The 72,089-nt window shown below is 41.8% G+C and overlaps 1 protein-coding gene across 6 annotated transcripts; it reads right to left on the minus strand.

Annotated features, from left to right (window-relative positions):
• Window positions 1-2,224: 2,224 nt before the first annotated feature.
• Window positions 2,225-56,379, minus strand: LSM14A (LSM14A mRNA processing body assembly factor). Of its 6 annotated transcripts, XM_075537728.1 has the most exons (11): window positions 56,034-56,377; window positions 42,425-42,588; window positions 38,286-38,415; window positions 34,415-34,537; window positions 32,136-32,312; window positions 31,803-31,868; window positions 30,262-30,441; window positions 29,957-30,128; window positions 26,245-26,470; window positions 17,715-17,771; window positions 15,488-17,091 (listed from the first exon to the last, which is right to left on the minus strand). In XM_075537728.1, exons 1-10 carry the CDS (start codon window positions 56,152-56,154, stop codon window positions 17,748-17,750), a joined length of 1,383 nt encoding a protein of 460 aa, XP_075393843.1. In that variant the 5' UTR covers window positions 56,155-56,377; the 3' UTR covers window positions 15,488-17,091; window positions 17,715-17,747. The 6 variants fall into 6 exon arrangements, with proteins under 6 accessions (XP_075393846.1, XP_075393842.1, XP_075393843.1 ...); XM_075537727.1 differs by lacking the exons at window positions 15,488-17,091; window positions 17,715-17,771 and adding an exon at window positions 2,254-3,510; XM_075537732.1 differs by lacking the exon at window positions 32,136-32,312 and having other exon boundaries at window positions 56,034-56,378.
• Between the last annotated feature and the right edge of the window lie 15,710 nt (window positions 56,380-72,089).

The raw sequence follows: 72,089 nt of genomic DNA on the forward strand, positions 1-72,089 counted from the left end.
AGCATTCGCTGGTGCAGTTGGAAGGACATTGTGGTGCAACTTGTTTTCGAGGGGCTTATATTTTATTGGCTGGGAGTTGGTTTTTAGTTCTTTGATAACTTGTTGAACTACCTTTGTTCTGGTTTCATCTGTTACATCTCCTCCGTAACTCATTCCCCAGTGTGTTTGGTCCAGCACACGGGTTTATTACAATAAGTTGCACACCCAGTATCACTATAAATTGGCAATTAAGTAGTTTTCATACTTTTGTACTACAATAATCAGTTAACTCTGGGTATTGGCCTTGGTAATAATCACTGCGGATGTAAGTGTGCATACCATTTCGGCAATTTGAGATGGTTTTAGGGTTGGTGCATGGAATGAACCTGTCTTAGAATCCTGCCTGGTTCGGGCGGGTTATGCCGAAGAGGAACAGGAAGAGAATGAACATTTTAGTCTTAAAGAATTTGGGGTTTTTAACCACAGTCCATTTTTCCTTTTTCTTTGCCAGTGGAGGTGTCTTTTTACAAATGGGAGTGGTGAATCCAGGCAGGACGCTCAGCTATTTTCACAACTGTCAGGGTAGAAAGAATGATGATATAGGGCCCTTTCCATCTGGGTTCCAAGACGGCAGATGTGAGGGTTTTGATGACTACAGAGTCTCCAACCTCAAGCTTGCACTCTGACAAAGGCTCTCGTCCGTTGAAACACAGTGGCTTGAGTAGTTTAAGTGTGTCTGAGATTTCACCTTGGACCTACTGCAGGTCTTGGAGAAAATTTAACAAGAAAATGAATGGAAGACTAAACCTCTGGTAATAAGGGGGGAGGTCTTCCAAACATAATTTCACAAGGGATAAAGACATTTTCTAAGGGGTATACCATGCCCACAAGAGAGCAAGTTCCATCCAACTTCTGCCAGTCTGATGTATTAGCTTGGTTAAAGTTTCTTTTAGGATCCTGTTCATTCTTTCTACTTGTCCTGAGTTTTGAGGGTGATAGGCACAGTGTTAGACAGGGTTCTCTAAAGAAACAAAACCAGGACACTAATAATTTTATATATATTTATATAGATAACTTAAGAGATAAAGTTAATCAATCTATAAAGCAGTACAAAATGGCTCAGTGCAACTCACTGCTAATACACTGGCAGTCCTTCAAGTCTTGAGGGTCACCAGGTATTTCTCTGTAGAGCAATTCAGGCTATCCAGCCACAGGCGGCAAACTGTGGCTGGAAGGAGGGCCAGCCCCCCACCACTAAGCAAGAGTTTGATAGGCACAATTGTATGGTTATTATATATAAAGATTATAGTAAAGTTATAGAGAACATGAGAGATAAAAGAGAGCGTCAAATAACGGAGTCAGACACATTTCATGGTAGCATGCTCACCTCCTGGATGGCCATGATCTTACTGGGCAGGTCCGCGCACAGCATGGGCCAAGGCAAGGTGGGGTGGAGACCTGGCAGGATGCTCGAGGACCGGGCAGGATGCTGGAGGACCCCGTTTATTGTTAACCAAGGGTTTTATCTACTTAGGGGGATGATTGAAGGTAACCACACGTCACAGGAATGGGCTGAACAATAGGCATACACATTATAGGAAGGGGATGTACAATGGACATAGGTGTAACAGAAAGGGGATGAGGTAGGGCTGTACATGATAGGGAAGGGAGGGACTAGAGGTATACATGTGACAAGATGGGCGAAACCTAGGTTCATGATGGCAGCCTAACCTTGGTCACCCTTGGGTCGGTTTGACCTCTCTGGGGTCTCCTACAAGGAAACAGACAACTACTATTCTTATCAGAAGGGAGTGGGCCCTACTTATGGGACAAACAGTGGTGACTGCTTGCTCTACATGGCTGATAACCCTTAGGGAGAATGACCCCTGATCTACTTCTGATGACCTCCAAACATATAGTCATTCACAAGCAGCTAAGTTTAGTATATATTTGGGGGAGACAACTTGGGAGAAATCCTTCATTTCCCACAGCAAACAGCAAGGCAGGTCACCAACAGTCAGCCAGAGGACAGGGCCTGACAGTCCCCACCTCAGGAGATGTACATTCCAGTATCGTGGCGAAGCAGGTCTTGAAGAAACCTCAAGTTACAGCGACATAGTCCATGGGTTAGGTGTCCCACAGGTAGTGTAGCCTAAAAATGGAGGCACAGAACAAGCAAGGCAACTGCACACTGGTCCGATGATCAAAGAGCAAGAGAGACAGAGGCGAGGCTTGCAGAGCCATTTATTTCTCTGCCCTTCAACTAATCTCACATCCACATACCTTAATTTCCAAACAATGCCCACGACTTTAGCCAGTAATTTGGAAACTTGGGCTGTGAACACTGAGCCATTGTCAGACTCCAGGAAAGAAGGCAGACCGAATCTAGGAATAATTTTTTTTTTCAGACTTGAATTTTTTTTATTTTATGTACAAATAGTTGGCATTGTTTGGTGCCGTGACTCGGATACGAGGAATAATTTCTTATAATGACTTTTTGACAGTCATATTCCTGGTCTCATGTTTGGTTGGGTACGCTTCTACCTACCCAGAATCTGAGTCCACAAATACTAAAAGATACTTATATTCAGTTTTAACTTCAGAAAAGTCCAAGGGCCACATTTCTCCAGGATAATCAGGTGGCTGAGCACCTGTAACAATTTTTGGTCTGTTAGTGTTCACCTTTGCGCAGGTGATGCACTTACCCGCACCTACTGCTAATTTTCGTCCTGCTGGAATAAAAAATTTGTCTTATGTTCCACAGCTTTTTACTTGACAAATGGGTGGTTTGGTGTAATTGCGGCAAAACCGTTCTTCCAAAAGCATTGGTCAAGCAAGTTTGGTTTTCAGGGGTTTCCCACCATCCATAAGGGGTTTTAGTCCAATCGATCCTTAATATTTTTTATCTTCTTCCTTGGTGTAATGTGGTTTTGGGTAATGGAAGAATAAGGAGGGCTTGAGACTTCACTTGTTTTATTAAAAACTGCTTAGCAGCTTGATCAGCTGCATTATTACCCCTCGTTTCAAAGCTATTGTCATTTTGATAGGATCTTTGGTGGATGATAGCCATTTGTGTGGTAACCATACAGCTTCAAGCAGTGCCAGGATCTCCAATCTATTTTTACTCCCTTTTCCATCTGCTTTTAGCAGGCCCCTTTCTTCGTAAATACTTCCACGAACATGAGCCATCACAAAATATCCTATCTATCTGTAAATATGCATACCTTCTTACCTTACCTAAGCTGCAATGCTTGAGCTAAGGCTGTAAGTTCAGTCTTTTGCAATGAAGTGCCTGGTCGCAGGGGTTGGGCCCATAGTTTCGAACTCTTGGTTCACCACAGCTGCTCTGGCACAGGACTCCATTTATCACGCTGCTGCTTCCATCTATGAAAAGGACTAAATCTGGACTCGACAAGGGCTGGTCCACACTTAGGTTGGGCCTTAGGCCATGTATCGCTTCTAGAGCGTCCAGGCAATCATGAACCGGAGTCTGAGTATCGTCATCAGGAGCAGTGTGGCAGGATGTAAGGCCTGAAAAGAAGAAAACTTGAGGCAGGGGTGGTCAAGTAAAACTGTGTGATATCGAGTTAAGCCAGAGTTGACGATCCACCTTCTAATGTCCCCTCTTAACATTGTCGGTCACCGCATAGTTAACTTGTCAGCTTCCTTAACGGATAAGGCTGTAGCCGCCACCGTGCGCAAGCAGTTGGGCCACGCTGTTGTCAATAGGATCATCTTTTTGAGAGGTACGCTGCAGGCCACTTCCAAGGTGCCAATGATCATACTAGGACCCCTTTTGCCACTCCCTTTGCTTCAGCTACAAACAGGTGGAAGGGTTTGGTCACGTCTGGCAAGGCCACCACAAGGGCTTTTGTTAAGGCTTGCTTTAAGGTTTTGAAGGCACTCTGAGTCTCCGTGGTCCAATCCAAGGGGCCATCACGATCACCCCCCGAGAGAGCAGCATACTGGGGCTTGGCTATTTCTTCAAAACCCAGAATTCACAGGTGGCAATAACCCCCAGTTCCCAGGAATTCTCTTACTTGCTTTTGGGAGGATAGCACGGGTACCTGCAATATGGCCTGGATCCTGGATGAGGAGAGCTATTGCTTACCATCTTGTTCATAACTGAGATAAGTGACTGAGGTAGTTTATTGTGCCAACCTAGCCGCTAAAAACATGTGTGGTCCATTGAAGGGCGGAGGGATAAATGGCTCTGTGAGCCTCGCCTTTCTAGTTCTCAGGTCTCTTGCCTTGTGATGGTCGGATCAGGGTGCAGCTGCCTTAGCCAGTTCCCTGCTTCAGCTGGCAAGGCTCACTTCCTGTAGACATCCCTGAGGAGAAGCCACATGGACCTACCCTGATGCAGTCCTGGGCGCTGAAGAAGCTGTGTGGAGACCCCTGCCAGTGCTGAGATGCTTACATGTTCACTGATTTAGTTTTCCTTTTGCAGTGTTATAGTGTGTGTTTTGTGAGATGGAAGACTTTGTGGATTGGTGGTGGACATATGGGTTAATGTTGCACTTGTGAACTTGGGCAGCACTGGGTTGGGATGCTTTCTTGATGGCACTTAAGTTTATATAAAACTCTTTCTTATACATGTTTCTGTGGATTTGTTTCTCTAAAGTACCCAGACTAACAAAGTGACTTTTGGCAGGCAGATCTGGGCCTTAGCTGAAACACAGTATTCTAGGTTGGCTAAGGTATGCAGGAGATCTTGCCAACACTACTTGGGAGAAGCTGTAGCCAAAAGTAAATCACCAACATCCGGCTTACCTCTGGATGGTTTTTTTTTTATACCACCCCCACCCCAAAATATTTGTTTGGAATTTTGTCAAAGTCAATAGGTGAATTTTTATAACTCTGGACTAAGTGTGTCCAGCAAAATTGCGCAGATTATCCAGGCCCAGAATCAATATATTCAAAGGCGAACAAAGGCTGGTTTACGAGTGACAAAGGAATGCTAAAGAAAGCATCTTTTGGATCTAAGACCATATAACAAGTTCTTTCTGGTGGCAAAAGGCTCAACAGAGTATAGGGGTTGGGCACTGTGGATGGACAGTTCCTCTCTTTTGTTTACCTTGTTTACGTCCTGTACCGGGTGTTAGTCATTGGAGGTTGGCTTCTGTATTGGAATAAGGGTGTGTTCTAGCTTGACTGGCACAGTGTTAGTATTCCTGCTGCCAGCAGTCTAAAATGTGCTTAGCTATGCCCATTTAGGCTACTTATGGGGTACTGCTTGACCCTTACTAGCACCACTGTGGCTTTTAGCTGGGCAATGACTGGTGGCACTTGAGATCCCAAACCCGGCAGATTCATCTCAGCCCATCTCTCAGGAGCTTCTTGCTGAAGCTGTTTTAAGAGAGCTGGGTGGTTAAATTTCTTGGTGGTGTTGACAGCAGTAGGTGCTCTTCCACCAGAACGCAGGTGAGAGCGAGAATAGTAACCTCATCCCCAATTTAGAAAACAATTTTGGAATTAGTGAAAGAAACTGTAGCCTGCAGTGTTTGAAGCAAATCCCGCCCCAACAGGAGGTCTGGGCAATCCGGAATGGCCTTTGAAAGGAATGAGTGACTGACAGTTCCTCTTTCCAGATGTACAGTGCCCTGGGTGGTTTGTCCTTTTCCCGTGGCCCCTTGTACTTCAGTTGTTGCTGAGCTTCAAATTCTCAATGGTTTAGTTAGCACGGAGCCTGCTGACCCTCATCAGGGTTATACCCAGGGAGGGCTTTCCTTAGGCAGGAGGCAAGAGCTACAGCCTGATAGGGAGCCATGAGCACTGTAGCCCCTACCACTGCTTTCTCAGCTTTTCCATGAATGCAGTCTCTTGCCTCAGGGAAGAGGGTGTTATGAAGTGGCTGGCAGTTATCTCAAGTTGGCTGGTGGGTAAAAAATAGTGTCTACTAAGGAGATTAAGCCTTGGGGGTCAGCAGAAAAAGAAGGGTTCTGGAATTTCCAGTTGTACGAAGTCCATTGTGATAAATGGGATGTCCCATTTGCCTAAGGTCAACAGAGAAGCCCATGAAGGGGGTGCATAAGATTGCCCACCCCGAATATGTGACGGGGAAAGAACAGAGGGAGTAGGAGATGGAGAAGTTGACCTAGAGGGAGGCTGAGGATGACTTACTGGTGGGGAGGTAGGTAAGGGTGGGTAAGGGCAGGATATGCAGGAGGGTTAACAAGTTCTTCTTCAGTGGTGGCGGAGTCTTGTAGGATACAAAAAGATTTTTCCCTAGGTTGTCTCCTGCTTGTTAGTTCATTGTATAGTCAGCTGCTTAGCAGTTTTCTCCCTGGAAGCATCAGCTATCCAGAGCAGTCAAGACTACTGTCTGGTCCACCATGGGTGGGGCTCACACCGTCCTGATAAGGATAGTGATTGTTTCCCTGGAGAGTTCAGAGAAAAGCCCAAGCCCATTCAAAGATGACCAAGGTTAGGCTGCCGTCTTGAATCTAGGATCGATCCATCTTATCACATGTGTACCCCTAATACCTCCCCCTTCCTATTGCATGTACACCCCTAGATCGTCCCCCTCCCGATGCTGTATTGCCTATGGTATAAACCCTTCCTGTCACCTATGTGGTTACCTGTAATCAGGGGGCCTTGCACTTGGTTAGAAACATAGTCTCTCCTCCTCTCGTCTCCCACCTCCACATGGACCACAAAGAGGGGCGGAGGTGAGCATACAACATAAAATGTGTCTGACTCTTATTTTATCCACTCTTCTATCTTTATAGGGTTGAGGGATTTACACCACCTGGATTCCAAGGTTATCAGTTCCTGTCTTTATGGTTTTATCTCAGGATGGCTGGTGCTTCTGCAGGATGTCTGGCATCCTGCTGAGGCATTGTTTTGTTATTAAGTACTGCCTTTCATTGGGTAATTTATGGGCATCCCTAGGTCTAGCACATGATATGCTTACAAAGTGAGATAGCGTTAGTTAGGCCTAGATTGGACTGTTATGAGAAACCTCTAGGAAAAGAAAACTCAATCATTTTTCACTGAAATGAGCGATGGAAAAGTATGAAGCAGCACCTGCTCAAAGGCAGAACATTTGCAACACCTGTGAAGACGAGGCAGTCCTGAAAGGTAGAAAGATTAGGGATAAAGGGGTGATCTCCATTGAATGCCTACACTAAACAAAAATTAGCTGTCCATGACACAATAAAGGGGTTGCTAAGAAATCAGGCACACATTAGACACCTATAGGGATGATCCAAAACTGAGGATGCTCAGACCAAGGTCACCTAGGTATAGGTGGTCAAACCTGCACACAATGCTAGGCACCAGCATCATTAAGTCACAGGTGTGCTAGAGCTCAGCCACTAAGATTGACCAATACTCTTAACTGTGCCCTCCACCCCCCAGCAGGGGGGAGAGGGGGAGAAAGGGATAAATAGCACAGTGGGCTGGCCACTTACTTTCTCTCAGGTTGCTCTTTTCAGGGTTGAAGGTGGAGGGCGAGACTTCACACATGCGTGTGTCCTCAGGGCCCACACTTTTTTTTGGTTGTTCAGGCACTCCTCTTAAGGGCCATCCCCAGGGCCCCCACCACCGGGCCTTGAAAGTCCAGAGATGGCATATACTGAGACTGGATTACCCCAAACTTCCTTTTCCCTCATAAAAGTTACTTGGATTTACACAAGTCCTTCTGCCATGTGAATTCTTTCAGCGTTGAGAAGAACCGAGGTAAACCATCCCAGAAACCGGTCTCATGAAGTTCTGGCTTTTACAGGTTCCCCAGTATAAGCTTACTTTCCACCCCCCCCACCACCCCAATCTTGGTCAGATCCCTCTGAGTCTGGTTTCCAGGTGGTAAAAGGGAATCTTCCCTCTGACTTCAGCTCGCTTGATGACAGCTAGTGCCTGGGCCAGCTTATCTTAAGCTACTACTTGGTACAAATATGGAATCTTGGCATCTTTGGACCCTGTTGAGCTGCGATGGACAGTGTGCTGGTGTGTTGACCCCTGGGCAATCAGAAAGTAATTGCTCTGCTTTCCCTAGGACAGCAAGCAATTGTTCTTTCCCCAGGACTGCTTTACTTAAAAAACCTAAAACTCCAAACTATTTCCTATTAGAAAAAAAAGTGGGGAGGAGCTGTAAATAACTGGGATAGATCTGGCATGCTAAAAGGAAAATAAGAAATGTATAAGGTATTGAAACACCATTTTTCTCATGATCAGATTGGCCAAGATTTTCAAAGCTTTTGAAACCTACATGAGGAAACAGGCGCCCTCAACTACAGGTTTTTTTGTGGAGGGTGACATAGTACTACCAGAGTCACAAAGCTGTGCCATGCTATCCAAGTTTCTATTCCTGGCCTCTATTCTCCATATAGACTCACCTCTGTGAATCAAAAAGGAGTCCAAGGTAGTGGGCTGTACTTGTGAATGGATTCATGAAGATTCGTCATTGAAACACTGCTTTGAGTTCATGAAGATTGAAAACTACCTCCATGTGAGGAGGGTCAATGAGTCTGAGGAATAGTGAGGATGGTCTTATTGGGTCAGAACACATATGCATACATTGAAGTCTTGGTGGGAGATGCACCCTTTCACCCCCCAGGACTCTGCTACAAAGACTTGTGCAGCAGATTCAGTACTGAAGTCTACACAGCAGAACCAGGACAGTTTCTAGGTTCCAGCTTTAGTGAGCAGGGAGATGGTCAGCTGGCTGCTAAGCCCTTATGAGGGATTTAAATTGGTCTATGGAGCCCTGGTGGTGTAGTGATTATGTGCTGGGCTGCAATCGACATGGAAGGCAGTTCAAAACCACCAGCAGCTTGTCTTGGAAACACCCAGGGGGTCATTATGAGTCAGCATTGATGCAATGGCATGAGGTGAGATGTACAACCTAATCTCTTATTTAAAAGAAAAACAACAGTATGCTAACAGATTTGTGTATGTATGTGTGATACACACTCATATCTCCTATCAAATTATTCTTAAAAAAAACTCAGATTAGGTATATTTAGGAAGCAGAATTTGCAGGACTTCATAATGGATGTGATCCTGATGTGAAATTGATGGAAATGGAGCCTGCCAAAGATGACTTCCAGATTTCTGGAATGCTCGGGTATCAGAAAACTGAATGAAAATGAGATTTGGGTGCAAAGAGGCTAGTTCAAGTTGGGAACATTGAAAGGCTAGTATGGCCACTGCGAGTTGAAAAGTCTGAGCTGGAAGCAGATGTGTGGCGTATGGGTTTCCCTCCATAAAAGCAGCGGTGGTGGCTCAATGCAGGAGTCCTGGTACCAGCCGCTCCACAGTATAAAGGCAAAGCCTTCTGCTCCAGTGAAGCGTGACAGCCTTAGCAACCCACAGTGGTGATTCTACTCAGTCTTGGAGGGCCACTGTGACTTAGAATGGTGGCTGAATGGTAAGGGCTCGGCTGCTAATGGCTATGTGAATCATAATTTCAAACCCACCAGTTGTTCCACAGGAAACAAGGTGGACGGTTAAGTCACTCAGTGCCATTGGGTGGGTTTACATACAACCTGACAAGGAAAGGACCCAATCCTTGTGAGTCAAACACACCGTTCATAGTGTAGACTGGCCCAACCAATCATTTCTGACAGACTTTACAAACCTGGGGCCTAAAGGGCCATAACTGACCAATAACAAACTCAACGCCATGAAGTAAAATCTACTCATTGAAATGTACAGTGGTTAATAAAAAAAGTACGGTGGTATCTGCTTAACTGATTCAGTTCTCTGCATGAAGGCTGGGACATGGGTGGGTTTTTTCAGGGTTGAGGTTTCTCTACATAGGAACACAAGGAGCTCAAAGAAATGGAAGGGGTTTAGAGAATATTTGCAAGCTAAATGACAGGTCATGGAGTCCTGACAGCTTGGAGAAGGTGGTGGGGAAAGCAAAGGGGGAGGTGCTTTTTCCCCAAAGCCGAAGGATCTTTCGATTGGATTTTTGTGTGTGGCTAAAAATACCAAGTGCTGCATTTTTTACAAGTCAGTTATTTGAGCAATTAAGGTGGGTGGACAAGATACAGGGTGTGTATATGGCTTTGGGTGAGAAGCTGAAATGAAAAGGTTACAGGACAAGAAACCAGTGTTGCATGGTAAACCAGAGTTAACGCAGTGGGTTTGGCTGTTGGCCTTTAAAGATTGGCCCTCGGCTGGCATCTGGGAACTTAGATTTTAAGTGTCACAACTATTTCCAGAAGTGGTCAGAGTGCCTCAATGTGCCTAACCTACACAATGTGATCTATGTAAAACATATACTTTACTCCGGAGGTCTAGAATTTGGGTATATGCTAAACAGAGAGGTGCCTATGTGACTTGCTTGTTGTTAGGTGCCGTGGAATTGACTCAGACTCAATTCATGTATGACAGAACAAAATACTGGCAAGCCCTGTGCCATCTTCAAAAGTGTTGCTATACTTGAGGCTATGGTGCTATGTAAGCAGTCCCCAGGAAAACACTGGCACTGAGTGTCTCAGAAGTAGACATTCACACATCTAGTTACAGCTTCTTACTGGGGAATTCGTTGTATAGCTCGTGTGGTTCCCTGGGAGAGGACTCTTGAAGGCTAGTGCCTGGTTTCCTCAGGTCTTTGCCCTGTGTGCCTTCTCCCTTTGTCAATTTTGCTTTGCATCCTTTTCCTGTAATACATCGCATATGACTTTCAGTTGAGTCCTTCCAGTAAATCATCAAATTCTAGGAAGATGCGGAGATTCTTGACACACTACAGGGACCACAGTGAAGCTGTAGCCATTCAGGATAGGAAGTTGAGAGAAACAAGGAAGGCAGTTGTGTTAAGTAGGGTTCTCTAGAGAAACAAAACCAGGACACTTAGGATTACACAAATACACATGGATATGTTTACACAGCATGAAGGAATGTAACAGCTAATTAGTCCACACAGCAGTATAGAGGACTCACTCAGTTCAACTCACTTCCGTAGAACAGTTAATATACTGCAAGTCCTTCAACTCACAAGGGCTGCTAGATCTAAGGTCAAGGGAATGCAAGCAGAGTGCGCCCACAGGCAGCAAACAGCAGGGTGGGTCACCAACAGTGAGCAGCTTATAGAAGCAAGCCTGTATGGCAGTGGTCCTCAACCTTCAGACTGCCTCGACTTCATCTGTGGTGACCCCCCTCAAAAAATTATTTCATTGCTACTTCATAATTTTGCTGTTATGAATTGGGCAACCCCTGTGAAAGGTCATTTGACCCCCAAAGGGTTTGTGACCCACAGGCTGCTGTATGGGATATTGAACTCAAGCAATACAAGATGTCAGGATCCATCAGCCTCCAGCTCAAGCGATATACACACCAGCAGGGAAGCAGGTCTTGGAGGCTCAAGCTCTAGCAACATGATGTGTGATCCATGGGTTGGCTTGTCCAGTCCCACAGGTAGTGTAGCACAGGAGTTGAGGCAAAGAACTAGCTAAAGCAAGTCGCAAGCTGGTCTGATCACCAGAGCAGGCGAGAAGGGGGCGGTCCTTGCCAAGCCATTTTTCTCTTTACCTTCCAATCAAACTGCAACCTGACTAACCCCACATATTCCTATTGGCCAGGTTGGCACAATAAACCTATCTATCACATCAGGTATCAAGATTTTTTTCAGGATGAGGTAGTGGTAATCAGGTAATTTGATAATCCTAACCAGGATAAACTGATCACATGAAACAGGAATCAAATGTCTCAAAACCACACTAGCTTATAGTAACACTGGCTAAGAATGGAGCAATGTATAACAATCATCTGACCCATTAAAAACAAAAACCACAACTGCCAGAACAAAAATTTCAGCACAAGTAAAATTCTGAATTGTGACCCGAGGATACAATGTTGGGACTTGCATTCTCATCAACAATCCAGTGTGAGGCTAGCTCTCTAGGATTATTGGGATTAGATGGGTAGCAGGGCACACTCCAGTAGATTCCTTTTCTTTGTTCTAAGATGGTTGTAGGTGGTACAGATAAGAGCTGGAAACACAGGGAATCCAGGACAGATAAACCCCTCAGGACCAATAATGAAAGCAGAGATACTAGGAGGGTGAAAGAGAAGGTGGGGGAGAAAGCGGGAACTCCTTGGAGTACAGACAACAGAAAAGTGAATGGAGACATTGGTCAGTGTAAGACATGAAAAAATAATTTTAAAATTATCAAGGGTTTGGGAGGGTGGGAGAGGGTAAAAAATAAGCTGATACCAAGGGCTCAAGTATCAAAAAATGGTTTTGAGAATGATGGCAACAAATGTATAAATGTGCTTGACACATGGATGTATGTATGGATTGTTATATGAGTTCTTTGAGCCCCCAATTAGAGATACCCACAGGGTAGTACTACTACGTCCTTTAGGGTTGTTTTGAGTTGGCATGGAATCAATGGCAGTGGAGTGTACTGGGATGGTTGTAGACCAGGCCACTGGAATTCATGACAATCTTGCCTTGGGCTTAAGTTTCTCCAGGGCCAAGACAAGCATTCTTTGTTTCATCCCTTTGGACTTTGATTTTTGGCAAGTCCAGAAGGCAAGACAAGCTTTTCTGGGCCATGGCTTCTTGCTGGCTACCCTCAATTGGGTCTGTGCGTCTACACGAATGTTTCCCAAAGTGAGCAATACTGCTTCATGGTGGGCGCTGGGATGATCCTGGGGGACAGTAAAAGCAGATATCCACACTTTATTTTGGATTATGGGCTACAAGTGTTTACTTTTGGGGGTGTGTGTGGCAGATTGAGTACCCCACTTTTCTTCACGAAAAGTAAACCAAATTAGTTTGGGAACTTATGAGTGATTTGTAAAAGTCCCTAATAAGATAAAATGGTCTTTGGCCTCAAGAATTGCCTTAAAAAAGGATGAACAAAGTTACAACAGACTCTAGTGTATTTTAAAGCATGTCTTTTAAAAACAACATCTGTTGTAAACTGGAGTTAGGTCTATTTAGATATTTGTGAGAACCTGCACATATTATCACATGTGAGGCAAATTCATTAAGTATGAGGTCATCCAAAATATTCATTGGCACTGATCATTAATCACAGCAGATACCGGAAGGGTGGAGGGAAGGTGAGGGAGAAAGGGGGAACAGATGACAAGGATCATATAACCTCTTCCCTGGGGGAGACGGACAGCAGAGAAGTGGGTGAAGGGACACATCGAATGGTGTAAGATATAAAAAAATGATAATTTATAAATTATCAAGAATTCATGGGAGAGGTGGGAGCTGGGAGGGGAAAAAAGGAGGAACTAATACTAAGGGTTCAAGTAGAAAGCAAATGCTTTGAAAATGAGGGCAACAAATGTACAAAAGTGCTTGACACAATAGCTGTATGTGTGGCTTGTGATAAGAGTTGTACGAGCCCTCAATAAAATGAATAAAAAAAAAAAGAATCACAGCAGATTTGAAGTCCTACTACATGCTTAAGTCACACACCACAAAGTCAACTGTTTTAAACTACTAGCTGCTCTGTGGGAGAAAGAGGTGGCTTTCTATTCCTGTAAAATGTCTTGGAAACCCACAGGGGCACTTCTGTCCTATAAGGCCACTATGTGTCAGAACTGACTCAATGGCAGACTGGGAATACTGCTGCATGTCTAGCTTCCCACAGCTGATGGAAGATGCACTAAGTTCTCTCTGAACTGACCAACTTTTCTCAGGAGACACCTGTTCTTGTCTCTATTTGAAGAAAGGTCATGGCACCCTTCTATGAGAAAATTCCATCTAAGCAGCCTCAGACTGAGACTAATTGTGCTACAGTCTGATTCTAATTATACTCTGGTGACACCGGGGAGGCTTGTGGTGTAGTGGTTACAAGTTGGGCTGCTAACTGCAAAGCCAGCAATTTGAAACCACCAGCTTCTGTGGGAGAAAGATGGGGCTTTCTACTCGAGTTAGTCTCAGAAACTCACAGGGGCAGGCAGCTCTCCCCTGTCCTATATGGTCACTATGAGTCGGCAATGACTTCTTTGAGTGATCCTATAGGAACATACCTTGATTGCCTTGGACTTTCTCCATGTCCCAGGCACACCCTGTGGATATTAAATGTGGGAGCATGGGGAAAGATAATCCTTACCAAGCCCCACAAAGTCGACAGCTGGATTAGATGAACTAGTTCTGACTTTTTAAAACTCTTTCCAGATCGAGCCCATCGAAATTATCTGTGAATTTAGAAAACTGAGAGATTCCTAAACTATTTCACTCTAAGCCCACTGCCATTGAGTTGACTCATTGTGACCCTCTGGCACAAAGGAGCGCTGCTTGCATCTTGGGTTTCCAGGGCTGGGAGCCTTCCTCCCAGCGCAGCTGGGAGGCTGAAAGTACTGCCTTTGCAGTTAGCAGGCCAATGCTTGTCCCATGGCACCCAGGCTCTGGCCTTGGAAATGATCTGCTGGGCATGAGGTCTGGATGCGTAACTTATTTTTAAATTTTAACTTTGTTGCAAAGTTTAACATGCTCTTCAGTGGATTCTGATCATGGATTTAGTAACTACTGAGTTTTCAAAATGACAACAGGAATAAGGAAGGCCCTTTTATACTTTAAGCTTGTGGAAAAACGGAATGGAAAGATAACGAAAGTTTCTCATCAACTCTTTCAGGAACCCTTCAATCACTGTGTGGCACTGTAGCCATGTGAAGTCCGGGGTGGAGAGGGAGAAACTGCCTGTTTGACAAGCGCCAATCCGTTCCTCTCTCACTTGCCTGCCTGCCTGCCTACACAGGGCAGTCTACTTGGCTCAGAGGCGTTGAGCTTGGCCTACGCAATGGATCTTCACTCCAGAAGGAAAGAAAACTCAAGAGATAAAGAAAAGGGCTGCTAGCTTATCCTAAACACCTATAACAACAATAGATCTCAGAAATAAAGGAAATGGCTTTAGTTGTTTTTGATTATTGACCACGTTTCATGTTTTCACGTTACGGATGCCTTTCATTAAGTTTTTTTCTATACAGTAAAGAGAAGACTTATTTAGAGAAAGAATTTTGATGAACATTTTTCATTGAACAGTTTTATTCTGCCCTAGAATAAAAACTTTGCTTTAATAATGTGCAGATGCATTGCAGGGATATCATACTGTAATTAATATTGGGACACTAAACACTCCTGTGAGTGACCTGGAGGGCTTGGGAAAATGGGTGAACTCTACTTTTGGAGCATGTTGAGTTGGTATTTAAGCTATTTAGTTTTCCTTCTTGAAACTGGCCTACGACATCTCAAACAGTTGACACAGGTCTTGCCACAGTGCTTGCTCTGATGTTCCGAATAGGCACCTCGGACATGGGTTCAGCATTGTGATTTATGGGTCCTCCAAAAAGTTTTGTAAACATGTAATCAAACAGTACTAAACAATGCTACTGAAATTATGGCTGCCAAATACTGGACGTTAATAATAGAACCAAATTACATATCATTTTCTCATAGAGCTATACAAAAGATAGAAAGGTAAAATACCATTTTTAAATATTCCCAATTCTCCTTTGGTGCAGTTTCTCACATCCTTATCACTATTGAGTATTTGAAGGAACAAATTAACAAAAGGCAAAATAGATAAAAATATTTAATTCTTTGGATCCCTTTATTCCACGGCATTAATAAAAGCACAAAAGTGGCCAGATAGCCCCCTCACCCCACTATAGCTTAAATATAAAAAAGATTTACTTGTAATGAACGCTATATGGAGTTACTTGAGGTCACAAGCCCCTGGACCAGTCAGTATTCTAAAGTCTCACGGGTTAACAGATTAAGAATTTCTAATATTTCAAATCTTGACATTGAATGGAATGAGTCAAGGGACCACAACTATGTGTTCAACTCCAGGCATATCAGGGAGAACAAGTTAATTAATTACTAGTTTTATTTTCTTAAAACAAAAACCAAACAACTCTCTCCCAAACAATGCCCCCAATGGGGCAGGGTGGAAGGGGAAAAAAAAAAAAAAAAGAGTTCATCTGTCTGAAAATACAGCTAAGTATAATCTTATCTATGATCATTTACATTTGTATACAGAAAATATCTATGATTTGGACAAATCCTATTAATATGCCATTTGCTACACGATATAGTTCTTAAAATGGATACAAAATTTATCCTTTTTAGATAAAGGGAGAATGGATCAAATCTTCATTTATGTTAAATAAAATAAAATAACCTTAAACCCAGCCAAAGCTAAGGGTAAAAAAAAGGGCTCATTTTTGTGATAAATGTTGTACGAGCCCCCAATAAAATGATTTAAAAAAAGGCTCATTCACAATTCTCAACACATCAATTTCTGCAAGGACACAGTATGTTTGCTGACATTAAAATGTTTATTCTTTAAAAAATTAGTTGCTTTTTATACAGCTATACAAAGTTCTTAATGTTTCTTTGGCAATGGATACAATGGAATTTTACAACTATATAAAAAAGTCACCTTTGCCTAAGAAACAGGATTTACTGTGTGTACATAGTTGACTGACAGAATTCTCTACCATCCAGCACCCTAATTAATTGAGCTATTTCAAAAGGGATATTACAGGATTAAAAAAAAGAGAGACACATACACACCTTCTCAAAACACAGTATCACGGCTGATTCGCAGGCAACTTGCAATAATTGCCAGATACAATTTAGTGATAAGAAAAATCCTCTCAGTAATAAAAAATACTTATAAGTTCTACTGAATTACTGCTTTAGTTTAATTGTACATAAAAATCACTTAATCTGCTATTCCAAATATATTTAATGTTCATTTTAAAAGATGAGCTTCTTCTCCCTCCCCCAAAGCAACCGCATAATTCAGTAAAAATGGCAAAAGCTGGAACCTGTGTAAGGCAAAAAAGCCTGCCTGAGAAGAAAAACTCAAGACATTTTCAACTAAAAAGAGAGCGATAGAAAAGTGGTAAGATTGCACCTATCAAAGGCAGAAAATGTGTGAGACCCAGTAAAACAAGGCTGCCCCATTGAGTTCCAACTCACAGGTTTCACTGTTATCTTTCAAATTACGCAGAAAAACCAAACCAAACCAACCAAACCCAGTGCTGGTGACAAATATACAGCAAATTCATGTCTTCATTCACATCTTCGTCAAAAGACTCAAACCAATGGTCAGGACCACAAAGAGCTAGAAATTCCCCTAGTTTCAAAGACTTGTTTGTAGACTATGCAGCAACTTTGTTGTCTTTCTAAAAACAAAACAAAAATCATTGATTTACTAGTAAATATTTCTATTTTGCCTAAGTATCATTTCAATGAACTTTAGACATACCCTTTTACTTTCACTGACAACTTAGTTTCACTGACTTCCTGCATACTTTCCATAACTTCCAGACACAGTAGTATCTCAGGATTTATTAACAGCATTCGACTGTTGCAGAGGTTATAATGTGAAGTTGGGGCCTGGGCTTGGCAGAAGTGTCTCCAAGACGTAAGTGTGCCCTAGGCTTTGGTTGCTGTCCTAATAAGTTAAACTCATTAAATATACCTTAATATTGGAAGGAGCATCATAATAGCCCCAAATATTGATGTCTTTACTATGTAATAATATACCTGGAAAATAAAATAACACTTCTCTCTAAAACTTGTCAATCAATAGGAAGCAATGATTTAGAAACTCACTGAAAAAGAACTTTAAAATTAGAAATTTCCTGGGTTGAAGATTTAATTTGTAAATGATTTGGTGTTGTGTACACAGTATTATTAGATTGGAGTACATTTTGCATGGTGTAAACTGACCTGTTAGTCGCCCCCTGCAACCCTCCTCTTCCCCAAAAAAAGTCAGCTTCCACCTCCCACAAGTTATTTTTACCTTTCAGAAAGCAGTATCATCGATCCAGACCTTTTAGGGTCCAAAAGCTGTGGTTTTCTGAAAGGTGAGGGTGAGGGGGAGAGGGGGGGAGAGGGGGGGAGAGGGGGAGAGGGGGAGAGGGGGAGAGGGGGAGAGGGGGAGAGAGAGAGAGAGAGAGAGAGAGAGAGAGAGAGAGAGAGAGAGAGAGAGAGAGAGGGGAACGGAAAGAGAAAAGCAGCGAGGAAGAGGAAGAAAAGAAGGATAAGGAGGAAGGGAAAAAGAAAGAACAAGTGGGCAGAAAATAAAAGAGTCATTTTTGGCATCTCATCTCTGGATTCTCTCTATAGAACCAACACTCATAAGGTCGTCTCCCCGACCGTGAGGCTTACCTCCCGTAACCGCAGCAAATAAAGAGGAGCTGGCTACACGCTGTCATCTCTACTTCATCGGCCCCTCCCCACCCCTGACATGAATGAAAAAAACACCAAAAGACTAAACTTATCAAAAGTTCATTGCTAACATTATCATCCTTATGGAATACTAGTCCACAAGTTAAGAATATGATTCTAATTCTGGCTTTACTAGTTTGTATTTAGTTACGAGTTAATGGCGCAAGGTCCTTAGGTTCTGAATGATCTATTAGAGAATGAGTGGGTGTGAGATTCTAGTTTGGTTATTTTCTTTAATATGTTCTAAAAACCCACGATCCTGGCTTTCATCCAGGTTTTTATTAGACAAGTTCATTAATCCTTATTCTAAAACTGTAATGATGCATGCCAAAATAACACAAAAGAACAAAGCTAAGTGAGCACATGAAGGCTCGGGGTTATCTACTTCCGGAGAAAAAGAGTGAAAATCTTAACGTGCTTCATGAAGTCAACCTTAATGAAATGAAGCAGCAAAGCTTTAGGGACCTACATTTCCTTTAGTGGCATGACCCAAAATGAGATGAAACAACTGGAAAGTCCACCACTAACTGTGATGTACAAAGATGGAAACAGAAACACTACAAGTGGTAAAAAAGCAAATGGAATAAATAAAAATCAGTATGCTAGGCATTAGTGAGCTGAAATGGACTGGTATTGGGAATTCTGAACTAGAGAATCAACAGATCTACTATGCTGGGAAAGACAAGCTGAAGAGGAATGACATCATACTCATGACCGAAAGATCATTATTCAAATGTAGGCATCAATCACTAATGCCAAAGGATGGGAAAATAAAGATGCTTACCAACTACTCTAGTATGAAATTGATAAAACATATGATCAGCCCAGTAATTTTCCACTGATAATTACTAGTGGTTGGAATGTAAAAGTTGTAAACAAAGTAGATCAGCAGCTGGAAAATACAGTGTAAAAATGACCCTGGAGCAGGGGAAGGAAGGGGGTGCCAACAAACCCAGGGACAAGGGAACAAGTGATCCAAATTGGTGATGAGGAGCATGTAGGATGCCTGGTAGGGCTTGATCAAGGGCAGTGTAGCTGAGTGGAATTACTGAAACCTGAATGAAGGCTGAACATGATAGTGAGACTAGAGAGAAGTAAAAGGAAATAAAGGAAAGAAGTAGGAGGCGAAGAACTTATAGAGGTCTCAATACAGGCATGTACACATGTAAATATATTTATATATAAAATGATAGGGAAAAAGATCTATGTACATATATTTATTTGTTAAGTATTAACACAGCAGATGGACATTGGGCCTCCACTCAAGTATGCCCTCAATGCAAGAACACTTTGTTCTAATAACCCGGTATTCTGTTATGTTCACCTTCCTGACAGGATTGCTGAAGACAAATGGGTACATAAGCAAATGTGGTGAAGAAAGCTGATGGTGCCCAGCAATCAAAAGATATAGCACGTTAAAGACTTGAAGACAAAACAGGGCCATCTAGTTGAGAAATTCATATGGAGAAGCACACCAGCCTGTGTGATCACGAGGTGTTGATGGTACCAGATATCAGGCATCAAAGACCCAGAACAAAAATCATTATAGATGTGAATGAGATGGGGAGGAGTGGAGACCCCAAACCCATCTGTAGACAATTGAACATCCCCTCACAGCAGGATCACAAGGAAGGGATGAGCCAGCCAGGGCGTAGTATAGCACTGATGAAGCATACAACATCCTTATAGTTCTTTACTGCTTCCTACCCCCACCCATTATCATCACCCCATTTTACCTTACAACTCTGGCTAGATCAGAGCATGTACACTAGTACAGATCAGAGCTGGAAACACAGGGAATTCAGAACAGAAAAACCCTTGAGGGCCAATAATGAGAATAGAGTTACCAAGAGGATAAGGGGCAGGTGGGGGGAGAAAGGAGGAACTGATCACAATGTTCTATATATAACCCCCTCCCAGGGAGCCGAACAATGGGAAAGTCGGTGAAGGGAGACATTGGTCAGGGTAAGATAATATGAAAAATAATGTTTTATAAAGTATCAAGGGTTCATGAGGGAGGGAGGATGGGGAAAAAATGAAGAGCTGATACCAAGGGTTCAAGTAGAAAGAAAATGTTTTAAAAATGATGATGGCAACATATGTACAAATGTGGTTGACAAAATGGACACATGTATAGATTGTGATAAGAGCTGTAAGAGCCCCCAATAAAATGATAAAAAAATGACCCTGGAGATTTCAAAACTGATAAAAAAACCCCCAAACATTGCATAGGCTGGATGAACAATTGGAGTAAACAACGGAACTGACAGTTCTGCGGAGACATGGGAGGTGGGGGGAAAGGTAGTGGTGTTAATAAACCCAAGGATAAGGGAACAGTAAGTGATCCAAATCAGTGGTAAGGAGGGTGTGGGAGGCCTGGTAGGGCATGATCAAGGGTAATGTAACCAAGAGGAATTCCTGAAACCCAAATGAAAACTGAGCATGATAGTGGGACAAGAGGAAAGTCAAGGGAAATAGAGGAAAGAGCTAGGGGGCAAAGGTCATTTATAGAGGTCTAAACAAAGGCATGTACATGTGCAAATATATTTATACATGAGGATGGGGAAATAGATCTATGTGCATATAATTATAGGTTTAGTATTAAGGTAGCAGATGGAAGTTGGGCCTCTACTCACGTACTCCCTCAATGCAAGAATTCTTTCGTCTATTAAATTGGCATCTATGATGCTCACCTTCCTGACACAATCCCTGAAGACAAAGAGGGTGAACAACCAAATGTGAGGAAGAAAGCTGATGGTGCCCGGCTAACAAAAGATATGGCATCTGGGGTCTTAAAGGCTTGAAGGTAAACAAGCAGACATCTGGCTCAGAAGCAACAAAGCCCACATGGAAGACGCACACCATCCTGTGTGACCACGAGGTGCTGAAGGGATCAGTTATCAGGTATCAAAGAACAAAAAATCATATCATTGTGTGCTAACTTCCCTGAAACGACCGCTGAAAGACAAATGGGTGCATAAACAAATGTGGCGAAGAAAGCTGATGGTGCCTGGCTATCAAAAGATATAGCGTATAGGGTCTTAAAGGCTTGAAGATAAACAAGCGGCCATCTAGCTCAGAACCAACAAAGCCCACATGGAAGAAGCACACCACCCTGTGTGATTACGAGGTGTTGATGGGATCGAGTATCAGGCATCATCAGAACAAAAAAATCCTACCATAGTAAATGAGGGGGGAAGTGTGGAGTGGAGACCCAAAGCCCATTTGTAGGCCACTGGACATCCCCTTACAGAAAGGGCTTGGGGAGGAGACCAGCCAGTCAGGGTGCAATGCAGCAATGATGAAAAATACAACTTTCCTCCAGTTCCTAAATGTTTCCTCCCCACTCCCTGTCATGATCCGAATCATACCTTGCAAGTTTGGCTAGACCAGAAGATGTACACTGGTACAGATGGGAACTGGAAACACAGGGAATCCAGGGCGGATGATACCTTCAGGACCAGGGGTGTGAGTGGCGATATTGGGAGGGTAGAGGGAGAGTAGGTTGGAAAGAGGGAACCTATTACAAGGATCTACATGTACCCTCCTCCCTGGGGGATGGACAACAGAAAAGAGGGTGAAGGGAGATGTTGGACAGGGCAAGATATGACAAAATAATAATCTATAAATTATAAAGGGCTCATGAAGGAGGGGGAATGGGGAGGGAAGAGAAAAAAAAGAGGACCTGATGCCAAGGGCTTAAGTGGAGAGCACATGCTTTGAAAATGATGAGGGTAAAAAATGCACAGATGTGCTTTACACAATTGATGTATGTATGGTGATAAAAGTTGTATGAGTCCCTAATAAAATGTTAAAAAAAAATCAGAAAGAACCCCCCCAAAAAACCAACTCACAGGCATAGTTCCCACCTACCCACCCATGCCCTGTTCTGTCTCTAGATCCTCTTAAATCAGCTATAAGGCAACAAACTATGAAGTGGTCCATTCACAAACTATGTTCCTACTCTGATGTCTTGAATACATATCCCCAGTGACCCCTTTCGAGTCAAATTCATTGAACGCTGAGCTCCATTGCTGCACAGGCCACTGTCATGCATCACTGTGAAAGGAGGCAGGGAGAAGGCAGTGTGACTCCAGGTGAATAAAGGGGTCTGAGCTGCACAATGCCATTATCTTCTTTTCTGTGTAGTCTTTGTTTTCCTTGAGCATATTTTACATTATTGTCTAGGAGTGCTTATTTTTCTATTATAATTGTCTCCAAAAAATAAAACCCTACTTAAAAAAAAATGAGTTTATGAGCCCCTAATAAAATGATCAAAATAAACAAACAAACATACATGTTATTGAGAGCTCTTACAGCTATCATAATAATCCATAATTCAATTAATTGTGGCTGATTTTTGCAAGACCAACAACATATTTATTGTAAAATAACAAAAAGGGGCAACACATGAGGACCTTACTAGATGGCATATACAAGAAGAAAATCTACTACATCTATGGGAAAAGATGGTGGACATGCTGTCATTCATCCGAACCAGGGCATGCCCTATGAAACAGACCAGTGTATCAAGAGCTTATATGCAAGTTCAAAATGAAGCTGAAGGAAATGAAAACAAGCCTACAAGAGTGGGACCTTGAGTACACATCATCTTAATTTAGAATAGATTCTAAAGAATCACCAACAGACCAGAATCAAGAACAGATTCAACACAGCGATTATTAATGAACAAAGATAGATAACTTGTGGGGTGGCATCAAAAATATACATAAAGAATGGAAAGACCGAAATGGATGCTAGAACATACACTGAAAGGTGCTTTTGAATGAAGAGTAGCTAAAGCATAACTAAAGATTAAATAGCTGGACAGTTGACTGCAAAGAGTGGCTTGAGAAGATAAAATATTACAATGAAATCCGTAAAGAGTTAGAACTAGAAAGCCAAAAGGTTCTGAACATACTTGGCATTTCCTAAGCTAAAAGAACTGCAAAAAAATTGTTTTTAAAAACTGAAGCCTCTCAAAAAAAAACAACAAAAAACAAAAAAAAAACTGAAGCCTCTCATTGTAATACTGAAAGATTCTACAGGCAAAATATTGAATGATGCAGGAAGCATGAAAAACTGTTCAACCATGTCAGGAGGTAGTATATGACCTAGAACTGACAGAATACCAATCGAGATGTTGCAACAATTGGGTGCAACACTGAAAGAGCTCCCTTACCTATGTCCAAAAATTAGGAAGATACTATGTGGCCAATCAAGAGATTCTTATTATTTAACAATAGCATTAATACCGAAAAAATGTAAAGTTTTTTTAAAGAGAATTATTAAACAGTTACAGCAGTACATTGAGAGGGAACTAACTGCCAGAAATTCAAGTCAGATTTAGAAGAGGATGTGGAATGAGAGGAACCACTGCTCATGCCAGATGCATCTTGGAAGAAGGCAGAGAATTCTAGAAAGATGATAATTTGTTTGACTGATTATGCAAAGACATTCGACTATGTGGGTAATAAGAAAAAAATGATGGAAAACACCGCAAAAAGAATGTAGAACCTGTACACAGACCAAGAGACAGAACATAGGAATACTGTATGGTTTAAAATCAGGTGTGTCACCAGGCGCCCTAGTGGCATTGTGGTTATGTCTTGGTCTGCCATCCATAAGGTCCGCAGTTCAAAACCACTGGCCACTCTTTGGTAGAGAGATGGGGCTTTCTACTCCCAAAATCAGGTGTGTCAAAGTTGTATCCTATCACAATCATTATTCAACCTGTATGCTGTGAGAGCCAAGAACGCAGCATGGGGATTGGAAAGACTCTTTCCAATCTTGCTGAAAGCAAAGAGGACTTGAAACATTTATTGAAAATAACAGATTACAGCTTAGATTACAGTTCAAAATTAAAAAAAAAATCATCACAACTGGACCAACAGAAATAATTTTACTTGGATCCATAATCAGCACTTATGGAAGCAGCAGCCAGCAGATCAAATAAATTACGGCACTGGGCAAATCTCTTGCAAAAGATCAGTTTCTTTGAAGTGTTGAGAGCAAAGATGTCACTTATGAAACGTGGACAATGATTAGGAAAACCAAAGAATTGATGCATTTGAGTTTTACAGTATGAATACTGCCTGAAGAATCAATACATCTGTCTTGGAAGAAGTACATCCAGAAATCTCTTTAAAACTGTGATTGGAAAACAGAGTTTGCACATGTTTTCAGGAGGAAGCAGTCCACGAAGGACATAGAATGCTGGGTAAAGAAGAGGGTTAGTCATAAAGAGAAAGGCCTTTTCCTCAAGGGGATGGATTAACAGTGGCTACAACAACGTGCTGATACACAGCAAGGATTATGAGGATGGCACAGGTGCAGGCAGCTTTGTGTTTTATTGTATAAATTCACTGTGGATCAGAACTAACTTGATGGCACCTAATTAACAGCAATGCTAAGTGGTTCCCATCTAACCGGGAATGAAGAACAGCACAAAAGACAACAGCTATCGTAAGACGTCAGGAAAGGGAGAAGTCAATGTAAGAAGCACAAGTCCCCAAATATAGAGTTACGCCTTAGGCAAAACTGTAAGAGAAAATGGTGTCTTTGGGCTGTTTTGATCCTACTAGACTGTGGATATCTGCCACAGATGAAGAATCTAATGTATTTGGTAGAAACACAATTTGGATGGGTGGTCATCAGGGTCAAAAACTGCAGGAGTTTAGGGTAAATATTTATGGAAAGGTTACTGAATATTATAAGCAAGAGGCCACTGATAATAACCTCTAGACCAGTGGCTCTCAACCTTCCTGAGGCCGCGACCCTTTCATGCAGGTCCTCATGTGGTGCTGACCCCCCACCATAACATTATTTTCATTGCTACTTCATCACTGTAATTTTGCTACTGTGATGAATCGGTGACCCCTTTGAAAGGGTCATTTGACCCCCAAGGGGGTCGCGACCCACAGGTCGAGAACCACTCCTCTAGAAGCTTAACAATAAGAAGAGTATTCTATTTTTTTTTTTAACAGTTTCACTAATTCTCATTGCCATCCAGTCGACACCAATACCAACTTACAGTGACCCTACAGGGCAGGGTAGAACTGCCCTTGTGAATTTCCAAGACCACAACTCTTTACTGGAGTTGAAAGCCCTGCCTTTGGCCTGCAGGGTGGCTGGTGGTTTGGAAGTGAGGACCTTATAGTTAGCAGTCCAACTACTAGGGTTCCTGTTTCCCACTTAGAATGATATTTTTGCTATTTAGAAGTCCTTCAATGCAGCTGGAGAGTCTGACTTATAAGGAGAATTTTCAGCAGTCCTAGCAGTGATGACACAATACACAAGACAGATCAACACTAACAGACCAGGTCCAAAAACTACTAATAAAATGATCCTTCCAGGGAGATCTCAACAATGGCTAGTTGTCAAAACCAGCCAATATTCTTGCCAGCAGGTCTTTCCATTTCTCACTGCCCCTGCTATCCCTGAAAGATAGGCCATTTTGATACTTCCTAGAATTACATACCCTCTGCTTGTCACCAATAAAATCAATAAATTAGAACAGCAATACTGGCTTATTTTAAATAAACGAACTCAAAGACTGTGGCAAAACGGGAACCGAGAAAATGATGTGAGCTTTTTTACAAAACGAAATTAAAGCACTAACTAAAGAACCTACCTGTTGCAAGGTTCAAGACCTTACTCAGTGGTGTGTGACCTTGAACAAGTCCTTGCTTCCTCTAAGCTTATTTTCTCCTTGGTTAGTAGAGACAAAAAGAGGGAATTTTTCAGAGAATTGATAGGAGGTTTCAAGGTGTTAATGTGAAAACACTAGAATAATGCCTGCCACCAACTAAGGACTGTGGTAAATATTAGCTGCTAGTAAATGTAAAGGCTTGCCTTCCAATCTGGGAATATCTCCTACTCCGGTGTGAAAGTGAAAAAAGACAGAAAAGAGCACGCATTAAGCAAGAACTTAACTGTTCCCTAAAATTAAAAAACATCTCAAATGGATGTATTTTACATCAAAAAATTCAAGTAGAAGCTATTAACATTTCCTAAAATAAACCCCCAAACCATTTAAAGTAGGTAAAGAGTACAAACATTAAACAATAAACATTATGCCAATCCCCAAAGAATATACTTACCCTATACTCAAAATCTGCAAATTCCCTGCCCCCACGTCCTCCTCTGAATCCACGATACCCTCGCGGGGTGGTGAAGGTCCCTCTGCCACCACCACGCCCTCTGCCACCATGAAAGCCGAGGCCCCCTCTCCCTCGGTAGCCCCCACGGCCCCGGTTTGGACGGAGTGGGATTCCAAATGTTTCGGCATTTAATTTTCTTTCTTCAGCCCATGTTGGTCTCCGTTCTCTATTAGAAGAACAAAGAAGCTTCAAAAGCACATTCTTCAGCAAAAATCAGAATTCTTAAATACTTAGCAATAAATTCCATCAGGGAGGTATAAGACTTATACAATTAAAACTCAAAAATTCATGAAAGAGATTCAAGAGGATCTAAATAAATGGAAAGTTATCCCCTATTCATGGACTGAATGGCAATAATAGTTTTTAAGATGTCAATACTACCCAAAGCAATCTCCAAAGAACCCCAACAATTAAAAAAATATTTTATTGAGGGTACATACGCTTATCACAATCCATCCAGACATCCATTGTGTCAAGCACATTTATACATTTGTTGTCCTCATCATTCTCAAAACATTTGCTTTCTACTTGAGCCCTTGGTATCAGCTCATTTTCCCCCTCTCATCAACCCTTGATAATTTATAAATTATTATTTTGTCATATCTTACACTGTCCAACATCTCCCTTCACCCACTTTTCTGTTGTCTGTCCCCCAGAATTCTAACAATTTAACAATGAAAAGACACACAGTCCAATTAAAAAACAGGCAAAGGATAGGAATGGACATTTCTCCACAAAAGATGTATCAATGGCCAAAAAGTATGTTAAAGATGTTCAATGTCAAATTATGGAAATGCTAATCAAAATGACAGTGAGATACCACTTTAAGCCCATTAGGATGGTCATCATTAGGAAAATGGAAAGTGTTGGTGAGGATGTCGAGACATTTTACTCTCAGACATTGTAGGGAGAGAGTGAAATAGGTATTATGGGAAAGTTTGGTGGTGTCTCAAAATGTTGAACGGATTTACATAACCCAGCAATTTCACTTCCTAGAACTTGAAAGCAGAAATGGAAATAGAACATTAATGTTCCTTGCAACACTATTCATAATGAGTGAAATGTGGCAATAGTTTAAATGGTTCTATGTTGTATGATTCCACTTAAATAAAATATCCAAAATAGACAGGTGGACAGAGAACTAAAGTTGATTAGCGGTTTCAAGGGTTGGGGAGAAGAACTCAAGCAGCGATTCTCAACCTGTGGATCGTGACCTGTTTGGGGGTGGAATGATGCTTTCACAGGGGTCACCCAATTCATACAAGTAGCAAAATTACAATTATGAAGTAGCAAAGAAATTAATTTTATGGTTGGGGGGTCACCACAACCATGAGGAACTGTATTAAAGGGTCATGGCAGACGGAAGGTTTAGAACCACTGGCTTAGGGGAGGACTGAGTTGTTTGTTATGGGTGATGAAATAATTCTGGAATTGATAATGGCAAAAAAACTTGATGAAATTATGCCACTGAATTGTACAAATGAAATGCTGAAAAGGCAGATGATTTGTTATAAATATGTTTACCACAATTACAAAGAAAAAGAAAAAAAAGTTAAACAGAATACCCATCAATTCTTCCTGGGCATACACCTAAGAGAGTTGAAGGCAGGCCTCAAAGAGGTACTTATGTAGGAATGTTCCCACAGCCTTGTTTACAATAGTTAAGGGGGAACAACTCCAGCAACAGAAGGATGGGCCAGCAGGAAGTTGTATGTGGATTAAATGGCAGACTGTTCAGCCATGAGAGGAACATATTCTGATACATCTTAAGGCATGAACAACATAAAAAACGCATTGAGTGAAAGCAATCCGTTACAAAAGAACAAGTATCTGATGATTCCATTTACATGCAGGGAAAAAAGATGAGGGAAATGCACACAGTAAAAGTGGTTCTGGGTTGGGGGAAGAGTGAACGGGAATTATAGCTGGAGTACTGAGTTCCGAAATGGGTGCAGTGCTAACAGCACATGTTGAAGTTAATCAAGGTCACCAAATGGCACACTTAAAAATGGTTAAAATTGCAATTTTTTGGCAATACATTGCAACAAGAAATTGTTTGGAAATGTTGATGGCAACATATAGACGTGTGCTTAATACCACTGAATGATGAATTGTTATAAGCCTTTTAAGAGCCCCCCCCCCCCCAAGTAAAATGATTAAAAAAAAGATTGAGAGAAAGTGGGAAGAGTGCTCTTACATTGTGGGATTGCAATCAATGCCACAAATCAAAATAGATATGAACATATGCGAAAGTTGGCTCTGTAAACGGACTCAAATCACAATAAAGTTTTTATTAAAAAAACCCCATCAAATAAATACAAGCATCTTGAAACTTTAAAAAATCAAACTGTGCATGATGAATTCGATAGTTTCTTATAATAGTGTGTGAAAATATGAAAAGATGTTTTGCAAATACATTTACACACACACAAACATGCCAAGTGCTCCCAGTTAGAAGGGACTTTAGAAGATAATGAGATGGGCAATCGACACCCCAATGTCAGCCAGGGGCAAAGCCAACAGAGGGACCCTATCACAGGAAGCTAAGAAACGGAGTGTTTGTGACTCTCAATGTCCCTATTCCAATTTCTGGATCTCATATTCAGTAACCAGCATGTGTCAGAATTGCTGCTTCCATCCTCCAGGAGCCAGACAATTATGGGACTAAGAATCAAATTCCTGCTTTCCATCCATGTTTAAACTAGACCACTGCCACCAAGTGGCATCAAAGTACAGCCAGGCCAGTATTATTTGTATCCTGAAACCAAAGTATAAAGTTATTTCTTCTTTTCAAGAAAAAGTATTTAGAGTTTAAAATGTATTATTTTCTTTTAGCAAAATAAAACATTTGAAAGTTAATTGTGGTCCTTAGGTAATTTTAAGCAGTCATTATTGTAAATTTATACGAAATCATTTACCAATTCAACATCATAAGAGCCTTAAAAGTAGGGGAGCAGACTGAAGAAACCCCCAGGGAATACTGAAAAGACGTGAGTGTTTCATCAGCGCTCTACTGCACCCTGACTAACTCATCTCTTCCCTGTGACTCCTCTGTGAGGGATGTCCAATTGTCTACAGATGGGCATTGGGTCTCCATGTCATGCGCCCACCACATTCAACTTTCCTCTAGTTCTTTGGTGCTTCCTACACCCCACTATCATGACCTCAATTCTACTTTACAAATCGGATTAGACCAGAACATGCGCACTACTACAGATAAGAGTCAGCAACCCAGGGAATCCAGGATAGACAAACCCCTCAGGGCCAACAAGGAGATTAGAGATACCAGGAGGATTAGGAGAGGGTGGGGGGAGATAAGCAAGGATCAACTTAGAACTCCCTCCCAAGGGGCTGAATAATAGAAAAGTGCGCTAGGGGTGACAGAGGATATGTAAGATACGGAAAAAATAATCTATAACTCATTAAAGGTCTGTAAGGGAGGATGGACAGGGGAGGGAGGGGGAAGAAATGGGGAGCGGATATCAGGGGCTCAAGTGGAAAGAGAATGCTTTGAAAATGATGATGGTGGCAAATGTGCAAATGTGCTCGACACACTGGAGGAATGTATGGATTGTGATAAGAGATGTATGAGCCCCCAATAAAAGTATTAAAAACAAACAAGCAGTCTTAAAAATAGGTTAAAAAGGTATACCTATTATCATCACAAGAAATATTATCAAAGAAGGATTTAGTTTTGTCATAGTAGCAATTAGGTCCAAGTGGATCTTCTTCATCAGCATTTCCTTCACTGTTCTGGGTATCAACTCCTGAATCTCCTTTATCTTCACCATTTAAAGGTTTTTCCTGTTTCTCAAGCTTATCTTCTGATGGAAAACAAGCACACATCATAACAGTCATGACTTGTACTTAAAACAAACAAACAAACACTTATTTAGGAAAACATAAAACCAACCCACTGGACAAAAATATTTTTTGAGTAGAAAATCTAAAACTTGCCTTTTAACTTAAGTTTATTGTGAAATTCTCTGTCAATTTCCTCCTTGTTAAATTGTGCATTTGCGCTTTCAAAGTCAAAGTCTTTTTCAAATTTCATCGGACCATCTCGCCGAATACCAAATCTTCCCCTTCCACCTCGATGGCCCCCGCGCCCTCTCCTTGGAGCAGGTGTACCCAGAACTATAGCAATCAAGAAAAGACATAAAATATATTCAATATCTACTAGCTAGACTGAAGTTATGATTATGGTCTTCATATCAGATGATCAACAGAAATGCTTTAAAAATACTATAAACATAATTATATTTATATTCTTCATATAAAGGTTTACTACTCATTATATAAACTGAAAATAGAACACAAAATTTGTCTAAGGATTTATACATATGGTGTTTACACGCACACATACAAACTGACAACATAGTAAAATTAAATAAACTTGGAGATTTCTGCACTAGATAAATTTATGTTCTATGAGTATAGATTTTCCTTTAAAATGTTCTTTGAATTTTGAGAACAAAATAATGTCAGAAGAGACAAGATCAGGGCTGTAAGGTAGATGGAATAAGGTTTCCCAACAAAAAAATCCACCCCACACCCCTCAAAATGTTCACAACATTATTATCCTTGTAGAATGAGCCCACGTAGTGCTGTGATAGGAAAAAACCCAACTCCTTCTTTGTACAACGTTTCTGGCCTTTTCCTCACCAATGCAGTTTCCTGCTTTCTTAAAATTTCTCTGTAATAAGCCCCTGTGATTATCCTGTGTCCTTCCAGAAAATCTATCAAAATTACTCGCACTTTGGTATCCCAAACAAGTCACTCTAACCCTCTGTGCCAACTTTACCTTGAATTTAATTGACTCAGCAGATCTCTTAGGAAGCCACTCTTTGGGCACATTAACGAGTCTAAGAAAGTATATTACTGAGTCATCCACTAACTGCAGAGATATGCTTACGTGTATACAGGTTTTGTTTTTAATAAATCCATTCTTGTATAAACTCGAACCCTATTAGCAGCACTTTTCCACATATACTAACATATGAGAGGAGGTTTAAAAAGTTGTAGGAAAATTCCATTATCTTTCAATTCTGCTTTCCCATTAATTTTTGAAGCTCCGCTTATATATTTTATTTTGCAAAAAATCATAGACACAGAAGTTGAAAATTTTAAAAATAGCTGTGTTCTTTAACCAGGTTCCTCTCCAGAGCTAACATCTTACTATTATACATTACCCAAACCCAGAATCTGACATAGGTATAATTAATGACACTACAGAATATACTCTGATTTCAACAGTTTTTGCATGCACCCATTGTTTTGTATGCTTGAGTGTGTATTTCTATGGTATTTTACCACAGACAGATTCATATAACTACTACCATTATTAAGAACATAACAGTTCTATCACCAAAAGGAACTCCCTTGAAGTATTCCTTTAAAGTCACCAATTCTTTCATTTTTCTTTTTATTTATGTACCACACATTTAAAATGTATCCCCATAAGAAAGCAGCGTGGCGGTTAGATCTAAGAAACTTACCTACTTGTCTCTTGCTATCATTTCTAAGTTGCTCTTGTTCAGGCCTTGAAACTTTGTGTACTTCAACTATAGAAGACATGCAAAGTGACAAATGAATTCCTTCTGTAAGGATAGAAATGGGGAAAACCCTCCAAAACAAAACCTGTGAGTTCCCCCAAAATCTTACTTCCCACCTCCACCACGTGGAGTCAAATTAGAAAGATTAAACATTCAGTTAAATTCAATGTAAGCTTGCTATGACCATTCACATAAAGTAAATCTTTTCAATGAATATAAGGTAAATGGAAAATGTTGATGAGTCAATTAAGGAATAGCAAATAACTAAAGTTCTACCTCGCCTGTGTTCTTGATTCTCTATTGCTTTTTGGCTGGTAGATGGCAAAGACCTGGTTGATACTGGGCTCCTTCTCCCAACAGATGCTGGAGCAGGTAAGTGGGCTGAGGCGGTCTGTACTGCTTGTTCCATGGTTGGGCTTTTTCTCAAAGGGTCTAACTGAGGGCTTGAACGACCTAGAATGTAACCAAAAGATAAGAGACTAACCCTATCCTTTGGGGATTTCAAAATAATCTTGACCCTACAAGAAATTTATGCCTAGAGTTTTATGTCTACCAATTCAAATCCTTCACTCAGATTTGAAGCCAGTTACTTATTAGCCCAGCATTTACAACTGGTTATCCACCAGTCGGATGGTGGTAGGTTGCCCATAGGGTTACTGTCATAGAGACATTAAAAACAACAAAACCCCAAAATTTATGTATGTGAAATAAGCTTTAAACAAGTTTTCAATTATTGCCACAATATATGCTAACTTAAAAAGGGAGACATACTAGTTCTGGGTATGAGATTCTCTAGGAAATCTTACACAAAAATCATGTTGTTGGCAGGTTAGATACAGGCTTTCTCTAACCACCATAACCACAAGATTATGTTGACATTTTAGCCATTATTGACAGAGACTTTGACTCTTAGAACTTCCTAAAGATGACTAAAGTGAGATCTTTGTAAATATAGGTAGTATCTTCATTCCTTTTATTAAACAGATGTGAAAGATTTCTTGGCAACTTTTTGCTTAATATAAATTAATCAGTAATTAATAAGCCCCATTTTTTTCCTTTTATAAGGTTGAAACTTGGCCACTGCACAAAGGAAAATGCTCTCATGTCTGTTACTCCTATGTTTAAATCTCTGCTCAAGGTGTTCTCATTTTCGGATGCACCAAAATACAATGTTTCCTTTAAACGGCTGCTCATTTTATGTAGAAGTATTCCCAAATCAGCTGCAAATGTTACTGTTAGCTTGTCCATGCTTGCAGAAGGTTCAAACAACTGGTGAACTGGTGAGTGCTGACATTGTATTCGTCATCATGTACTCAGTCGCTGGAGGGTGGTTTAGTATTAATACTGACTAAATTTCCAGTTATTCAAACTATGCAATAACAAATTTATTATAATTTAATATTTCTAGCCCAATGCTTGAGCTCTGCCATTAATAAAAACAATGCAATTTTCTGTTGATTAAAATGAAAAGTTGTGGTACTTTACATATACAATTTTGGGCTCTGAGAAAATATTTTAGACATACTCATAGTTGTAAAGTAAGTGTCTATTTTTTTAAGGTACTATAATTTACTTCATCAAGGTTTTTCTTTGAGAAAAGATGCTGTGATTCATAAGTAGTAAAACTGTAAAGGATGGGAGCAACCACATCCAGTACTTAAAAATACCTACTTACTGGTTTATTACTAATAACCAATTTTAAGTAGGGAAATATAGGTGATAACTGGGCACATTATTAGGAAAAGAATCAAGAAACTATTTCAGCATAATAGAAACACAACTCATAAAAGCTATCTTCACATCTTTGTCACAAGTGAAAGAAAATGAGAGATGTTTTACTTTTGAGAAATTCTAGTTGATGAAATTTAAAATGAAGATTTCTCCTTCTCTGACAGAGATTTCTAGAAATCTTTCATTCTCATCTAATAAAAACATAATTGAAATTAATTTTTAATCTAGTACATGGTATGAGGAAAGCAATTTAGTTATTTTCCCCAAATGATCTGCCAATCATCTTAACATCATTTATTGGGATAGACAGCCTTTCTTCACTGAATAAAAATGATATCATTATCGTACTAAATTCTTATATTTAATATTTAAGAAGCACTTCAGGCATTGTAGTAGGTGGTCTTTACTGAGACCCACTGTTACAGATATGCCGTATTCCACACAGTTTGGGAAGATGCAAAAGCATACATAATGAATTTTTCAACTGACATTTTCTATTCATTAAGGATAGTAAATCTTCAGTGGTAAATCTGGGACTGATTTAGTAATACATATGAGATTCAGATTACATAATAAAAATTATGAAAAGTAGAGAATGATCATTAGTTTCGTGTAGAATTGTATCACAGTCTAAATGAAGTAATTCAGTCATATAGTTATTACCAATAGGGCATCTGGGAGAAAAATTTAAATCAAACCAAATACAAAATCATCTATGTGATTTATAAGCTGTAAAAGCTCTTCCAATCAGGGTAACAAACAAACAAACAAGCAAGCCCATAATAGAAGTTTGAAAGGAACTACTGGAAGAAAAAAAAGGCTACCTTGAGATAAGTGTGATTTGAGAGCTCTGGTATCCTGTGTAAAGGAAGAACCCACCGCACTGCTTTGGGCTAAGGTACCACTGTTTGATGTTTCTGTTCCAAAAGATGTCAAGGAGCTTCCAGCTTTGAGAAAGATTTTTCAAAGAGAAAAAAAAGAAATAACATTTCAATGGTAATATGTATTTTATGCACTCCCAACACAATTAAAAATCCTGGAAACTATATAATGAAGTATACCAATAATAGAAAAATCTTTGACAACATAAAAAAGATTATCTAGCACCCTTAGATGTGTATGTTGATATGATTGTATTTTTCTCCTTTATTCTGTGAATATGAATAAATTATGACTTGATTTTTAAATGTCAAAATAATTTACTTGGTGCCACTGCTTCTAGGCCGGCCCATTCAATGAACAGATCCAGGAAAGACAGTTTTATAAAACCATGATTTTATATTCCTAGCTACATTTAACACACAATACCACTCAGTTCTTTCTCGTCTGCCTCATTCCATATTTGTATCTCCTTTAGCAAGGGCAAGAACACTGTCCCCTAACTGCAATATACTAACTCATTGATCCTATTCTACTAATATACACAAAATTGTTTTAAGAATTAATACCATCAATTCAACTACTATCTATTACAAACTTAAGCCAAGAACAAGATTTTCCAATAGGTGTTCATTGTTCTTAAAGGCCACAGTAGAAAAGTTCACTGAATTAAGTCCTTCCTCTGTGATAGTTATCAGTTTTTCTGTTTCAACTTTAGAATTATTTAACTTTAGGATTTGCTTTCTACTAGCACATCCATTTTGTTTAAATAAGTAAAAATATGTATATATGTAATTCAAGTATGCATAAAAATAATTTTCCTAACAAGGAATTACATTATTTCAACAAATATTAAGTGTCAAGATATCCTTGAAATAGAATGTGATTCAGTGAAACCAAGAATTGAAAATTAATTATTTTAATGAGATTAAAAAAGAGATTAAGGGCTAGAGGTAGAGATCAGAAATTATTCTTTACTGTGGGAATTTCAAAAAAATGTATTTAAGAGCTAAAATGAATGTTTCTGAAGCCCTCAAGTCAGTTCTGGCTCATAGTGACCATTTGTACAACAAAATTAAACACTGCCTACTCCTGCACTGTCCTCAAAATTGTTGAGCCCATTATTGCACCCACTGTGTCAATCCATCTTAGAGGGGTTTTCCTGCTGCCCCTCCACTTTACCGAGCATGATGTCCTTCTCCCGGGAGTACTCTCTGCTCACAGTATGGCCAAATAATGTGTGCCTAGGTCTCGCTATCCATGTTTCTAAACAGCACTCTGGCTGTACTTTTTCCAAGACAGATTTGTTTATTCTATCCTTGGCCAACATCATAGTCCAAATGCATCAATTCTTCTTTGGTCTTCCTCATTCAATGTCTACCTTTCACATGCACACAAAGCAAAGGAAAACACCATGGCATGGGTCAGGTGCACCTTAGTCCTCAAAGTAACACCTTGCTTTTTTAAGACTTTAAAGAGGTCTCGTGTAGATGTACCTAATGAGAGGAATCCTTTGATCTCTTGACTGCTGCCTCCATGAGCACTGATTGTGGATCCAAGCATGACGACATCCTTGACAATTATAATTGATGTTACCTACTGGCCCAATTTGTGAAGATTTTAGTTTTCTTTACACTAAATTGTAATCCATATGGAAGGCTGCAATCTTTAATCCTCACTAGCAGGTGCTTCGAATCCTCCAAACATCTGCAAACCTCAAGGTGTTAATAAGCCTTTCTCCAGTCTTGAAGCTGCATTCTTTTTCATAGAATCCAGCTTCTCTGATGATTTGTGCAGCATACAGATTAAGTAATTCGAGAAGATACAACCCTGACCATGCTTTGCTGCTTTTAAACCACGCAGTACTCTCTTGCTCCGTTGGTACACTGCCTCTTGATCCATGTATAGGTTCCACATGAGCACAAAGAAGTTCTTCATAGTTTGCTATGATTCGCACAGTTGAATGCCTTTGTATAGTTGGTTAAACACAAGTAAATATCTTCCTGGCATTCTGTTTTCAGCCAAGATCCACCTGTTATCAGCAATATCCATTATTCACATCCTCTTCTGAATCCAGCCTGAACCTCTGGCAACTCTTCCTGTCAATGTATTGCTGCAACTGTTGTTTGAGGATCTTCACTAAAATGTTCCTTGCATGTGATATCAATGATATTGTTCTACAATTTAAGCATTCTGTTGGGTCACCTTTCTTTGGAATGGGTACAATACGGATCTTTTCCAGTCAGCTGGCCAAGCAATTGTCTTCCAAATTTCCTGGCACAGACAAGTGCTTCATCGGTTTGTTGAAGCATTTCAGTTGGTAATCTATTAATTCCTGGATCCTTGTTGTGGGTTAATGCTTTCAGTGCAGACTGGACTTCTTCTTTCAGTACCATTGGTTCTTGCTCATATGCTACCTCTTAAAACGGTTGATTGACAACTAGTTCTTTTTGGTACAATCACTTGTGTATTCTTTCCATCTTCTTCTGACACTTCCTGCATCATTTAATATTTTGCCTATAGAATCTTTAAATATTTCAACTCAAGACTTCCAACTTTTTTCTTGTGAGCTATGCTGTCCTTTTTTGTTGGTTTTCTAACTCTAAGTCTTTGCTCATTTCATTACAATACTTTACTTTTGCCTTAAGGTGCCCTTCGAAATTTTCTATCTAGCTCTTTGACTATATCATTTCTATTTGCCTTGAAACAGCTGATTACATTTAGCTTTTTACACACAATGGACAGTTTGTCTTCTAATCAACAGAACTGTCATTAGCCCACTTTTTCCTATATACCTTCATTGCATTTTAAGTATTATTTTTTAAAACATTTTATTAGTGACTCATACAACTCTTATCACAATCCATACATACATCAATTGTATAAAGCACATCTGTACATTCTTTGCCCTCATCATTTTCAAAGCATTTGCTCTCCACTTAAGCCCTTTGCATCAAGCCCTCTTTTTTCCCCTCCCCCATCCCTCATGAGCCCTTGATAACTTATAAATTATTATTTTGTCATATCTTTCCCTGTCCGGCGTCTCCCTTCACCCCCTTTTCTGTTGTCCGTCCCCCAGGGAGGAGGTCACATGTAGATCCTTGTTATTGGTTCCCTCTTTCCAACCCACTCCCCCTCTACCCTCCCAGTATCGCCCCTCACACCCCTGGTCCTGAAGGTATCATCTGCCCTGGATTCCCTGTGCCTCCAGCTCCTATCTGTACCAGTGTACATCCTCTGCTCTATGCAGCCTTGCAAGGTAGAATTCGGATCATGATAGTTGGGGCGGGGGGAGGGAGAGGAAGCATTTAGGAATTGGAGGAAAGCTGTATTCTTCATCGGTGCTACATCGCACCCTGACTGATTATTATTTTAATAAACAATGCAAGCATGGGCATTTCTCATAGGTGTTAAATATGTTCACATTTAGCATAAATATTCCTTAATGGCATTTTACTCTTTGAAACTAAATAAAAACTGACATCAGTTTTCCTTTATTAATCCCTTTTTGAAGATCCATCACAGAGGGAGAGGAGTATTAATTTTAAATAGACTTATGTAAATTAAAAATGCCATCCAGTGAAATAATGATAACTGGAAATCTCTAGGTTAAACGACATGTAGCTATTTTGAGATGTGACCTTTATAAAACCATTAATCATTAAGGACATTAAATAAAGCCTTTAAAACAATGACAAATATGTGGTATCAATATACAAAGATATAAAAGGTATATAGGAAGACTGAACACCATACAACACACACACACACACACACACACACACACACACACACACAGTCAAAAGTAGCACGTACCAACACCAACAGCACCAAACTGCTGCCCAACTATTGAACTTGGACTGAATTGACTATACGCCGGCATCCTGCCAAAAGGTCCATAGGAGCCCACTGACTGGAATGAAGAAGCAGAGGAGCCTAGTGAAGACTGAAGGAAAATCATGGGTTATTTTTTCCCAAGTTCATGAACAAATGGGAAAGTAGTTTGAATAAAGAAAAAAATAGATTAAATTATAACAATTAGATACAAAGCAATTTTTACGACTTAAAACATGCAATTTGTATTAAACTAGAATCATATTTCAGTATTTATATGTAAATGGCAATTCTATTCAGCATGATTCACAATTTTTTCCCTGTAATAACTTCTTATATAATAGAATATTATATTGCATTTAGGAAAGAATTGAAGAAAAATTAATTAGTAAATTAACTTTAAAAGAAAAATCACTTTTAAGAATAGTTACCAAGTACTGACATAAAATATCCCATTTTAAAATTTTAATCTTTTCAATCACTTGAGGTATATTAAAATTCACAATTAAAAGAGATGCAAATTCAAACTCACCTCACAAAGCTATTGATATTTTAAAACATAGGTATCACTAATTTAAAGAATATTGTACAAAAACCTTAAATTACCAAAACCCAAAATATATATTTAGAAATATACAACCACTTTATATATTATTTTTAATTTAATATGAAAAAAATCATTATCAGGGGCTCTTACAACACTCCATACATCAATTGTATCAAGTATATTTGTACATATTTTGCCATCCTCATTTCCAAAAACATTTTTTCTACTTGAGCGTTGGTATAAGAATTCCTCTTTTTTCCTCACCCTCCCAACCTTGTGAATCCTTGATCAATTATATATTATTATTATTACTTTATATCTTACACTGTCCATTGTCTCCCTGCATCCACTTTTCTGTCACTCGTCCTCTTGGGGGAAGGGGGAAAATATATATATACAACCTTGTGATGGGTTCCCCCCTTTCCTTTCCCCTCTTTGCCCATTATACTATTTTTCTTATTCTAAAATAGTTTATAATAAGAAATGCTACTAAAGGTAACGAATGTCATCAATACTAGGACCTCACATGTGCACTTAACACACTGCAGAATGGACAGTGTAAGTCCAAGATGATGTCGGCTGACTAGTGCTTTCTTCCTTCCTTTCATAACTATGAAACTGATTACCCAAACAACTGGTGTCTAAGACAATTACTATAAGGCAAATATGAGGGTGCTTCAAAAATTCTATGAAAAATGGAATTGAAAGATAATAAAATTTCACCAAGTATTTTTATGAAGCTCCTTTGGTCTAAGATAACACCAGTGTTTGTTATAGAAGAAACGAGTACACAGATCTATAAGAATGTCTCATTTTTCTTCTATCGAAGAGATTCTTATTTGCTCAGTATAGCTTCAGATTTATTCTCCCCGAAAAGAAGACTTCAAAAGGGGGATAGTGAACAGAAGTAAAGACTTCTTCAGTATGCTCTAAGAATAAAATTTACCACTTTATTAAAAAACTTATCTCCATATCAAGCAAAAAAAAAATTTCCCCACACTTTAATTTTCTATAAGACTTTGTTTTCTTTTAAAGAGTTCATTAGGTGTTTTCTTTTAATAGGTACAAGACACTAAGACAATTCCTATTCCAGCTATTTTAAGTACTGACTTTAAGGAAAACCAAGAAGTGTTTTTAATCACTAAGGACTATTAAAATGTTAATTTAAACCAAGCGAAAAGCATTACTCTGGTGAAAAACCACTAATCAAATGATACAATGATTTCTGACAAGAAATAAGGTTGAGAAGAAAAAGGATTAAGGAAACTGTAATCAGCTATGCCCTCAAGTAAAAAGTCTCACACAAACCTCATTCCTTATTTGTTGTGGATGAGATTCCAACAAGTATGTAAACCTGTCACGAACAACTTCTTGAATCCATAGATTTCTATCTTTTAGACATCATGCTTTCCATTTTTGATAAAAAAATCAATATCAAAGTATTACGGACTGCCAAAAGAACAAACAAATTTGTCTTGGAAGAAGTACGGTCATAATGCTCCTTAGAATGAAGGGCAGTGAGACTTTGAAGTATTTTGAATATGCTGTCAGGAGAGACCAGTTTCTGGAAAAGGAAAACGAGCAGGAGCTCAACAAGATGGACTGACACAGTGGCTGCCAAGGGCTCAAACAGAACATTTATGAGGATGGCCCAGGACTGGGTTAGGTATGTGGGGTTGCCATGAGTCAAAACCACCTTTACAGCACCTGACAACACCAAATTTTAAAATGTATCTTATCAGGAACACACAAGGTCTTTAAGAGATTATGGTGGCTGATTAGAGCTATTTCTTTCATACCCATGAAACTGATTACTCAAATAATGGGTCTGTAAGATAATTATCACTCTGGTTTATAACATGATCCATATCTGAATATAATCAATTGGCACAGATTGTGGGCAATAAAAGCTAACTGCCTGGGTTCAACTTCTAGCTCCATGTTCAAGTCTTCACTTGCAAAAAAGATAATTATGATGCCAAGGTCATAGAGTACTGAGAATTAACTTGAATATGTGTAAGTATAAAGATTAGTGTAATTGTAGCCAAAAAATTGTGCATCTATAAAAAGCTAAGTCAGCAAAAGTTATCTGAGGAATATATTTATAGCAATGACTAGAAGAGAAAAGAGCAGGAGCTGCTGAGGCTACTTATTTATAGCCAAACACCTCAGATCTGGTTCTTTGGTTTGGAGACTCAGGGTTATGTTTTCCTAAGATATCCCAGTTTAACTGGCTCAATCATATTTAGTGCTTCTGTTCTACCTCCTACTTTGTTGTGTTTTAAGATCTGGGATCTTGAAAGTGTGCAAACAGGTACTAAGGTACAGCAATTAATCTCCATCTGCCTGGAGTCACAGAGGGAGCTGACAGGAGGATATGGAATGCAAGGCCGACTGCCTTCACGAACAACTTGCTTCTTTTTCTGTCATACTGGAAGAACTGTGCTCACAACTCTGTAAAGGAGTCCACATCAGAAGGGGTAACATGCAGAGTAGAAATGCACATTCTTAAGGACTCCAGACTTTCTGGGGTCATAGAAGCTAGTTAAATCACCAAAATGACTACTACCTTGCAATAATCTTTAAATTTTGCATCAAAAGTATCCCCTTGGGGGTGGGGTATCCCTTTGAAGTCTTCGTAAGCAAAATCAAACAATAGTTCAGTAAAGAATGTCTGCCTTAAGCAGTGTTCTTTTAGGAACTCTGAGATAAAACTGCCAGCAGTAACTTGAAAAAGGAGGGGGAGAATGTTGGGACAATCTGAAGAACACAAATGGAATCAATGAACTGCACATGTAAATTGTTGAGTTGGTACATGTCCTGCTGTGTATATTCTCAACAACAAAATATAAAATCAGTGTACACATGGACACATCCCTCAAACAGTATTAGCTACTATTTTGAAATTAGCAAATATTTTATAATGAAAATATATTCCAAAGATTTTTTTACCCATTCAAACGTATGATATAGAGAGAAAAGTTTTATGCATACCATGCAGACTGTACTGGAAAGTGGATTAATGCTGATGCAGTTAGGTTAAAACTTAACACCGCATCATTTGCGCTTCCTTTTGATCCATTTTAAATTTGTCCTAGTTTTTAATATTTCCTTTTTTTTGATTGAGGTTTTTATGTTTTACTTTGTTATTGCTGTTAGCTTGTTTCTTCTTTAAAAATTTTGTTCTGTATATGCAATCCGGGTTAAGTAAATCTAGAGAGAGAGTAACTGGATTAATGGTTCCTTGGGGGTAAGACAGGGGAGGTTGAGAGGAAATGAGGAGCTAATAACGATGAGTACAAGAATGAAGAAAATATTAAAAAACTGACTGTGGTGATTGTTGTACTACTTTTCTTGATGTGATAGAACTATTGAATTATATGATATGCGAGTTATATGCCAATAAAACAAAACAAAAAAAACCAAAAGAGAAAAGTCTAGATGACAACTTTATCTAGGTAATTTTCTAGTGTGAAATGGTGAACTACATGACCATTCCATTGAGAAAACAAAACAAAACAAAACCCCACAGAAATCTGCTTACACTTCCATGTTAAATTCACTATTAGTTTACCTGAACAATAGCTGGGTCTTGAGGCAAAGAGCATTGTGGTTTTGGTGGCTCACAAACAGTGAGGTCTTTAATATCACTTCCACGGAATATAATGTATTCAAAGACTTCATCTCGAGGTGGAATTGGACGATCTGTTGGTCTGTCTTCTGTACCAAAGGACCGAACTGGTGAGAAAACAGAGGACAGGAGAGGTCTGACTATTCATATTCAGGCATTGCTTCTTATAGTATTAGCCCAAGTATTGAACAGCAGTTCTTCAATGAGCAATATGAGAAAGCAGTCATTACCTTATCTGCAGCTTCTCAAAAGGAAAACAAGAGTGGGTTTTAAGTTAAATGTAATCAATTTAAAGATGATCTGTGGCAGTATCCTATTTTTTTATGTAATGTTTTGGTGGCTATGATGGGGGGTGGTGGTAATGTTTTTATTTAATTTTTCATTGTGAATGGAGTGAAGGTTTACAGTACAGTGTTTAAATTTTGCATTCAGTAATTCATGTATTTTTTTGTTCAATCTTTCTGGTTTCAATCCCACAATGTAACATCACTTATCCCGTATCTTCCCTGTTACCTGTTTTCACTCTTAACCCTTCTGAACTTTGTCCTTAGATAATGCTGTCCTTTGATCTTTAAAGGTTGATTAGCCTAATGTGTGGGACTTCATGAGCATTAATGTTCCCCTTTACAATAGTCTATTGTCTGGTTGAAAATTGAGTCATTGGGCTGAGTTCATTTTCAGACTTGAATGATGTGTACATAGCCTTTTTTATTGTTGAGAATACACACAACTCAACAAGTTTATAATATGGAGTATTCAGAGGCACTGATCACATTCTTGAGTTCTATAACTACTTTCACCCTCTCCCATGAACAGAAACTCACTGTCATCCCCTGTCCTGTTTCTATTTTTCTAGTTACTGCTATACATTTGATCCCATGTAGTTTTTTAAAAAATATCATTTTTGGGGGGCTCTTACAGCTCTTTATAACACAATCCACACATCCATCTATTGTGTCAAGCACATTTGTTGCCACCATCATTTTAAAAACATTTTCTTTCTACTTGAGCCCTTGGTATCAGCTCATCTCTCTCCTCCCTTATGAACCCTTGGATAACTTATCAATTTTTTTTCATGTCTTACACTGGCCGCTGTTTCCCTTCACCGACTTTACTGTTGTATATCGCCCTGGGAGGGGGTTATATGTATATTATTGAGATTAGCTCCCCCTTTCTTTCCCTATCTCTCCCTTACCCTCCTGGTATTGCTACTCTCATTACTGGTCCTGAGGGGTTTATCTGTCCTCGATTCCTTGTTTCCAGCTCTTTATCTGTACCAGACTACATGCTCTGGTCTAGCCAGATTTGTAAGGTAGACTTGGGGTCATGATAGTCGGGGGTGAGAAGGAAGCATTAAACAACTAGAGCAAAGCTGTGTGTTTCATCGGTGCTACACTGCACCCTGACTGGCTGGTCTCTTCCTTGTGACCCTCTGTAAGGAGATGTCCCACTGTCTACAGATGGGCTTTGGGTCTCTCCTCTCATTCATATTGATATACGATTTTTGGTTCTGGGTCTTTGATGCCTGATACCTGATCCCATCGACACCTCGTGATCACATAGGCTGGTGTGCTTCTTTCATGAGGACTTTGTTGCTTCTTGACAATTTACTCTCTTCCGGGATAAAAAGCCTCATCTGTTTCTTACAGAGTGGCCGATGGTTTTTACTGCTGATCTTGCAGATGGGAGGTTACTAGTTGCTACTCCATATGACCAGCAGTGTATATTCATCTGGCTACTTAGGACCCTCTTTCCAGATGTTTATACACATAACCCAAAGTTATGTCTAATTTCAGAAATCTACTCATGAACCCCTATTAAGAATCCAATTTAAACACTAGCAAAATTATTCAAGTTGAAATAATGTCTAATTATGGATGTCTAGAGGAGGGGGTGGAAGTGAGTGTTGACTAGGCCTGAGGCAACTGTTTAGGGTAGTGGAATTGTAGTGATGGCCGTGCACCTCATTGTATAGAACATTTCTAAGAGATAAATTTCACACTATATAAATTGTTCCCTAATAAAGCTGTTTGAAAAAGCCAAAACAGAAACCAACAGCTGCTGACATCTTAACAAATTTAACACAAGTTCCTGTTTCACTTTTAAAGAAACCTGTCACCGTATGAGGGGAAGCTTTGCCAGTACAACAGAGGGTAGCTTCCTAGTGAGTTTCAACAGCTCAAGAGGCAGCTTCCCCATGAGTCTCATCACACCTCCAAGTGTGGCTTCCGGCTTGCCATCTCCAGCATGCAACACGGCAGCAAATGTCTGTCATCCCTGGGTCACGAGATCCGAACCTCAGCCTTGTGAGGAAGCTCTTCCATTTTTCTCATTCCTTAGGTGCTGTGCCCTAGTCAGGACCAGAAAAGGCTGGTCCTTATAGCTACTATTCCTGTGTTTTCCAAAGTTCTCTTAACTCCTTAATACTTAATCCCTGATTGATAATTCCTTCATATTAATTATGCCCTGTTCAAATGACAAATGAATACATAGTATTCCCCGAACATGCATGTCTCAGCATCCAGTTATGTTGTCATGTTAGTGCGGTATCTTTGCTCTGGACTATGTCCAGGGTTCTCTAGATCTCTCTGCTTTACTTTCTCAAGGGAGCTAGAGTCTTGGCGAACTAATCACGGTTTAAACAAAATTTCAGTTAAAAACCTCTACCCCAATTCTCAATTATTTGAGTTTTTCTAGTTCAGTGTACCTAGTGATGCATATTCTGGAGGCTGTTAGGAGTTTGGGGTGTAAATCATCTAGCTTACTTCTTCGCTTTCCCCTCTCCCTACACAGGCTGAAGTTTCCTCAGTCCTTCTGTTACTGGCATCTTCTTTCTAAATGGACTATGTCCTGAAGAGTTTCTACATTTTGTTAAAAAAAATCCCTCCTTTGAGAGTTTTTGTGCGGTTTCCAAGAGGAGAGGAAAAGAACGGGAGGCCATCTGTAACAGGCAGTCTAAACTTAACCAGCACTTCAAGCCGTGGTAGGTTTTACATGGAAACCCCTAAATTATAAAACAAAAAGGGAGATCAACAGGAGTTTTAGGAGAAAAAAGATGTATGTGTGAGAGGAGTAGAAAACAAGATAGTAGCTAATTACAGAGTGAGAGAACGTAAGACCTTACTAGGTTAAAGAGAGACGTCTGAAGACTCAAGATCCACAGGGGGTGGGGGCGGGGTAAGAAAGCATACTGGTGTGGTACTGTTTCTGAATTTGAAGAATAAAGAACAAGCTTTCCCAGAGAACAGTGACTGGGAATCAGACTGGCAACACCACCACCACCAGGATTATAGAAACAAATGAAGCAATAACTTTAGAATAAGAAAAGGTTAAGTCCAGTGTGTTTTAAAATAATTTGGTGAGAGAATAATGGACCAGATATTGAATAACAGAGGTGGCAGGTCAAATTCTGGATATATTTTGAAGGTAGAGCTGATAGGTTCGTACCAGATATGAAAAACAGAGAAATTAATGATGACTTTAAAGTTGCGTTTTGTTTTTTTCCTTAGTAAAAGAACAGAGGTGCCATTCAATTAAATAGTGTAGCAAAATACCTCCAAGTGGGTAGCTCCTAAAAACAAAAATGCACTCTCTCACAGTTCTGGAGGCCCAGAGTCTAGTTCAGGGAATTGGCACAGGTCATGCTCTGTCCATTTAAACTTCTGGTAGCTCTGCTATTCCATGGAATGTTGATTTATAGATGCATTCTGCACAGAGCCACCTTCTCTAAGGACACCACCCAGATGGGAATAGGGCCCACCCTACTCAGATTTCCAAAGCCATGTTTACAAACACAAGGAGTTAATACTTCAAAATTATTGGGGGGGAGGGGGATTAAATACAATCTGCAACAGAAGGGAAAAACTCCTGGTGAAAAGGTCTGGGACATACTAAATTTAAGATGCCTAATACCTTGGGGATACTGTTGCTTAGGTGTCAAGACTGCTAATCTTAAGGCTAGCAGTTCAAATCCACCAGCCACTCATCAGGAGAATGATGAGGCTATCTGCTTCCACAGTACTGGAAACCCTATATCGGGTCACTGTTGATCAGAAAGAACTTGTGAGCTTGGTTTGGGTTGGTTTCACATCCATGTGGAGATGTTAAACAGGCATTAAATATGCGTACATTCATAAAGGTCTAGGCTGGAGACAGCAAATAGAAATGGATAGATAATATTTAAAGTCACAAACTAGATATATTATCAGGAGGGAAGTATTGGTATTAAATAAAATTTTTAAAGAATGGAGAGACAATTAAGTCCTGGTGCTCTCCAATATATAGAAGTGAAGTATTTTAATGACAACAGACCAATAGTGCTGATCAGTTAAATAGGATAAGCAGTGACCACTGGACTTAGCAACACAAAAGTCACTATAAGAACAAGTTTCTTATCCATGAGAATAAAAAAAAAAACAAGGCTCTACCTATGGAAGATAGGCATGGGAAGCTAGCCGGAGAAAGCAACGGGACCAGCGGTTTGGGAGGAGCTTGTGGGGGAGGAGGTGGCAGGGAAAGGAGTGGTGAACAAACATCGCCATAGATGGGGGAACAACTAGGTAATTAAAAGCAACAAGGAGGACACAGAGATCCTGCTAGTGTTGGACCAACAGCAATCTAGCCGAGAGGAATTACTAAGAGGCAGAAGGGTGAGCATGATGGTAGGGCAGGAGGACGGGAAAAGGAAACAGTAAAGTTCTAGGAAGCAATGTTTTATGCATACATATGTAAATATATTAATCCTTGAAAACCTTAAAATATATTATTTCATAAAAATAGAGGTATTGGCCTATGTACATATATTAATATGGCAATAAATTGAAGAAGTGAATGGACATTGGGCCTCTGCTCAAAGTCTCCCTCAATGTAACAACACTTTGTTCTAACAACCTGGCATTCTGTGATGTTTACCCTCCCTACACAATGGCTGAAGACAAAATGGGTGCATAAGCCCCAATCCAAGAACAATTAGTTCCTATAACATGGGCCTGCTTGATACTAGCCTTCATGAAAGTATCACTGAAGATAAAAGTGCTACAGCGAAGTGTGGTGAAGAAAGCAGACTATCAGAATCGTGTCTGGGTGGTGGTGGTGGGGGGATGGCTTAAGGCTTGTATTCAAACAAGCAGCCATCTGAGAGGAGTCAACTAAGTCCACATTGAAGAAACATACCAGACTGCTTGATCCAAAGATATGATAAAATCCAAATATGACAAAGGAAAAAGTATTAGTGCTTAAATTGTGAACACCCAATTTGTAGAAGGATGTGGGTGACAGCGGGAGCCCCAAATCCATCAGTTAGGGTAAGTATCTGGCAGATTCCTTCTAGTCACAGTCAAGGGACTCCTACAGCTTTACTCTCAGACAGAGATTATTATTTCCTGCATTTTCTTATCTCAGAGATTATTATAAACTTGATTATGGTAATCAAACACAGTATAATTTGACACTTGGTCAATTGACCTCCATCTTGACCCAACTTGAATTTTATTTAGGCTCAAGTATTTCTTGCTTGTTCCACAACAAAAATTTCTTCCCTGGCTTTTAATATTGATGGTGTTTTTTTCTTTCTTACTCATTATTTGTATTTTTATCTTTATCAGTATTTTATTCGTGCCATTTTATCTTGTTATTACTAAGTCTCCCAGTGTGTGAAGCACAGACAAAGTAGAAACAGAGATAATAACTGATGCAGTGGTTTGCAAGGATGTGGGGGTAGGGGGTGGGAGAAAGGGAGGGTGAGGGGATACAGAGAGCAAACAATGAATCCATCAGGGGGGAAGCACTAGAACTGATTGTGATTATGTATACACAACTCATTTACAAAGCGCTTTAACCACAGAAGTGTATGCTAATGTGAATAGGTTATCAAGAAAGAAATCCACAAAAAATGTTGATACGTGAAAAATGTAACCAATGTCAATGAACAATATGTATAGAAATTGTTTAATGGGAACCTAATTTTCTATGTAAATTCTCACCAAAACACAATGAATGATATTAAAGAACAAAACGAAACAAGCTCTTTAAGTTCTGCCAAGAGGCACTCCATTGCAATTTAGCCTTTCCCTGAAGGACAAGCTTATTAGCTAGCCAAGCTAGCTTGGCTCTAGCTCTATGAGTTGACAAACTTAGCTCCCCCTGCTTAAGTGGCTGAAAACATCTCATTATGCCTGCCCAAAGGCACTCAGCTTTCTTGCTTCATGGGCCAGAGAGCCCACAGCACCATCTCCTCTTGATCTCCTGATTTCTGCTGCCTCTACAGTCACAGTTCTTGGTCTCCTTTTTCTAGACAGTTAAGCAAAGGGATTTTGGGTCTTAAGGATCTCTCCACTCTTGGTTCCTTCTTTAAGGCAGTGAGATTCTTTTTTTCCACTTCTTGGATGGCCCATTTCAAGCCTAGCAGGATGGCAACAAATGATCAATTCCCATATTAGGGTTCTATGTTAGTCTGGGTTACTAGAGAAAGAAATCCAGAGACACACATGTGTGTAGGACAGATCTTTATATCAAAGCAATTGTACACTAAAAAATATTGCAGTCCAATCCAGATCAAGTCCATAATTTTGATATCAGCCTACATGTCCCATACCAGTCTATAAATTCTTCTTCAGACTCACACAACATATGCAATCACGCTGAATACAGAAAGATCACAGGCCAGTGGCTGGAAAATCTTGTGGATCCAGTGGCAGTGGAAGCATCTCAGCACTGGCATGGAGATGTGGTTCCTCCAGCTCCAGGGCTGTGGCTCCTTAGCAGGAAGAAGCAGAGGGTGTATCTGGCCTCCAGTGAGCTATTTATCTCCTTCCTGCCTCCAAATGAGGTCATCAAGCTGCAACCTGATTGACTGGCTAGACTCCACCCCTTCAATCTTTGACACCAGATTATGAAACTACCACAGGTTCCATACATCGTATTTGCATGGTCCTGCCCACCCCCCATGAGTGTCATGCCCTTGGGAGACTTAATATAGTTAAGATGTCAGTTCTGCCAAAAGCACTATATAAGTTTAATGCTATCCCGATACAATTACCATCATCTTTCTTCAAAGAAATGGAAAAACTCATTACCAACTTCATATGGAGAGGGAAGAAGCCCAGAATTAGCAGAGAATTCCTCAAGAAGGAGGACACCGTGGGAGGGCTTGCTTTACCTGACTTTGGCACATACTATGCAGCCAGTTCTCAAAACTGCAATGGTATTGGTACAATGACATACTCAGACCAACGGAAAAGAACTGAAAACCCAGAAATAAAAGCATCAGCATACACACAGCTGATCTTTGACAAGGGCCCCAAAAATATCAAATGGGAAGCAGATGCCCTCTTTAACAAGTGGTGCTGGAAAAAATGGATATCAACATGCAGAAAAATGAAGCAAGACCCTTATCTCATTTCATGCACAAGAATAAACTCAAGGTGGATCACAGACCTTGAAGTTAAACCCCAAACTATTAGGGCCATCAATGAGGGAATTGGGACCAACTTGAGAACTTTGGCGCAGGGAATACACAGGCTATCAGAAATAGGGAAGGACACAAACACAGAGGAGGCAGAAATTGACAAATGGGATATACTGAAGATAAAACACTTGTGTACATCTAAAGAATTCACCAAGAGAGTAATAAGAGAGTCCAGACTGGGAAAACATCTTTAGCAATGACACATCAGACAAAGGCCTTATTAATAAAATTTACAATACTCTGCTAGATTCCAAAAAGAAAAAAACCAATAGCCCACTTGAAAGGTGGGCAAGGACTTGAACAGAAATTTTACAGGGACAGAAATCCGAATGGCCAACAAACATATGAGAAAATGTTCCCGATCTTTAGCCACAAGAGAAATGCAAATTAAAACAACAATGAAGTACCACCTGACACCCTCAAAGTTAGCCCAATTCAAAAAATCAGAAAGCAACAAGTGTTGGAGGGGCTGTGGGGAGACAGGAACTCTCATCCACTGCTGGTGGGACTGTAAGTACGTACAGCCACTATGGAAATCAATCTGGCGATACCTAAAACAGATGGAAATAGTTACCATATGACCCAGCAATTCCCCTACTGGGCATATACCCAGAAGAGGCAAGGAACAAACCAAGACCAGACATCTGTGCTCCAATGTTAATTGCGGCACAGTTCACAATTGCAAGGAGTTGGAAGCAACCCAAATTTCCATCAACTGACGATTGGATTAAAAAACTGTGGTATATACATACAATGGAGTACTACGCATCACTAAAAAGCAGTGATGAACGTATGAGGCACATAGCGGCATGGGAAGAACTGGAGGAAATCATGCTAAGCGAGGGAAAGTGGGACGAGACTTCAACCCAGTGCCGCAAGGTGCGAATGCAATATCCCGGCGTGGAGTAGGGAACCAGTGGAGAGGTCTGGGAGGCTGGCCCCAGCACCATAAATTAAGTGGATTCCTGCCCCTCCCCCGAAAGAACTTGTTCCAAAGGACGACATTGACTCTGCAGCTCCGGGAGATGAACATATCTGATCAGAGCACACGGGAGCACATGAAGGGGCAGGAGGAGAGAGTGGAGCACAGCCTGGCCCACAGGCCGTGATGATGATGTTCCTGAGTAGAGCAGCCAGTCCACAGAGAGAACAACATGGCTGGCCCCACTATGAGAAATGATGCCCCTCAGTGACTAAGGGCGATACAGGGGACTGCACCAGAGACACAGTGTGGGAATTGCACCTGACCTGATCCCACAACACCGAGGCAAATCACTGGGGGGAGTGCAGCGGAACAGCAAGGGAATGGAGTGGCAAGGTCCCCAGGGAATGCTGAAAGTGGACTTTGGGGCCAGGGCGTGGTGCCCCAACAGACTGGACTGGAAAACGCTCCTAAGGGCCAGCAAATGATCCCTGAACTAACAACAAGCTTTTCTCTTGTGAACTGTTTTGTTCTGTTCTTTGTCAGTGGTTTGTTTTTGTTGTTTTGTTGTCTGGTTGTATACTGTTGCTTTGTTTTCCTCTGTCTTGTTTTCGTGCATGTTAGTGTCTCCATAGGTCTGTCTGAATAGGACAGGCTGGATGAACTATCTGGAGGAAAAACAACGGGACCGACAGTTCCGGGGGGGGGGGGGCTTGGGGTGGGGGGGTAGGAGGGGTAAGGAAGTGGTGTTAACAAACACAGGGACAAGGGAAAAACATGGGGCCCCAAATGGTAGAGAGGGGGGAGTGGCAGGCCTGGTGGGAAATGATCAAGGGTAAGGTTGCTTAGAGAAGAGGTATACTCTAGCCCAGGTGGCGATGAAGCATGGTAGTAGGGCAGGAGGAAGGTCAAGGGAGATGGAGGAAAGAGCTAGGAGTCAAAGGGCATTTATGGAGATCTAGACAAAGACATGTACATGCAAATATATATAGGAGGATGGGGGGGAAAAAGTGTCATGCCCTTTATTTTCATTTTTAACAAGCTAACTTAACCTCCATGGTGGGTCACAAACACCTTTATTTGCATATTCCTACCTAATCATTTGGAGGGAGTTACAAAAACTAGGACTACAAGAGCCATTGAAGACATTCACAGCACTGCACTAGACAATGTTTTTCTTTTACAGTTAAATGTAAGATTGCCATGAGTCAGAACCACCTTGATAACAACCACTGTCAAAGTCATGAAAGAATTTGCTTTAAGCCATCTAGTTGGGTTGTGATTTGTTACAGCAGCTCCAGGACACTAATATGCGTAGACATAGCCTTGCATGCATGACTGTAAACCACTAGGGAATAAGCAGCTATAAGCTCAACCTTGGTCCTGCCTTCTGGTATCTGTCCAAGCAAACCTCTTCTCTCCAGGGCACTATGAAGCACATACCTGGATTTTAATTTTAAAGAGAAATACATACTAGGAGAACCTAGAAAAGCACCACCTAAAGAGATATTCCCAAGAGACTACTACAAGATGAATAAGGTAAAATGCTAAATCATTTCAATTTATTTGTTCACTATTTGTTGATATCAGAAGTTCAGATTTTGGAGAAAAGGTAATGATGAACAACATATGCAAGCAAGCAACGGAGATGAAGTACTAAGTCATGATTATGAAGAAAAGTAAACTCAGCTGTGACAAAGACTAGAAGAAACATACAACGCGGATGTACCTGTAAACACAAGCTGCCTTCCCATACACTGAAACTGACTGTGATGGTTTGAACTACCAAAATTCATCAAGCAGGGAAAAGAGGTACTTTAAATAATTTTAATCATCTATGTTAAAATAAATTATTATGAACTAAATAAGTGGTCATCCAGCTGAGAAGCAACAAAGGCCACATGGAAGAAACACACAAGCCTGTGTGATCACTAGGTGTTGATGGGATCAGGTATCAGGCATCAAAGAACAAATCACATCAGTGTGAATGAGGGGGAGTGTGGAGTGGAGGAACCCAGGACAGGACCCCAGGACACAAAACCCCCTCAGGGCAATGAGAGTAGCGATACCAGTCACAGTGTAAGACATGACAAAATAATACTTTACATATTATCAAGGGTTTGTGAGGCAAGGCAGGGAGGGAGGGGGAAAATGAGGAGTTGATACCAAGGGTTCCAGTAGAAAACAAATGATTTGAGAATGATGAGAGCATGTTTGTCTGTAAGGGGGACTCCTTGCCAACTCTTTAATTCAAAAGCACCAATTCGCCGTTGGTTTTCCTTACTCAGTGTCCAGTTTTCACAATGAGGAAAGCATCATAGCTTGAGTCTGGTGAATCTCAGTCCTGAGGTGACAGCTTAGTTTTCTAACCCTTTAAGAAAGGCCTTTGGGACCTAGATGGAAGATATGTTGAGAAACCGTAACTTCACTTCTTGATACAGTTTTAATAAAGATATCTATGATTTTACAGCAAAGAAAAATAAAAGGTCTTTGGAGCAGTGCATTTGCCCAATGCAATACAGGCATACCAGGGGAAAATTCTGGTTTCAGTTCTAGACTACAATAAAGCAAGTATCACGATCAATTGGGGCACACACACACATTTTTGTTGTTGTTTCCCAGAGCATGTAACAGTTAACAAAACAAAACAAAACTTATTGCCATGGAGTAAAGTCCAACTCAGTGAGCAGGTGACCCCAGTCAGAGAGGTGAGCCTGCAACTCTTTATTATCTTTATGAAAGTCTGTAGAGAGGCTGTCTCTCTTAAAGCAATGGGATAAACCTGTGGTCACAATCCTTGTGGGGAACAGGGTTTTTTGGTTCTGTTAATAAGACCATTATTATCAGAGCACAGTAAATTTTAAATCTTTTGAGCATATGAATCGATTACAGGGATCTACATATAAACTTCCTGGGGGATGGACAATAGAAAAATGGGTGAAGGGAGACGTTGGACAGTGTATGATATGATAAAATAATAATTTATAAATTATCAAGGGTCCATGAGGGAGGGGGCAACGGGGAAAATGAGGAGCTGATGCCAGGGGTTTAGGTGGAGAGCAAATGTTTTGAGAATGATGAAGGTAACAAAAGTACAGATGTGCTTTATACAATTGATGTATGTATGGATTGTGCTAAGAGTTGTATGAGCCCCCCCAACAAAAAGATAAAAAAAAGCATATGAAGCAAGCAACAAGGAAGTAGAAAAGGGGAACATAAAGATACAAAACACACAAAACTCAAACTCACTGCCATTCAGTCATTCCAAGTCATAATAGACCCAGTAGGACCAGGTAGAACTGCTCCTGGGTTTCTGAGATCGTATGTAAATATTTACAGGCATAGAAAGAGATGATTGTTTCAAACTGCTGACCTTGAGGTTAGCAGGCCAATGAGTTACCTACCCACTCAAGCACCAGGGCCAAAGAAGTAAGAAGCAGAAGCTGAGAAGAGACAAGGACCTCCCCCAGTCCCCCCAACCCCCCAAGCAAAGTCTACCCCTGCAGTCAGCACCCTGAATTGGGGTTTCTAAACTCTTAAAAACCAAGAAAATAACCTTGCTAGTTAAAAGCCACGTGTGGTATTTGTTATAGCAGCACCTGACAGCAACAGAGACAACATTCATCTGTTGTTCACAAAAAGAAAGAAGGAAACATGACGACTTAAAAGCAAGGCCCAGCAAAAAACGGATTGGGCTATTTAAAAAGCATCACGGGGCAAATCTCTAATCTTTGCCAAACACTCTCCTGCACCCTGAGGTACTGGGGAGTAATGGAGATGGTGAAGAGATAGTTTACAAGTGTTTTAATGAGGCAGTGTTTAATAAGGAAGGCAGGGAAGTTTGGGGGCACTCTCTCCCTTTTAAAAGCAGACTTAGTGATTTTTTTAAAGCACACAATTCATGATTTTCAATAGCAAGAGTTGTGCAACCATCACCTCAATTCAACTGCAGATCATCTCATACTACTTCGGAACAGTGGGCTGGAATTTGTTTTGCAGGAACGGGTTCCAAAAAAGTGCCCACTAAGGCTCTCCGTATTCAGCTACATCAACGACCTCCTAAGTGATGGTGGGCAGCTCTGAAACACAAAGATTCTCTTTCCATGAGGAAGATTTGTCCCAAACACCCAGTGCTATTAAAAGTCTTTACACCAAAGGCTCCATAAAGTTACTAACTTCTGGTTTGTTCTTGTGAAATCATCCCCCTGTGGACTCAAACGGTAAAATTATTTTACGGATTTGGAACATTTTTCTTCCCAACCTTCGACTTAAAACAGGCTATTCCATCCATAACATTAACCAAACTAGCGGGAGCTTTCTTTCAAGACCCAAGGTGCTTGCTTGCTGGTTTAGTTATCCGGATGAGGAAAGAGCCCGCAAATGTGAGCAAAATCCAGGCAGATGGTAGTGACTATGGCTTGGGAACCCTCCCCTCATATCCCAAAACCCCTTTCCCAGTGAGGCTCCATGCAAAAGGACCAATCAGCGCTCTCGGGGACCGCTGAGATCTACTTTTTTCAAGGGTCCGGGATCCCAGCCTGACCCCTCCCCTCCCTGGTTTGTAATAGTAGGGTAAAGGGGCAGCTCCAAGCATTTTTAATATGCACTTGGGATAAGCACGGGCGTCGAGGGCTCAGCTGCATAGTCAAATAACCATTTTTAAGGCAAGTGAGATGTGCCCTGGCTCGGTGGTACCAATGGCATTTTGAGATTATCAGCGTCGCAGAGCAAACCCAAAGTTTTGGCACAGTGCTTACCAGCTCATGGGAATAGCTCAACGAATGGAAATTAAGAACGCAAGATAAAATACCCCCAAAAGATGCTATCTAACCAACAAACAGCACGAAATTCATGGCAGGCGGAAACAGGCTTTGGGTTCTGGTAAGGCGACAGAACCACCGAATCTCGGAGTTGGAAGATGCGTCGCTCGGTGTTCTTCGACTTCCCGGTCGCCCCGCGCTCGGCCCTGGACTTGACCGGGTGGAGGGCGGCGACCTTCGCGGGGGTCCCTCGGAAGCCCAGGGGAGGCCCTACCCGGCGCTCGCCGGAGTCAGGCGGAAGAGCGGCCTACGGGGAGACGTCAGGAGGAGGGAGCGAGGAGGCCGGCAGGCCGAGAGCGGGGCACCGCGCCCGGCTCGCCCACCCCGAAGCTCGCCCCAGCGTACCTTTAGCGAGGGCGACGGTGGAGTTCTCAGTGTCGATGGTGTAGAGAATGCCCTCATAGCGGATCTCCGCTTTGGAGATGAGGCTGATCTTGCTGCCGATGTAAGGGGTTCCCCCGCTCATGGCGCCGCCGCCGCTCGGAGCCACTCGCAGAGAGGCTAATCCCACGCCGCGTGCCCGCTCCGCACGCCCGCTGGCTCCTGCGGCTCTTACCGCAGCCGCCTCACACACAACATGGCGGCAGCGCCAGCGCCGCTACCCTCCCCCAGCCTCCCGCCTTAAAGCCGAGGGGCGGCGGAGACGGAGACGGAGACGGAGGCGGCGGCGGCGGCGGCGGCGGCGGCGGCGGCGGCAGCGGCGGCCGCGCGGGGCATGCTGGGCTGGTGAGAATGCTCTCGCGAGACTTGGCCTCAGGCCTCAGAACGTCCCGGGTGGTCTTCGGCGTCCGGCCCCCAGGCAACTTGCAGTTGGCGTAAACTTGCGCTTTCTTGTTTCTGCTGTACGAGAGCAACGTCCGCTTAAAGATGACTGACCTCCTGGCTTCCGGGCACTTCTGCTGTACGAGAGAAACATCCGGGTAAAGACGATTGTCCTCATGGCTTCCGGGCACCTAGGGCTGGAGTGGAGGCGCGAGCGGTCCTCCCTCCGCTGCCTCCTGGCTTCTGTCATTTCCATCGTGTCGTGTGTTGGCCTGAGCTCCCGCGCCTCTGCGTACTTGAGTCTGTCTGGAAAGTTGCCCATTTGCCTCCAAGCTTTCGGTGGTCAATAGTCATCCTTTAAGACTTGAGCCTTTCCCTTGGCAACAGCACCCTTCATGAAGCTCTGAAGCCCCTCCCCCCATAACGTTTGTGCGCGATCCAATTAAGTTTGCTGCTGCTTGGAGGTTGTGACGGGGTCCCAATTACCTCGTCCTTATCCCTCTATGATCAGTCCCAAATCTTTGCACACTCAATCAATTTTGTAAGCCCCAGATTAATAAAAAAAACAAAGTCTTCTCAACCAACCTTTCCAGTTGGATGTTTATCCAACTTGCCCTGCAGTGGATTCCAACTCATAGTGACCTCATAGAACAGAGTAGAACTGCCTCAGAGTTTCCAAGGCTGTAATCTTTAGGAAGTACATGAGCAGATCTTTCTCCAATGGCTTGTCTGGTGAATTCTAACCACTGAGCACTTTAATAGCAATGCACCCAGGATTCTTCCAAAACAGCCCTCACCCCCAAGCCTCGTCTTTACCCATGGAGGTAACTAGAAACATTTACTCAACTGTTTAGACCAAAAGCATTGGGATCATTCTGGAATTGTGTATGACGGCCATTCCTGTACATTTCACCTATAGGATATTTTACACCCTAATGCTATACAACAATCCACCCTCACTCTGGCTAGAATGGTTTCATTAGCCTTCTAAAATATATTTTATTTCTCCCATTGTCCCCTGTCATAGTGAAAACAAAACTGACAACTTCAAGCAAATGAAAATTCTATTTGAAGCAAAACAAAAGTTTTATTACTGTCAAAGGCATTTTTGCAAAATGGAGGACACAGTCAAAAGCCCTGACAATGTACTAACAAAAGTTTCTTTTTCTTCTTTTGCCTTTTTCCCGTCTCTATTTTTCTTTCCCTCTCTCTTTTCTTTACTTCTTGAATTCTGCTTCTTCTAAATCTAAATATACATAAATCTTCTGGTCTGGGTATTGGCCTATACTTTTCTCCGGTCCCCTCTACTATTTCTTTCTGTTCTCTCTCCGTTGGGAAATATATTTTCAAAAAATTTTTCATGATACTTGTTCATTCTTATTACTGGCCTTATGCCCCCTGGTTTTAACAATACACTTTCCTATTATTTTTACAAACATTTTGGTCTCTTCAGGTGGTCCCTAATAATTTTTAAAATTAGTCATTTTATTGGGAACTCTTACAGATGTCATAACATTTGATAATTCAAATGAATCAGGCATTATTGTACAATTGCTACTACAATCAGTTTCAAAACATTTTCTTTTTTCTTGAACACTTTGATAATAAGCTCCCCTTTATCCCTTCCCTGTCCCACCTTTACCCCCAGTATATCCATTCACCTACGATGCTGTTGTTCACTCCCTTTGAGTGAGGATAGACCGTCATCATTGCTATCATCTCCCCCTTCACCCCTTGTCCCCCAACCCCCCATCCGCCATTGCTGTTCTGAAGGGTCATCTGTCCTGGCATTTCTGCCTCGAATGTTCTTAATTATACAAATGAGCCTATATTGGTCTAACATTATGAGGTAAAACAAGTCTTATTACTGAGGGGAGGAAATATTTGTCTTAGCCTAGGTTCTCCAGAAAAACAAAAACCCACGAAGCTTATATATGTGTATTAAAAAAAAATTAAACATTGCCATTGTCAATTCCAACTCAGAAAGACTGAAATAACATAAAAAAAAAAACCCACTGCAATTTGGGTGGGGATTACTGATGTTTTGACTGTTACATGAGTGTGCTGTACATGGGCCAGAGAGAGGGTGCTTGGGGAGTAAGAAACTGGAGAACAAAGAAAAAAGGAAATAAAATGGGGAATAGTTTTGTTGGGACAGACTGGCTGTCAGGGCCTCCAACCTTCTACCTGCACGTACCAGGAATCCCAACTGGCTCCAAGAATTACTCTCTTTCCTCCCTACCTGCAATGGCTGGACAATTAGAGTAAGGAAAAACAGGGCAGCAGTGGAAAACCCCCAGCAGCTGCAGCCCCAACCCCTCCTCATAGGGACCCGCCTCTGTCACACCTTTAAAAACCCACCACTCTCATTGGGCACACCTTCCCTGGGCTACTTGCTAGACCACAGAACCTCGTCCTGGAACTTCTTTTCTAATAACGAGTTGTTAAACCCTCTGAACTTTTCCTCTCTTTGTCCTCATTCCTCAGTTTACCTCAAATTTGGTGCACGAAACCTGGGAGGAGTAGAGGTGTCGTGACACACTCCCACCCCCGTCTGCCCTTGCACAAGTGCTTCTCCCTCCTCCATCCCCCCTTCCCTCCAACCGGGACCTTGCAGCTGACAGTACCTGACTTAATTTTATCTCTGCTATTTCGGCCACTGTCCCTTGCTGCTGGGTTCTTCCACGCGAGGCTCTGCCCATTCATTTCTGCTGAACTGTGGATGTATGTCAGAGCTATTCCATCAGCCAGGGAATTGGGAGGCTGCTGAACCCCCTTCCATCCAAAGGTCAGAGACATTCAGGGATGCCTGAGTCTCTCTGCTCCTCCTACCCCTCCCCCTGTCCTCCCAGAGGCCCAGTTGAATACTCAGAATGCTGATTGCCTGTCTTGGTCTTTTCCAAGAACCCTGCATCATGGGAAACACAAATTCCATGCTGGACTCTTCCACACATTTAGGGTGCTTCCTAACTAAACTCTCAGCCCTTAGCTTAACACCAAACGTCTGGCCCAAACGCCTTGTTTTTTACTGCATTTCGGTTTAGCCCAATATAAACGAGATAATGGCAAATGGCCTAAGTTCCCCTATGTCCAAGCTTTCCTCCTAAGCTCCCGGCTCTCTCTCTCTGTACTACCTGTTACCCAGCTCATCTCTCTCTCTTTACTACCTGGTATCCCGCTCACATTCTCTTAGCCAAACACTCTCTTAATTAGGTCCCTGACAGTACTACTCCCTCATCTTTCTCCAACACCTATGGCTCCTTGTCAGCACCTCCAGTAAGTCTTCCTCTAAATTCTGGGTGCCCCTCACCATCACCCCCCTCTGCTTCTCACTCAACTCCCAACCACCCCTCCGCCGAACCCCAACTCCAGGCCCTTAGTGTTCTCCTTTGTTTTCCCCTGTCATTATACCCGTTCACACCAACCCCTCCTTTGCTCCCTACAGGAAGTTGTGGGTACTGAAGATCTCGTCCACGTCCATGTTCCCTTCTCTCTTACTAACATATCCCAAATTGAAAAGCACTTAAATTCTTTTTCCAGTAATCCCACCACCTACATCAAAGAGTTATGATATAATTTATCATGGCATGACATTTTTATAGTCCTTTCATCCACTTTCACCTCAAGTGAAAGAGGACGTGTTTTTGCCGCTGCCCAGAGCATGCAGACCAGGGTCATGTAACTGACTTTACTTTACCTGAGGGTACCGAGGGCGTCCCAAAGAAGAACCAGGCTGGAGTTACCAGACCAATTCCCAGGCAGGCCAGACCCGCCAAAATAAAATGCTCCAGTGTGTCTTGGCTGGTCTCCAGGAAATTTCTTACAAATCAATTAATTTTAATAAACTCAGAAATTACTCAAGGTTTGGATAAAAATCCGGCAGCATTTTAAATCACCTGACTAAAGGCCTTACCCAATACTCCTACCTAGACCCAACCTCACCAGCAGGGGTCACTGTCCTCACCACATTCCACTACTCAATCAGCTCCAGACATTAAAAAAAAAAAGTTAAGGCCAAAGATGACCCTCAGACTCTTGTCTGGGACCTGGTAAATATGACCTTTAAGGTCTTTAATACTAGAGAGGAGCAGGCAGAGGCAGACAGGAAGTCCTGAAATCTCCAGAAGGCAAGCTTACAGGTTCAAGCCTTGATTGCAGCCTTGAAGCCCTGGGCAACCAAGAAGAAGTTGGCATCCTTCCCAGACCCTAGAAACAGCAGTTTCAGACACATCTGGGAGCCTGTTTTAAGTATAGCCAGCAAGGTCAATGGGCCAATCACTGCCCACAACCTTGTCCACCCAACAAGCCTTGTCCTGTATGTGGTCAACGACTCCACTGGAGAAGTGACTGTCCTTTGGCACCTGATTGGGCTAAGTTAAAGCAAGCCGGGACCCCGCTTCCCTGCACATCCCTGGAGGTCAGCAGCTGCCCTCTGGAATGAGGAGACCAAGAAACCATGCCTGGGAATGCCTGACTCCCTATTAACCAGACAGCCTACCTGCCAGAGCTGATAAACTACATCCTGGGTCATAAACCTCACTGTTGACATCCTGGGCCATAAAACCTTCCCTGTCAGCACTACCCCCTTCCCCTGCTTTCCTTTAAAAATCCCAGACCCCGAACAAAGCCCGAGATCTCCCTGGGTTATTTGCAAGACTAAGGAATTCCTCCTGCCCCCTCTCCCTACTACAATAAAACTCTCTGACTTCATCGCCCTGGCTTTGTTCCCATCCTGTGCCTCAGTTTGTCTTTACTGAACCCAGCAGTGAAAGGCCAATCCTTCCAAGCCCTGACCTGACATTGATGCTACTGGGCCTATAAGCCAAGATTTTACAGAGCCTAGACTCAATAACCCCATCACCCTCGCTGAGCCTGGGGTAACAGTCAAGGTAGTGAGTAAGGTTTTATCCTTTCTGGTTGACACAGGGGCTGCCTTCTCTGTTTTGCTTTCCTTCTGTGGTCCTTTACATCCTTCCCAGGTCTCTGTCATGGGAATTGACAGCCATCCCTCTCACCCATTGTCTACTGGGCCCTTTACATGTCGGGTAGATAGCAGGCCGGTTACACAAAAAGATTAAGATAGAGACAGTAAGTTTTAAATAGTCAGAAAGGGATACAGAAAGCTGTTTGCCAAGAAGTTTATGAGAAAGGAGAAATGAATGTGATCATTATAAGAAAAGGATTACAGTATAAGAAATATGAAGGCATCAAACTAATGATTCCCTGGTGACACAGGAAAACAACTGAGCAGACACGGTTGCTTGTAGCCTAACGAATTCAAATCACCTTTACCCTTCTCCCGTCCTCTTCTTGTCACTGCCCAATGACCAGCCACAGTATACAGACACGGAATTACACTTCTTGCTGCCCTAGAAAGGGACCTTAACCCCAGAAGGGTGGGTGATGCTGTAAGAAAAGCTAACCTTACCCCAAGCCGAGGCAGCCCCCATTGTACAACTGATCCACCACTCTTTACACATTGGCGCCCAAAACCTTAGCCATTTTCTTAAACCCGTTTCATCACCTGTCTTTGCAAACCCTTGTAAATAGTGTTTGTTCTGCCTGCCGCACCCGCGCCTCTGTCAGCCCTCAGGGAGGTCTTAAACCAAACTTCCCCACCCATCAGATGAGAGGACATCTCCCAGGACAGGATTGGCAAGTAGACTTCACTCACATGCCATCACACAAAAAGCTAAAATACCTCCTCACCAAGGTTGGTACCTCTACAGGGTGGGTAAAAGCCTTTCCTACCAAACATGAAACTGCAAAAGTAGTGACAGACACCCTGCTGACCCACATCATTCCCAGATTTGGTCTCCATACCTCCATACAACCTGATAATGGACCTGCTTTCATTTCCAAGATTACTCATCAGGTTATGTTCAGCCCTTGACATAGATTGGAAGCTACACATCCCATGTAGACCTCAGTCATCAGGAAAAATAGAAAGGATCAATGGACTCCTCAAAGATCACCTCACAAAGCTTTCTGTAAAACTCCTCCCATCCTGGGTCACACTTTTACCTCTAGCCTTTGCTAGGATTAAAGCCTCCCCTTGTAGCCCCACCTTCCTTAGTCCTTTTGAACTCGTGTATGGAAGACCATTCCTACTTAACCACCACCTACTTAACCAGAACCCACCTTGGCATCCTACCTCCCTTATCTCTCTTTTTTAAGACAGCTGTTCCAAAAATACTCAGACAGGTACCTGCCCTGCACCAAAGACTCAGACCAAACCTCTCAGGTGGCTGTGCTACAACCTGGAAACTCAGTGTTTCTCAAAACTCTTCATCCAAAACCTCTACAACCACAGTGGTCAGGTCTACACATCATAATCCTCACTATGCCCACAGCAGTCCAGGTATTCAGGAATCCTAACTGGCACCACCTCCACCAAGTTAATCAGGTGCCTTCCAGCATGATCCCCTGTACTCTACCCAAGTCATGGGGCCCATTCGCCTTCATTTTACTAGGGTGCCTCTGCAAGCCACCCTAAGCCAAGGTAAGGCTACAAAGCCCAAAGTAAATTCCTTTGCATGGGAATTTGTTGTCCACAAAACCTATCAGGCTGACAATGCTAAGCGAACCCATGTCACCGGAGAAGAATATTGCACCCCGGCAGGGTACCAGTCACCAGTTTCAATCTACTTTCCCCCTGGCACCCTAAAATCAATAGCTTTCAGAGCCTCCCTGCTGGCCCTGTGTTTCCATTTTGACCAAACGAAAAAGTATTGTTAATGGTGGCCAGACATCTATGGTGGGTGCCCATTTCCTCTTGCAAAATACACGAAGTGCTGGATTGAAATGCAGAGCTCAACATAAATAGAGCAGACATTTTTGTAGGGAATGGATCGCCTTAATATCGTAGACCCCTGAGACAACAGATGGCTGTCAGGGATAGAGGGCAAATTGTATCCTTGGTGGTGCAGTGCCAAGCCCTCCGGCACCCTTAGGATTCATCAGTGATATGTAAGAGTTCTTTCTGGGACTTTTGATAAATTAGACCAAGTGGCACAGGAGATCCAGGATAGTGAATAATCCTTAGCTAACCAGCTACTGGTGATAGAGGGCTCGGCACAGACAAAACGTCCTGACAACCCATTCACCTGGGTAAAAGTGATTCAGGAGGCTGCAGCCCTCCTCAATGTTTCAGGAATAAACAATATGACCACCTGCTTTCTCTGTGCCTCCTTACAGCACCCTCTATTAGCTGCTGTGCCCTTATTAACTTTTTCTCCCTCAGATAAGTCCAAGGAGTGCCCTGCACCCTTGAAGAAAATTCCCCTGTATAACGCCTCAAATACCAGCCAGAATAATACCTATCCCATTTGCTACCCAAACCCTCTGGCCTCAAATCACCAGTGCAACAGCACCCACAGTATATCGGGTACTCAAAGCTTCCCCAGGCATGTTCTATTGGTGCAATGGCACCCTTACCAAATGTATCAATGACTCCATTGCAGGTCTTTGCCTCCCAAACAGTGTTCCCCAAATTACTATGTATGGGACTGCTGAATTTGAATGGCTATGGGGTCCCTAAACCAACCCGTGCAACCAAAGGGAAGTTTTCCTACCAGTATTAGTTGGCCTTAGCTTCACCTCTTTACTTGCAGCAGCTGGACTCTAGTGGGGCCCTAGGCCAAAGTGTGCTCCAGGCACAAATTTTTGAGGAAAGACTCAAACTGGTCATGGATTCCACCTCAGAATCCTAACCTCCTTACAGCAACAGCTTACTTCCCTAGCACAAGTAGCCCTCCAAAACTGCAGGGCACTAGATCTCCTAACAGTGGAAAAAGGTAATGCCTGTATGTTTTTGGGAGAAGAATGTTGCTATTACATTAATGAGTCTGGAGTAGTAGAACAGAATGTAAGAGTTCTTAATAAGATGGTGGATGAGATCAGGAACCGTTGATGGGACAGCACCTCATTAACATCTTGGTTTCAAAACCCTGTTGTCTCCTGGCTTCTCCCTTTAGTTGGGCCACTAGTGGTCATATGTTTTCTGTTGTTAATAGCTTCCTGTTTTTTAAAGTTTTTCCAAAACAGAATAAGGGACATAACCAATTTAACTGTTAACCAGCTTCTTTTACACCGTTACAGTCCCCTGCCTACTGAACCTGACCCAGCACACTTCGGCCTGTAGACCCTAATCACCCCCTCTCCTCCACCCAACCCTGCCAACAGAAAGTAGCCAGAATGACTCATGTCTCCCCTTATTACCAAAATGCTGGAATGTTGGGTCAGGGACCAGCTGTCAGGGCCTCTACTCTTCTCTCTGCACATACAGGAAACAAAGCTGATGAACAATTCTTGGAATTGGCTCCAAGAATAAACGTCTTTCCTCCCTACCTGCAATGGCTGGACAATTAGAGTAAGGAAAAACATGACAGCAGTGGAAAATCCCCAGCAGCTGCAGCCCTAACCCCTCCCTAAAGGCCCCCCCCATCCCTCCTTTAAAAACCCACCACTCTCTTCTCACTGGACGCAACTTCCCAGGGCTACTTGCTAGACCACTGAACCTCGCCCAGGCGCTTCTTTTCTAATAAACATCTCTCACACCCTCTTAACTTTTTCTTTCTTTCTTTGTCCTGTTCTTCAGTTTACCTCTAAAGTTTTGCTTAGGTACTTAAGATATTGGCACCAAGCTGTCCACATGGTCTTCTGTCCACATAGGCTCTCCAGAAGCTAGAGGGGCAAGAGACTTGGCTAGGTTGCTTGGATCAGGGGCATCAGGATCCACTTGTACAGTAGAGAGGGAGTGCATAGAAGCAGCTTGAGTTTCTTCAGTGGTGAAGGGGAGTCAGTCCCATTCAGCAGGCATTGTTAACCTCCGACTTTAATAACTTCGGTGTAGTTAGCTTTTTAGTTGTTTTCCTGGCTTCGAGGGAGTGCTGTGCTGCTCTCCTGCTGAGATCTCTCTGGTAATTCCTGAAGAGATTTTCCCAGGTTTCGTGGCTATATTCCCCCACTTATGACACAGTCCATTTTTGATAAAGCATTTCTTTTCGATGAATGGTCAAGTAGAAATTTTCTGTAGATGACAAGTTAAAAAATAACGATGGCTAAGTTGTGGGGGACTAGCCGCCCACAACCGAATTGGTCCAAAGGGCAGTTGTATAATTGAAGGGTAAATTACAGAGACATCAGACAAGATAAAGCATGCAAGGGGCTCACCTCTGAGATTGGCTCAGGAACCATGTCTGAGCAGAGAGAGAACATATTTTTATCTCATGAGTTTATCACCTCAGGCTTACAGGCCATGGTAAACACATACTTAACCGGAGGGAGTTGTACAAGTAGCATACATGTAAAAGGAAGGAGACGAGCTAGGGGTGTACACGCAATAGGAAGGGGAGATACTAGACGCATACATGTGAGAGGAAGGTAAATACATAACAAGATGGGCGGGTTCTAGAGTCAAGATGACAGCCTAACCTTGGTCATCTCTGAATTGGCTTGACCTTAAGTATCTTTGAACTCTTCTCTAGGGGGGTAATCTATACTCCTCATCAGAAGTGGTCCCTACTTGGGGTGGGACAGACAATAGGGTCTGATTACTGTTTATGGCAGATGACCTTTAGGCATATAGCCTTCAGCAGTTGACTTTCAAGCATATAGTGAGCAACCATGTGTTTGCAAAGAGCACTTTAAATCTGGCATTATTATGGGGAGGGACTATGAGGGGAATAACTTTTTCTTAGGAGAACGTGAGTGGGACATACCTCCAACTCACAGAACATGAAGTTTTCCCCCAAGGGAGCCCTGGCCTCCCAGACTCCTTAATGTATGAATGTTGCGAGTTTGTTCGCATACACTCTCTTCCTGGTTTTGTTTCCTACACTAAGCTATAACAACTATTTAAAAAAAAAGTTGATTCTTAAAAGTAATATAAAGCTAAATAAAGTAAAAAAGTTTAGATAAAGCTATTTATAAATGAGGCAGACTAGCAAAAGAAACTCCATTTTTTTAGCTGCTGAATGACCTGCCTCCTTCCCCTTCCCATCTCGGAAAGCCCCATTAGTGATTGATTTTTAGAATGTACTCGCACTACAATTAGTTTGGGCTATTCTTCAAAATATCGTTGGTTTTAATATTGTTTAATATTGTTCCTTTTGATGTTGTTATCTGAATAGTGTAGTTAATCTTGTTATGGTAACCAGGATGTTGTACTCAATTTGGGTATTGTTTCTTTTTTTTGGGGGGGGGGTATTGTTTCTTTTATGATAAAGAATGTACTTGGTAATGCATGCTTGCTTTTCTTGAAGTTACCAGAATGCTGTACCCTGTAATGCTCCCTAACCCTACAAAATAGTAACATTAATTTTGCTTTCTGCTCTGTCCATGCTTGCTTAAGTCTTAGACAAAGGATAAATGAGTTCTTTTGCCTTTAAATATGGACTGAAATGTGCACTCGGGATTATAATAAAAAATCATTTTTAGATTCTAGCAGTCTGGTTATAACCGAATAAAGAGTCTTCTAAATTATCAAGACATTAAAGTGGCTGTCATTTATTCGAACCTGCAACATAAATATAATGATTAATTTTATTTTTAAAGAAAATCTTACAATTTATAAATTATCAAGGGTCCCTGAGGGAATGGGAAGCAGGGAGGGAGGAAAATGAGGAGCTGATGCCAGGGGCTTAAGTGGAGAGCAAATGTTTTGAGAGTGATGAGGGAGATGAATGTACAAATGTGCTTTATACAATTGATGCATGTATGGATTGTGATAAGAGTTGTATGAACCCCTAATAAAATGATTAAAAATATTACACAATATTTTCAAAACATAATATTAAACAGTTAAGCTTTATGAAGGATAGAACAAGATCAACTTACTCATCCATCACTTTGTTGTACTATGGTGTCTTGGGAGTTGCTGTAATGCTAGAAGTTATGCCACTGGTATTTCAAATACCAGCAGGCTGACCTGTGGTTAACAGATTTCATTGGAGGTTCCAGACCAAGAACAGAATAGTAAGAGGGAAGAAGTGGTTCACTTTTGAGAGAGTAAGAAAACACAACAAAATCCCTCCAACTCCCTACCATTCAAGTTGATTTGCACTCATGATGACCCTGTACGACAGTCTAACTACTCTGGGTTTTTAAGACTGTGCTCTATGAGTAGCAGCAGAACACAGTCTGATATAGTTCCCGAAGGCGAGTCTTTTAGTTTGGAAGGCACTCTAAATACAACTGGGGAAGAACTGCCTCCTGAAAGTAGAGTTAGCCTTAATGACGTGAATGGAGCAGTCTTTAGGACCTTTGTATACTGGTGTTTGCAAAATATGCAAATATCTATTATTCACTGATTTTATATCAAGAAGGCATCCCAACCCAGTCCACCTCAAGTTGGAGCCCTTTTCAGACTCACTTTGGTACAGGCCTATATGCAGGAAGATCACAGGCCAGGGAGAGCAGAGTAGCATGGATCCCAGCTTAGTGGCAATATGGCAGGGCAAGGATAATTTCCAAGCTGACTCCCAGGGTCAGCGGCTCACAGGGGGCCACTCCTACAGGGGCAGACACAGAGTCCCAGCAAGCAGAGAGGGTGAAATGACAGAGAGGAGAAATTATCACAGTCTCTTTTATAGAAAAGGGCATATCTTCAGTGAGGCATTATTAGGGAACCACCTGATTGACAGGTTGGGCTCCCCCCAGCCCCCTACCTCTACACAGGTACTAGCAAGTTGACATAAAATTTAACTACCACACCAAGCAGGATGTCCTTTTTGAGAGACTGGTCCCTCCTGACAACATGTCAAAAGTATCTGAGATAATGTCTCTCCATCCTTGTCTCCAAGGAGCATTCTGGTTTTACTTCTTCCAAGACAGATACATTCGTTCTTTTAGCAGTCTTTTCCAACATTCTTCACCAGTACCATAATTCAAATGTATCAATTTTTCTTTGGTCTTCCCTATTCAATGTCCAACTCTGACATGCATATAAGGTGATTGAAAACACCATGGCCTGGGTCAGGGGCATGTTAGTCCTCGAAGTGATAACCTTGCTCTTCAACAGTTTAAAGAGACCTTATACAGCAGATTTACTCAATGTTTGATTTCTTGACTGATGTTTCTATGAGCATTGATCATATCCAAGTAAGATAAAATCTTTGACATATTTAATTTTTTCTTCATTTATCATGGTACTACCTATTTGTCCAAGTCTGAGAATTTTGTTTTCTTTACATTAGGTTGAAATCCAACTAAAGGCTATAATCCTTGATCATGGTCTTCCTCAGCAAGTACTTCAGGTCCTCATCAGTCACTTTCAGTAAGCAAGACATTTTTCAAACTCATCTATTTGGATGACTGACAGCATCTCCCTGGTTTTTTCTTAACCTTATCTACATTGTAAAATTGCTGACCTTTCAAGTCCTCTGCATTCATAGAAACAAACAAAAAAAAAGTCACACAGTGAGGTCAGGTGAAAAAGATGTGTGGGGCCAGAGAGACATGCTGGTTTTTTTTGCCAAAAACTGGTGCACTGAGAAGGCTGTGTGAGCAGGTGTATTGTCCTTGTGGCAAAACCAGTCCCCCATCTACCACAAATGAGGTCTTTTTTTGTTGTGCACTCTTACATAATCTTTTCAGAACCTCTAAATAGAAAGCTTGGTTAACAGTCTGACTTGGTAGAATGAACTCCAAATATACACAAGTCAACATTTTTGTCTGTTCAGGGTATCGGTAGATGTTCAGAATGAGGTTTATCATCAATCAACATTTCACCTTTCTTTGAAATGAGGAAACCACTTGTACACTTGAATTTTTCCCATAGCCTTGTCCTTGTAAGCTATGTTCAACATCACAGCAGTTTCGGTGGCATTTTTCCTGAGCAGGAAACAAAATTTTTTGGCCGTGCATTGTTCTCTTAAATGGGCCATTCATTCCAAAAGGTTTGAGCAAAACTGCTTTTATGAGAGATTTCTCTGTGACCAGAGAGAACCCTCCCAGATGACACCACTGTATGCACTAACTCAGAGCGAGTTGCTCACCTACTGGGGAAAATGCATGCTACAAAATCTTCACCCAGTGGAGCTTTTTTTTGGTGTGTGTGTGGGGGGGCAGGGGTGTGTACCCTCTCATAGGTTAATAAGCCTTCTTCCAATCCTGGTGCAGTGCTCTTCTAGATAAGAGTCCAACTTCTCAGATTATTTGCTCAGCACACAGATTGAGTAAGTATGGTGAAAGAACACAACCTTGATTCCCACCAATCTTGATTTTAAATCAGGCCGTGTTCCCTTGTTCTAGTGGACTGACTGCCTCTTGTTCCATGTACATGTTTGGAAAAAAAGAAAAGGACAAAAAGCAAATGTCACAAAAGAAATTAAATGAGCAATGACAACAGAACCAACTAAAAAATGATAATAAGAGTACTATGAGAGGAACCTGTTGGGAACCAGACATAACCAGCCTGACAAAACCAACGCCATATTGCCTGCCCGGCAAGGCTAAAGCCACGTCACATCACCTCAACCTTATCCTACCCTGACACACACCAGATGGCCCACCCTTGTCTGCTCCAGCACCAGACATTCCAACCGCAGACTTGCGGCCGCCTGCCCTGTGTGCTCTACACCCCCGCCCTTCCTTTTTTTTTTAATCTCCCCTTTGAACTCCCTTGTTTGCCTCACCCTTTATAGAGAGGCTTGTGTAGCAATAAACTCAGACCTTGACAAGAATCTGCTTGGTCTCGCTCCTCTCTCTCGCCCGTTTCTCTTTCAGGCTGGGTCCTCCTTGGAACCCCTGGAATAACTGAGTCCCGCGGGTCGGGACAAGTGGCGCCCAAACATGGGGCCCGAGGTGCGGACCCTTGCTGGACGGACCCCTAGCTCCAAAGGAGCTCCCAGAAGAAGACGCCCAACCGGGCCCCGATGAGGTAGAAGTCGCGGACTGTTTTCGCCGCTCACAAAGACTGATCATCCTCGGTGAGTAGAACTTCGTCCGTCCCATAGAGATGGGCCAAAAACTAACCAAAGAGATGGTCTTTATAAAGGACCTTAAGGTTTCCCTCAGAGAGAGAGGAGTAAAAGTTAAGAAAAAGGATTTGATAAGATTCTTTCTTTTTGTAGACAAAGTCTGTCTATGGTTTATAGTGAATGGGCCTGAAATACATCGTGGAAAATGGCAAAAGGTCTTGAGGGATTTAAATGACAAACTGCATAAAGAAGGACCTGATGCTGTTCCCGCCACGGTTTTTTCTTATTGGGGATTGATCAGGGACATTGTTGAGGCCGCTTCTGAGGACCCGGATAAGCAACAACTTCTCTCAGTGGCGGAATATTGCCTCCGTCCACTTTCTCGCTCGGCCTCCGTTTCTTCCCTTTGTTCGGATAAAAACCCTTCTAAATCTCCCTCGGTAATCATAGAAGTGCCAGGTTCAGAGAAACCTGACTCAGAAAAGCCCGCTGCGGGGGAGCCTGCCCCCCCCACTTCCCTTTACCCTCCCCTCCCACAAAAACCTGACTCAGAAAAGCCCGCTGCGGGGGAGCCTGCTCCCCTACCTCCCGTTACCCTCCCCTCCCACAAGAGAAGTATAATCCCCAAAATTTGCCTGCTACCTACCCCGTGTTTTCCAAAGCCACTAATGACGAGCCCCTAGACCGTGATGATGTGGCCACTCTGGAGGAAGAAGCGGCCCGTTACCATAACCCTGATTGGCCCTCTGCCCTTTTAGCCAGACCTCCACCTTATAACAATCAGATATGCGCCCCCCCCCCTCTCCCGGTTCCCGCCGACCTGATGCCCGCCCTCACTGAGACAAAGGCAAAACTTTCCTCCCAAGTCGCTGAATTGAAGGAAGTTTTGAACCTCCAAAAGGATTTTGCCCGCCTTTCCACGGAACTTTCCTCCCTTCAAACGTCCTTCTGAGAAACTATTTTTTGTTCACCTTGCCAGGCAGCACACCCTTGCGGGTCCGCTAAAGAGCGTGTCCCTAAGACAAAGAAGGCGGAACCCGCCCAGCTCTTGCTCCCTGTTCGCACCCGCTCCACCAGGTCCTCCCCGAGCTCCACCTCTGATAACCCTCAGGCAGAGTCCTCCGGCTCCCCGCCCGTGGGCTCTGGTGACAAGGACGGGGAGGCGGAAAACGATAACACGTCGGGGTCTGAGAACGAAAATGAAAGCGGGAGCGAAGACGAGGAGCCGCCCGTACAGGGGACTGGCTCTAAAGCTCGAGAATTCCGTAAGATCCACCTTAAAAACTTAAAAGAACTCAATACCGCGGTCCGAACTTACGGAGCCAATGCCCCCTACACTTTAAGTGTTTTGGATGCCGTCTCCCGCGGGGGCCATATGCTTCCCGCCGAGTGGACGCGAGTTGTGCAGGCTGTTTTGACTCGAGCCCAATTTTTAACTTGGCAAGCCGATTTTTTTGGTAGATGTCAGTCCATTGCCGCCACCAACCTCAAATCCCCTCGGTCACCCTGGCTGCCTGAACCTTTGAAAAGCTTAGTGGGCAGGGCAAGTATGCTGCCGAAACACGCCAGCAGCGCTTCCCAATCGGTCTCTTAGCCCAGACTACCAATGCCGCCCTTGGCGCGTGGCGAGCGCTTCCCACTGCTGGCTCGGCCATTACCCCCCTCACAAAGATAACTCAAGGGCCGCAGGAGCCATATAATGAGTTCGTTAGCCGCC

The sequence above is a fragment of the Tenrec ecaudatus genome, chromosome 18, assembly GCF_050624435.1.
Source record: "Tenrec ecaudatus isolate mTenEca1 chromosome 18, mTenEca1.hap1, whole genome shotgun sequence".
Lineage (NCBI taxonomy): Eukaryota > Metazoa > Chordata > Mammalia > Afrosoricida > Tenrecidae > Tenrec > Tenrec ecaudatus.

Excerpts from the sequence above, each read along its gene's own strand:
- LSM14A (XM_075537727.1), bottom strand. The coding sequence starts at position 56,154 with ATGAGCGGGGGAACCCCTTACATCGGCAGCAAGATCAGCCTCATCTCC. Across the intron at positions 42,589-56,033 it reads CACCGTCGCCCTCGCTAAAG|TTCGGTCCTTTGGTACAGAA; the intron begins GTACGCTGGGGC and ends TTTTCTCACCAG. Across the intron at positions 38,416-42,424 it reads AAGACCCAGCTATTGTTCAG|TCTTCACTAGGCTCCTCTGC; the intron begins GTAAACTAATAG and ends ATTTTCCTTCAG.